Here is a 70983-nt window from a genome sequence, read left to right as displayed (position 1 = left end):
GCCTCAGAATGCGCCCACAAGTGTCCCCCTGTCCCCTGGGCGCCCCTGGAGGCCTGCCTAGGCTATAAAAAGGGCCCTTTCTCCGCCCAAAAGGAGATTCCCCAGCTTTACATTACCTATTAGAATTTTACCCGCCTTCAACAGCCTCATTAGCCTGTGATTTGCCAGGTAAAATACCTACTTTCGTGATTTTTAGCCCCAATTTCCGCCCTGAAGCTGCCCAGTAACCACCCTGCCCTCAAGATTACCTCCTCTGAGCGCCTCCAACTGCCCAACTTCACGCCTGAAGAACCTCAAGTGCCTCTAGGGTCTTATACTAGTAAGTTTAAGCCCCTTCTCTTGAGATTCTCCGCCATTTCTTTCTGGGATTTAAACCACACCTGTTTACAGGCCCCAGTTCTTCATTCTAGAGGGATTAAACACCCCTGATTTATCAGGCCCCTCTTAAAATTAATTATATTCATTTTATTACGTCAAATTGGCCCAAATTGGCCCAAATTGCCTTATTTCTTACGCCATAATTCCCAACAATTACGTTGGAATTATCCCTTATAACCTTGTCTTAGAGTTTTATAACTCTAATCTTTAGCTTTGCACCACGTGTAGCTAGAAGGATAATATCCTTGGCATCACGTAGGCTGACAACGTTATGGAACACCTTGGACTGTTGCAATTGATGGCGGTCCTGGATTTGGAAAAGAAGTGCAAGATATGCTCAAAGCAGCCGGTTCCACAGTAAAAATCACAACACCCTACTATCCTGAAGCTAACGGAATGATAGAACGCGGTCATCAGCCCCTGAAGGATGCTCTTGTAAAAATGTGCGGTACAGACGGCAAGAAATGGCGCAACTATTTACCTTTAGTGTTGTTTGCGGATCAAATTTCAACAAAGCGTACTACTGGTTACACACCATACAAATTGGTCTTTGGTCAACCAGCGGTCTTACCTATTGATTTGGAAATGGAAACTTTCTTTGGTACGGATTGGACAAAAGTAAAATCTACGGCGGACTTATTGGCGGCACGTGCAGTGCAACTCGAGCAACGGGAGTCAGTCATTCAGCAGGCATACAAGCAAATGAAAAATTCTTGTGCAAAATCTGTTGAATTCTGGAACCAGAAGCATTCAGACAGGGGGCCTATTTCTCCGGATACAAAGGTTTTGGTTTATAACAAATCTCTTGAAAGCCAATGGGGTAAACTGTTCAAAAACCGCTGGAATGGCCCCTATAAGGTGGTGTCGCAAGAAAAATCTGTTGATCTAGACTGGGGCTGAGAACAGCGTGCACGATGCCGGGGGTGAGTGATGGTGTTGTGGAAGGATAGTTCATTACACAGGATCAGCCACACTAGAGAAAACAGAGAGGAAGAACAAGGAAAGACAAAGAGAAGAAGAAAGAGAAAGGAAGACAAAGGACTCTACCTGAGAACAGCGTGCACAATGCCGGGGGCGAGTGATGGTGTTGTGGAAGGATGAGGAAAGGAATCTTCCACGTGCGCTGTCTCAGGTAGAGTGGTGGTGTGTGACAGGTGATGTGAAATGAGAGACATGTGACAAGCAGACAAAGAAAGAGACTAAGATAGGAAACACAGGTTGACTAGCTTAACAAAATCTGGCTCTTACGTGCTTAAAGAATTGGATGGCACAGAACTCAAAAGATGGTACGCTGCGCCACAGGTTAAGGTTTATTACGACCGGGCCTGAAAACAGCTAACAAAGTAAAGAAGATAAGATAGGCGGTTGGGAGGGAAGGGAGCTCTATGTACACTATAATATTGCCAAACTCGACTGTTCCCTTCAATTCTGGACCTGCTAAAAAAAAAAAAAACAAGAGATGGGGATTAGTTTGGCGGTCATATTTCTATTTTGGATATCATTCTTCACTCATTTTCCTTTTAAAAAACTCATAAAATCAAGGCTTACAACTTAGATACGGTTCACCTCTGCCCGGATTGATTCCTGTTCCACCATTTGGCGCAACATTCCCATAACTATGCGCTTGACGGCAGTCATTGGGATAGTACGGAAGGTCTGGTGTTGCTAATATGCCCCATAACAAATTCAACGCTGGACGCCCGGATGACAGAACAGACTTCAGGGCCGTACTCGGTAGGAGTATTAGGGAAATTGTCTGCGGTTTCAGAAAGTATGCGATATGGATTGCCTTGGGAACCGTTTGGCGGCATCCACTTGTCTTCGTCGGCTTCTTCATCAGCCTCCGCAGCATACAAATTATAGGGATCATCGATGGGACTTGGACGTGGATGATAGATGATACTTCCAGGGTTCGGGAAATTATTTGGGGAGTGGTTAGGAATAAATAAAGGGCTAGGTGGCGCGGGATCTTGCGCATTGGATTCGCTAGGTACATTAATCACTTCGCCATCTACGTCGGAAGAGGAGTTAAATTCGGCGGAAGGTTTGCACAGAGAATCATTAGAATGTACTATTTGGCCAGGTTGGAACGGTGCGACTTTGCCAGGCATCAACATAATGAAAGTAGTGTATGTTTTTTTAGTAGGACTATGGGTTGATATATACTTCTATAGACGCGAAAGACTGGCGGATGAAGAAGCCATTGGACCGGCTTGAAGTATTGGCTTTATAGACCTGGGATCAATGGATGGAACCACAACTCGGCCCAGCTTCTAGATTTTTGGTAGGGAGACGCCCAGCCAAGAGCTTCGCCTGCTTTTGGAATCAAATGAAACGCGAATAGGCAAGGAGCTTTATTGCCTGCTCAACGGATTGGTACACATGAAACAAGAGGTCGGCGACTTTCGCGCCCGGCTTGGACCCTCCTGAAACACTACAGGAACAGACCTAAGCCTCCCGACCAATGGAGGACCCATGAAATCAGCTCGGTGTCCTTGCCTGGCTTGGATACTATGAAACAAGGAGGCGCCGCCGTACCCAAATCCAATTCTCTGATACCTCGCCTGAAAGGGACATGCTCCCTACCTGTTCTTTATTCTGCAAGCATCAGCGCCCACCCCGAGCGCACTGGCGAATGAAAACTCAGTTCCCCTTGTAACCGTTTCCTTTTGATTCTAGCTCTTCCCAACAAAAAAAAAAATTCCTTTCTTTCCTGCTTTAGGACCGAAACCAAAGAAAGAAAACACGACCCCAGAATGGAAAAAATGACACCCGTCCTTCTCAAAAGATTCAGTCAGGCCCCAAAGCGCACTCCTATGACCATCCAAGTGCGGAATCTTGCGCCTGGAACCAGCCTGGATGATGTAATAGCCGCTTTCAGCGACTTTGGCAAAATACTAGACTGTGTCCTCAAGCAGCGCTACCATGGTCAGCTGCTACAAGTATCAGCTTTGATCCTTTTTGAATCTGAAGCGCAAGCTGCGCATGCAATACGCGAAATGGACGGCGTGGTGGCCGACGGACAGATACTGGTCGTGGAACTCAAAGCAAATAAGAACCAAGCCCAAATTACTACTACGGATGGCGCAGCGCAGGACGTCGGATCTAACGCTGCGGAGGTACCTGTCACGCAATCCCTCCTGTCACAAATCTCCTGAAAGCAACCCAGCGCGGAAATGGCAACTCTTCATTGAGATTAAGCCAAGGAAAGATCATAATCTATGTTGCCTTTAATACAAAGCTATAAAACAGTATAAAAATTATAAAAGACATAGAAAACATATTAAAATATTAAAAATACTTAACAAAATTCTCTGCATAATATAAAATCCTAAAAAAAAAAAAAAAAATAGTACCAGCCAGGCCCCATCTTCTTCTCTTTCTCTTTCTTTCTCATTTCCTTTGCTTTTTCTTCCCTCTTTTTTTTTCTATTCTTTTCTTCTTTTCTCATCATCCACTATATGAAGACCGCCTCATTCTTGCTTTGGATGATGGGGACATCATCAAATTTGGGGGTGGATGTGGTGAGCCTCATCAAAAGCACCTTCACTCTCCGCAGGCTCCAGGAATCAACTATCAGGGCAACCAACCACTCAGGACAACAACACGGAACACCAGACACAGGACCCAGGCGCCTCAACATCAAACACTCCATCATTGCCAAATCCAGACATGCATCAAACATCAATCCACATTGGTCATCAACTCAACAGCCCTTTCCTTGTCTCTTGGTTTCACACTAATGCACCTACTTTGGGATTAGTACTTGTCTCATCTTCATGCGCCTCATCCCTTTTGTTCATTTCTCTTACACTTCTCCTTGATTGAAGTTTTTCACTGTTTCATTTTTCCCACAACCACAAGTCAACCGCCCCCCAGATTGTCTATATAAACTGCCCCTTTGTCCACACTTTTGTCCCCCATCAGCTCATCAGACAGTAGTTGGTCAATAGTTATATAGTCTCATAGTTACCTTATAGTCAATTACAGTAGCCATTCTGCCTTGACAATTATATCATCTTGCCTGCTCAACATCCAGTAACCATTCTGTGGGAGAGCATTACTTACTTCGCCATTTCATCACCTTACCCTGATATCTTCTTGATCTTCTGCGCCACACCTTTTCTTGAGTTTCATTACTCTATTGGTGTCCTCTACTCTTTAGCATTTCACCCGGAGGGCAGCCTTTTCACGCACTCATCCCCTCCACAGCTATCTCTATCCCACGGAGTAGTCCCCACACCGACCGCAAACACTGACGGCCCCGGGAATACTGAGGGAAGGTACAATTTCCTAACACAAGAAGAGTACTCCTGGCTCATACACGCATACCTTGACTCCGTTGACCTCTGTCACTTCTGCAAGCGCCACTGCGGCACAGCACCCAGAAACTGCCCAGGGCCAATGGACCGCACCCGGGTCGTCGTCCCAATAGATTTCCAACCTCCAGCAAAGCCGGAAAATTATACAAGACCCAAGGCATGGAGCAGCTTTCAAGGACCTTTGGCAACACGCAGCGCCACTGGACCGGGCCGCCCAACAGGACAACCAGTGGGGGTAGCAGGAGCCGTAGAGGAGGAAGAATGGAACAAGGACGAGGAGGACCTATTCCCTCACCTTGATTTGACCTCAGCCGCAGCTTTAGGGACATTGGATGCGCACATCCCATACACGGCCAACGACGTGGCCGACCTGATCACGGAAGACACGGAGGAAACCGTGGTACCACAGTTGGCCGACTCCTCCCCCTATTTCGATGCCGCCCTTGAAGCCCGCGTAGCGGCTATCCTTGGCCCCCTGTCAGATGAGCAGTACGTACACCCCTCACTGTCCCACACGCGCAAGCTCCACTTAATGCACAAGGGCAGGTGCTTACAGGGACGCGCTCACACAGTCTGGTCCCCTCTACCCCCAGCGAAGCGCCCACAGACCCATGAAACATCACCTAATCGGGACCAGACTCCACGCCCCACCACTTCACACACATTTTTTCTGATTCCCCTCTCTTCCTTCTATGTGCCCCCGCCACGGTCGATCAGACACTACAACACCCCACGGCTCTGTTACCGTTGCAGTCAGATGAGACGACCCCGCCTTGTCATTTGCACACAACCCCTGTCGTCCAGACTGCCCCTCCGCCCGGCAGTTTCCCCCCGCCTCCCTTTCACTCTATGACCCTGACAACACACGGACCACATCACGGCTCCAGATCTTCCCACAGGGGAGGAGATTGTAACCCCTCCCTTCGGAGGTGTCACAAGCGGGATCACAGGATCCCAAACAATCCCGTATATAGTCTTGCCCTTCCCCCGCCCCTCCTGACTTGGCAGAGATTGTCTTGACATCTCTCCCAAGTCAGGTAAGCTCAGTTTCCATATATCACTTCTTCCTCCCTGTGTTGTGTATTTAGACTAATAGAGATTATCTTGACATCTCTCCTGAGTCAGTAATCCATCCCACTGCGGTTCTAGAAACCGCTCAAGGCCCTGACTCCGTGCCCCAGGGTCCCCCGTCCCAGTGAAGAGCCCTGCCCCCCTGTAGCAGGCTCTTACACCCCCCCCCTCCCCCCGCCTGCTCACCTGCACCTGCCTTGACCTGTTGAAATTTCACATCTCTGGCTCTTCTTTCCCCTTTTCTTCATCTGTCACGCTCTTTTCCTTTCCCTGCAGATGCATATGTAGTTCACCTTCTGTCCCACAACCTGGCCCTAGTTGTAGTAGCTTAAAAACATCCTCAGCTGTGATAGAATAAATATCATCAGCTTCTGCGTGCTTTTCCCTGAGACCAGTGAGTCTCTTGTAGTGAGGAGCCTTTTTCCTCCTCACAGCTAGCAGCTTGACCCCTCTCTGGGGTTCCTTCTCCTTTTTGGCTGCCTCAGAGCTTTTCTCCTCTAGGCCTCAAACCTCACTCAAGCTTTCTTCCTCGAGTCCTCATCTGCTCTCTGGTTGTCTTCTCAACATGACCCTACAATCTCCTGAGTCCTGATGTGCACTGGTTGTGCTGGCTGGGCTGACATTTTAGCAATCCAAGGATGGTTGCAGATGTCCAATGGACACTTAGAGCATCTCCACCTGGGAAGGTAAACTGGTTTGCTATCCCGCGTTTACCAACCCAAACCCAAAAAACACCACCCACCCAGGGTGGCAAATGAGTTTCTATTTGGCCTCCAGAAGTAAAAATCAACATTGGGTTGCTACATCTGGCAACCCACTAGCAACTCAATAGCAACTCGTTCCAGCTCATCCCCCCTCCAAACTCACCAACTCAAATAATCTAACAATCCTAGAACAGCTACAACCCGCCATCAAAACATTGAGGGCAATGCAAGCTATTGATGAATGGCTGTCCGGTCATTGAGAGCATCAAAAGCTATCAATGACCGGTTACATATACCAACCATTGAGAACATCAATGAACAGCTATACCGGTCATCAAGAGCTCTCTCAATGAATGGCTCACCGGTCATCAAGACGGCCATTGAGATCTCTCTCAATGACTGGCTGCACCGGTCATTGAGAGCTCTCTCAATGACTGGCTGTACCAGTCATCAAGAGCTCTCTCAATGACTGGCTGTACTGGTCATCAAGAGCTCTCTCAATGACTGGCTGTAGTCATTGGGAGCTCTCTTGATGACTGGCTATACTGGTCATTGAGAGCTCTCCCAATGACTGGCTGCAGTCATGTACCGGTCATCCAGAGCTCTCTCAACAACTGGCTACCCCAGTCATTGAGTGCGGTCATCAAGAGCTCTTGATGACCAGCTATGTTGGTCTAAGGGAGATTTTCAAGCTATTGAAAACCGGCTACACTGGTCATCAAGAGCTTTATTCATGCGCTGTGATGCTAAAACTGGTTCGGGGACCCAAATTGTCATCACGGGTTTGCACAGGTTGCGGGCTGCGGATTCTGCAAGGCTGGCGCGGAGCAGCACAGTGCGGAATATGTCCACAAGGTGGAGCGCGGGGCTATGTACACGGCGCGGCGGCGGCGGAGCTGGACTCAACTTACGCAGACCTGCGCGGACTGGCTAGTATAGGCTGTGACTGGGGGAAGCCGTAACAGCCAAAGTGGGCTACATCAGCGGGCGTAGCTGGGGCGGAGGCGGCGTGTGGGATCCCGGCATTGAAGGCTAGACAGGGGCAAGGAAGCTAAGGAGAGAGAAGTCCAATGGTGGGCAATGACGTGCAGCAACGTTGACAGAAGATCCGTGTGAGAGCGGAATGGGCAGATGACTTGCATGGTTGTGGGAGCGTGGTTTGGCAGATGGCGGGAGGAGGAGGATGGCTTTCTTTCTCACATTTTTTTTCCTTTTTGTACAGAGGGGAGGGGAGTTTCCCCCCCCCCCCCCCCCCCCCATCATGGATGATTGTTTTTCTTTAGGGACTTTACTGGATTTCTTGTTACTCTGGCACGGATTCCTTACGGTGGAAATGTTACTACTTGCAGCGGAGTTATTTTTTTTTGACTTGCAGAGTTTATCTTTGGTGTACTTTACAGCGGATTTCACGGTGTTTACTGCGGCTTTTCTATGTGTTTTGCGGTTATTTATACGTTATTTTACTTGCTTCTATGATTATTATACTCCTACACTTACTTGCAGAGCGGAGCGGAGTTTCCCCAGACCACCAAACTTTTCCTGGGAATCATCTTGCAGTGGCGGTGATCCTGACATTTCTACGCAGGAACCACTTTTGCTCACCACAATGCTAGTGTGATATGTGAGTCATTGATTACCGGCTGTATGGTCAAGGAGCACTGTAGCTCCCTTTGATGACTTGGTAATTGGGCGGTGCTTCTGGTGTGTAGTATTATAGCACCCACGGGTGGGTGCCAGAGTCTCGCGGGTTGCTATATGCAAAATTTAAGCTGCCATCCCGGGTTTTTAGCAACCCAGTTTTACCTCCCCGGGTGAAGATGCTCTTACACACCATCCAGCGGAGCCTCAAAGACAATCCAGTGGATACTTGGTTGGGATAGATCTGTATCTGTCATGAAGAGTAACATCCTCTGGATGTTTCCTGCACTGCAACAGCTGGATTTCCAGGGCCATGTCCAAAAGTATGTCCCATGGACATCCGTCACAACCCGTGGTGTAGGTGAGCACCTGTTTTCTCCTCTCTTGATTTCCTTCCTTTTGAGTTGTATTTCGCAGTAGAGATCTAATCTCTTGCAACTAGTCACCTTTGAAATCTAGCACCACCGTTTGGAACTAGAATCATCAAAAGCCTTTTAGCCTTGCTCTTGCATTGTTTGTCGTTGTTGCCAGTGAGGGTTCACAGAACCCTTACACGTGTCCCAAGGCCTGTCACTACAGGTTTTTACCCATGGACAACAAGACCTTGCTACACTCCGGTTCCCTTATACCATCCTCCAGGTGGCTGAGCCGCATCCAAGTACACGCCTGTGACCTAGTTCACAACAAGAGTCACTCCAGATTTGTTGGAGTGGAACATGCTGCACTCCCAGATTTGTGGAGTGCACAAAATGCAATCTTTTTTGGAGTGCACATGGTAATTTTTGGTAGTGCGTGAAGGCTGACCTTAATATCAGAGCTGCAAAATTGACCATGTATGAACAACAGAGTCCTCAGATTATCAGACCAGGAAGTGAAGAAATTGGTATGTTACATTTGAGTTTTCAGTTAATCAAGGGATCGTTCAACTGGGGAATGTTATACCAAACTAGACAAGAAGTAGAAAGCCTTAAACCCAACTAATGAACAAAACAGTTGAAACAGAGAAATGAGGTGAGAAAGTTAATTATAACATACTAATAAGACACAAAATCTGATATAAGGAAGCACCGGCAAGATCTACTCAATTAATCACCTTGCGGTAGGGTTGGAGATAACGAGTAGGAATGAAGAAGGGAAAAACAAGAAAGCAAAATTGAGGTGGAGGAGAACAACAGGAAAGCGAAAATGGGGTTTGCGGCTGGTTGTTAAAACAATGAATATGAGCTGAGTATAATTCGAAGTATCACTCAGAGCTTGTATAACATCCTCGAATTGGTACAAGTGCTGTCGATGTCGTCGGAAATCTTTGACTGATCGGTTCACTAGGTGGCTTTTCTCCCGCCAGCTACGATGCCCTCTTCGGACACTCATCATGTTAGATTGGCGCCATCGTTGCTTGGAAAAACTTGAATCTCGCATTTTTCCTCCTCTATCAATGGCCCCGAAGTTCCGACCAACCAGGTTTTGCATCTTCCTTCCCTCACCAACCATCGAATCTGCCTTGAAGTGAGTCCTCGAAGAATCCCGGAATGGTCTGCTTTTTGAAGTTCGATCATCGCTGCCCACTCAATTTGATGACTGGACAGTGCGTCCATAAGAGATCTCGAGAGTTTGGCTTCGGCGTTTTCAGTGGAAGCAGCACTAGGCTCTGGAAAGTAAGCTTTGTGGAAATTAGTTCTTAGAGCTTCTTCCTGCCCCTCCGTGATTTCTGAAGACCCATGCGAGTGTTGGGACTTCACGTTCTCAAAATAGTGACAGTCAGAAGATTCTGATTCCAAACTACTCGACTCCTGGGAGCCTGCTGGTGGAGAAGGAGACCGAGGTACATCTGACGCTTGCCGAATTTCAGGTTCTTTATCAATGACATTTGATAACAGAGGAAGAGTTTGATCGAGACGAGATCCTTCTTCAGGGGGATCGCACGGAGAGCAGAGCACAGAGGAATATCGAGTTTTCGGGGCGACGGAAAGCAGAATCTGAACGCGTCTACTGTTAATGCTAACTTTGCTACTATCCAAGTGTCCCCGGCTGCTTCTGCGTTCAATCTCTTTCGTCTTCTTTGGTGCTATGGATTGGGACGATGAAGTTCGATGGCCGCGGCAGAGTAAAGCATCGAGCTTTCTAGAGAATTTGGCCTCATTTGATTTCGACTTGATAAACAGGTTTTTCAACCGAGAAACCATCGTCACCAACGTTGAATGTATCTGACTCAAATGGCAATCGAACTGATCTGACGCAACAGAAGGTCAAAACAGGCGCTGAGAACGAGTGCCTACGCTGGGTCGCCGTTTTCTATTTAGTGTCTGCGAGACGTGTAGGACAGTCAATCAACTGGAATGACATTGTGTTAGCTCGTTGTGCAGTGATTTCTTTTTGCAAGAAGAAATTGATAATAATGTATTTCGATCACGTACTGAAGACTGAGGTGACGCTATGCCGACGAACGCTGTCACTGCTGTTACTCCCTTTGGATCCAGCAAAATCATGCAATCAGCTCATCATTCAGGGCTGTGTGTCAATAGAGAAGATATGTATGTAAAATAATGTTGATAAAAGGATGCCCCAGAAAGGCGTGAGAAGATTGTAATGTCAGGGCAAACTGTGAACGCGTATTAGTTTTATCGCTTTTGACCAATGGCTTGCTGAACATTGGGATTTGACTGTTCAAATTAATTTCGGGCAAAATGTATGACAGATGTGGGAGAGGGCACCAGAAATTGATGGCCAATGGAGCGGATGGAAAGGTGTTGTTGGTGGTATTAAATTTGCTCTTCAATCACCCAAAAATTAATAGAAGAAGCCTTTAGAAAGAGACAGATGAGATATTCCCAGTTACCAGACCATGAGGGAACTGTGCAAATGAGTGCTGTTTGCTCGTGGCCATTCAACAAAGAGACAAGCGAGGCATTCTTTCCGGAAATTACTGCTTTGCTCAATCCGGAGGGGAAGAGAACCCTTCCAGGCTGACAATTGACAAGGAAGTAAAATGACTTGAGAGATTGAAACACGGAGGGTGTAGTTCTTTCTCGGGATAGAGATCAATTGGACCACCAGATGGATTGAGAAAAAGTACGAAGACAGACTTACTGCTGGAAAAAGATGGCCGAACGGTCGCTTTGTGTGTTGAGCTGAATAGGACTGACGCAAGGCAGAATGTGTTTATGGTGCAGCGTTGCTAGCAAGTTATTCGATATGTATCTACACGGCGAAGCGGTGAGCCGAAAACCCGTTTGCAATCTGAAAAGTGCCTAAGTGGGATTTTCAGTGGTCGATATGGGCCTTAATGTTACTCTATTTGGGTGATGCTGAATATGTTTCGCTGTTCAAGGATTCACCGGGTGATATCTAATGCGAGCTCAGGGAGCATGCGAAAGCTTGGAGAGGATGGCGGGGCGGAATCGTCGTGACTGAGTTAAGAGACTTGTGGCTAGGTACCAGGTTACAGCACCAAAATGCACGTATACCACCTCTAGGAAGGAAAAGAGTCGGACAAAAGTAAACGCAATGAGAGGATACTGGGGACTGAAGCCCTGGAAACGATGCCAATTTCCTCTTTAGCTTTTTTAGTCGCTCGTTTAGTTGAGGTAGTAACCACTCTCCTCCCTTTGCAAAACACCCCTGTTTCTCAGTTGAGGAACGCAACTATTTTGGGAATGCCGCAGCTCCAGGGAGGAGCAAGCCGTTGTTTAGTTTGATCCATGCCATTACCATCAATGACATCAATCACCGAGATCGAGCAAGGATGAAATGCCTGGCTTGGTTGTGACTTAACTACCTCGAGTAAAAAAACCACGTCGATGCCGGTAGCTCGACTTGAAGGTCTAATATTATTGTGAGATTGTTCAACAGCTTGACATTCGTCTGATAATTCTAGATTCCTCCGGCATACGCATTGCATCCATGACTAGAGTCAAGCCTGTGGCCGGCCACAAACCCACCGCAGTTGGGAAATCAATGGCCCTGCCGGAACCTGGAAGCAAAGGTGAAAACGGCGCCAGCGGGTTGGTTTCAAACACTTTTGCACCAAATTCATCTGAATTCGATGGAACCCTGCTTGTCAACGCATATGTGTCTGCCCTTCTCGATTTCATCTTGGTATGGCTTCTCCTTGTATGGCCCGGTGATAGTTCAATTTTTCCTACTTATCATCGTGACCTCACTCGCTTTTCAAATCCAAGCGGAATTCAGTTGAGTTTTTTTTTGCAAGAGGACGAGTTGCTTCCCAAATTATGATGGGATGGATTACTTACATTGTCGCTTGAGTTGAGAAATACAGTTGACTGCAATCGCGTCTTTATGATTGATTTGACTGGTGATGATCAACAATCTTCATACATATCAATCTGCGCTCTGCTATGCCCTTTGCCGGTATTAAATTCCGTCCGATGTGGCCTCCCCGGGGGTAAAACGGGCGCAGAAAGGTTTCATTTTCTGTTCATTACAACCAGAATGGCGCGGAGACATGATTTCAAGAGCTCGTATTGTACTCCGTAGTTAGGGAGACTCGGAGAGGCTCTGAGTCGCAGCAAGGGGTCCCGTTCCAGGAAAGTGCAAATCTCACATCCTACATATGCACACACAAACCGATGGAGTATGTATGAAAACGACGAATTAGGCCTGTCTTGACGCCAGGTTGCCGTGAAAGAAATGAACCTGCGTCATGCTTGACTTCGTCTGATTCGGCTTGAGCTTACGCAGTCTCGGCCGTCATTTAACTTCATTTCTTGTTCTTGAGCCTTTTTGAGTGTATTCATGGAAGGATATGTATGTATTGTGTTTTGAATAAAGCTTGGATGATTTCTCAAATTTTCTGGTTTCGTTGACCGAGGTCAACTCCATATTTTTGATATCCTTTCCACATGGTGCATCTTGACAGATGTCAGATGAGGCCCAAGGCTAAATCCACCCCCGGAGCCAATTTCCTCCAGTAGGGGGTGAAGGAGTTGGGTTAGAGAAATACCAAGTTCATTTTCAGAACTAGAGCAGCTTCTTTACCCCACCCACCACAGGCCATGTCCATTGGCCGTTTCCCTCTGCCAGTATGGGCCGGGCAGGGAGAGGCCGACCGAGCGCTGGGTCGTGACACAAAGACATCCCGGGCGGAAGTCAATTTCAAGGTTTTGTTTAAAGTTGGGTCTGGCTTTTACAGTTTGGTTGGTGTGAAGTTTAAAATAAAGTTACTACACCAGAAAATTTGAGGAAAGATCCAAGCATTATTCAAAACACAATACGGCCTACCCGGCGATTTTTGCACTACCCCATTGGTCAAGCTTAACACAAGTGTACCCTCCTCGGGGGAGCGTAGCAACATCCCAAGGAGGGAGTACTTGCCTCTAAAGTTGCATGTCTGGCCCTACAGGATTGAGACAAATGGCAGGGAGGATGCCACACTCCCCCATTTTCCCCAATATCACCCTCTAGACTTGTTATTCTCTCCTTGCCTTTGGCACCATTACAATCACCAGCTTCTTCGCTTGTTTTGCCCCACTTCAAACTCCCCTGTATCCATCCCCCCTGGTAAGAAATGTCCTGTAAATGTTGTTACATGGTGGATTTCTGTGCCCAATCCCCCCTTTGAGCCCGCGCGGGCTCAGGGAATTTCAAATTTTGAGCCCAAAACCCGCTGGATCACCACTTCACAGTAGGTGGAGTGGGCTAGTAATTATGTGTGTCAGCTAGGTAATAAACTGTGAAATGGAAGCTGAGATTGCAGGCTACAAGTCTGTCTACTCAGATTTTTTTTAAACTAAAAACTACATTTTTAAAAACATTTTTAAAAGAAAATATGTGTTTTTTTTGCCAGAAATTCTCAATTCTGTAGGGCCACCTCCTTGGAGAGGCTTTTTTAAGCTCGCCCATTGGTTGCGGGTTGCAAGACATAGGCAAGAATTAAAAAGTAAATTAAATCTAGCAAACATCATGATAATATAATAGAGCCAATGCTGGTGCTGGACAGAAAACTTTGCAAAACAATTAAAGCCCATTAGGGGGTATCAAATATGAGAAATCCACAATTAGAAACCAGTCAATTAGCCAAAAATGAAATTTGTCACCAGTGGTTCCCAAATTGGGGTAGAAGAAGGACCAGCATATTTTAAAAATGGTGGGTTTTTTCAAACCTGTTAATTATGTAATGGTGGATTCAGTCATATTTGATACCCCCTATTGTATGGTTATAATAGGTCAAACAGAGTGATTTGAAGAATTTTGTAGAGATTGCAAAGAATGGCAAATGTTGGATGTCGGGGTTGTGTTCCGGATTGTTTGTCACAAGGTGGTGGAAATCATGGTTCTGTGTATATTTAGTCAGGGTCAATAGGTGTATGAAGGCAATAACAGCTACCAGTCTGTAAGAGATACAATTATGTTGCACCATCAGCCAATACTAATGCCACCCAGAAAATTTCCAATCAGGATTCCAATCAAACGGTCCTTCAACAAATCTCCGTTGATCCCCAAATGGCCAGCATTGTGGGCCACAAAAGTGATTTGATGCCACCAGAGGCCGAGAAACACGGCAGAGACAAAGCAGCGAAGGGTTGAAGGAGTGAAACATTGGTGGCGTCAAGTAGAAAGCCCGCCCAGCGCCAGGTATTTTTTCAAGAGGGTAAATGCAGGATGAGTCAAGAAAAATGCTAGAATTAGGACAAAATATTGGAGCAGGTCCGGTCCGTAACCATAAAACGGCTGAGGAGCACAATAGAGTCCAGCAGCGCGTATTTTCTCATGCAGTACCCAATACAAATTTGATAGATGTTTTTGCCTGGCTAATGATAAATTTTAGCCTTCTTGTAATGCTTTGTGGAGAGCATTGGATGGGGGTTCCAAGGCTCTCAGGTGTTTGTCTAGCCTTGTTGATGGAGTGGTGTGATTGGAATGAGGTAAGTTTTTCAAAGAGGCGGGGACTGAGCGCAAACTGGAACCAAGAGTGTGATCAAGGATTGCTAAACCATCCAATATTTTGTCATCATCCGGGGTTTTCCTCAGAAGTTTGAGTTGATCATTGATGCTAGGCATTGGCCACAAACCAATTTGGATGGGTGGATTTCAAGGCTTCCAACCCCTTCACTTTTTTTCATCTTCCCATTCTTCCGGTGCGACATGACCAACAATGAATGGTCTCATCTGATTGATGAGTTTCTCTGGATGGTAAGCCTTGATTTCATCCGTTGCATCTTGTCCAACAAAGTGTAAGATTGCAAGTTTGCCGCCGGGGTGTTTAGCAAGCCATGAATTGAGCTGATAAACATATGAACAATGAAGCACTCTATGAATCAACACTTGAACGAGTTCAAACCATCAGAGAAACCTGAGGCTTAAAAGAGAACTGGCGAGAAGACTCACAAGACCTGCCCCCAGGCAATGTTGGTATTGATTTGGGTTTGAGTTAGGAATAGGATTGAATCCGGCTTATTGGGGATTTGGTTGATTGGTGGCCCTGAGTGGCTGACCATTGGAAGAAAAGCGTTGATATCCAGGCTGTTTGTTTGGTAAGACCCAAGGAGGGACTGTTAAGGTTGGTCCCGCCAACCCTTGGCCGTGAAGCCGTGCGGCTACAGGACTTGGGGCTAAGGCTGCGGAGTGCTAAGAAACGGTATGCAATGCAATATGAAAAGCAGAAACAATGCTAAGATGCTAAAACAATGAAAGGAACTAGATGACTGAGGAAAGGAAGACAAAGAATGAAATATGAGGGTTTGTATACCCAAGTATTTGGCTGTAAAACCTCAAACAACATAAGCGCAAGGAGGCGCGTACAACTAGACCAACTGGTCTGGGTAGAAACAACAAGGGGCTGAAACCAGGACCATGGGGCCTGGTGTGAGGCCCAGCCTACTATTCAGTTAGCTATATATGGGCTATGAAGTTAGTCCAAGAGGACAACTCGCCAATGCTTGAATAGTAAGTCGTTCTTTAAGCTTATTGGGATGTTTGATTGTAGCTTAAGTATAAAGTGAGGTTATTTACAAAAGTCTTGAGAATGATTTTCTGAGATTTTTGTAGTATGAGGCCCTGTTTGGAGCCAATATAATTGTGCAATATAATCTTGAATTCTGTGACATCTGATCAAGTTTTGGGGGACCTGATCAGATGTCACATAGGATGTCACAAAAAAAACTCATATATCGTCCAGATTATATCAGCTCCAAACAGGGCCTGAATATTTTGAAGAACCTCAATTACAAAGAATATCTCAATGAGAAAAGAAAGGAAAGAGGGAACACAAACTTCGGAAAGGAGGAGAACATAGTCAAAAGAGAATGATGATCCAGATGACAACAATCATGCACAATATGTCATAGCCACACAGATCGCACGTCATGACTCAATTATTTAAACATCCAATTACTGATCAAAGCTCTTTAAATGATCAAGCAGATTAGTAAACATCATAAGACATAATCTTCATGGCATTCATTACAAAATTAGCCTTGCCTATTACTTTACCTTAATGCTCTCGTCCTTCTTACAATTTTTCTTGTTCTTCAATTCAGTAACCTTGCGGAATTGATCTAAATAAGCATTAGCCCTTGTTGGGATATGGTTTTGCAAAACCCATGTGTCTTCCCCTGGCGTCAAAGAATCAAGACCACACATATTACACTAAATTAGATTAGCCCTGCTACAAGTGTAGCTTAGCGGCCTCCTGCTAACAGTAGCAGTTGATTCACTGCAGTTTAAACCTAGCGCAGCACGCTACCATTTCAAATGCGCAGTTAAAATAATGATACCACAACCACTGCCACTCACAATGGTTGCATAAGATGTCTTGGCATGTGCAGGAAGCTCGGCCATGGTTGAGAGGACGCTCTCAGCAGCGGCCCTAACCCTTTCTGCTGAAATTTTGATCCGTTTTTCAATACTCGCAGCTTTTGGATAAAGGAATTTTTTTGACTGAAACGCAAAATCATAGTTTGGAGCCGATATAAATATAGGTGATATAATCATTGGTTAATTCAATGAAAACTACAAAATTCAACATAAAGCCTCCAAATATTTTTTCTAGGCAACCTACAATACTCATCTCTTCAATTATGAAGTCGGATTCAACTGATTCAGCCATATTCAGTACTGTAGTACCATTATATTGCTTTTGACCAAAACAAAGCAATATAATGGTATTATGGTGCTGAAGATGGCTGAATCAGTTAAATCTGACTTCATAGTTGATGAGACCAGTACTGTAGGTTTTGTACAAAAAAAAATGGATTCTTTATGTTGAGTTTTGTATTTTTTATTGAATTTACAAATGATTATATCACCTATATTTATATTGGCTCCAAACAGGGCCTTAATCATATCCGAAGCCCCTGCAAGATCTAACTGAACAAAGTCCCTCCCGCCTTACCGTGCCCCCCTTAATTGGAGGACTTCCCGTCGAGTCTGGGAGCCTCCCAGATCTCAATTTACAAACCCAAATTCTTAATTTTTGACAAAAAGAAAAATGTTTTCCTAACCCTACAGCTCATCAACTTCATGTGCACTGGTTGAGTTTTTGATAGCTTTCTTAATTTAGGATTTAGAGGGGCATCTAGAGCTCTCTAAACAGCGACGGGAAGTCATCCATTAAGTTGGCTGCAGGATACGCCCTCCAAAGAGACAGTCTTGATCACGTGTGTAAAACTAAATACCTAAATTTTAAGCATAACGCATCATGATTCACTGGCGCGGCCTTCGAATCAGAAAGCGTTCGCGACTCAAGACGGCCTCTCTGGAGGAAAGCCCCGCAGGGTCTGTCTCACAGAGAGCGAGAGGTGCCTGCCTGTCAGTACCAACTCCGAAGGGTTGCCCCCGCCAAAGCAGGGACGCAGAATTTGTTGAGTTCGCATAGGCAGCCCTCATACCGGAAGTGTTTCCTTGCAAATTGTCCTCTCCACATCACTTCATCATGGTTGGGGGATCGCTCCCGAGGAGGTTCTCCAAAAATCCTACAAGATGTCCAACGCCCTCCTACAATCAAAGTGAATATTGAAAGTTGTTGGAACCAGATCCAACGGTCAAGCAACATCATTTGTCCATCCGAATTTCATGGCTTTCACGTCACGCCCAGCTGGCAGCGTAAAGGGAGTCGAAAGAGACAACTGGAGAGCGCCTGAAACGCTCCAAGAAGGATGATAGATATACATACTGATGCCTAGCCCTGCAGCTACAGCAGCCACCGGTTGCCCACCCCATGATCAGATTCAGCGTCAACCTATTCAATGGTTAATTCATTCTCATTCAAATTCCTAAACCACTCTTTCAAGAGCAATGGAGGTTCAAAATGTTGTGGCTAATAAAAGTGTATGTTCTATTTCTTCTTGAAAAAGCACATGCTTCTTCAAAGGATGTTTGATAAAAAAAGCGGCCTGCCCTATTGGTTTATCCACTTTAATGTGCTTGGATACGTACTTCATAGGCCCGCAGAGCTTAGCAAGGTCTTGCATAACTATTTTAATCCGATAATTGAAAGAAATGATCAATATGCTTCCTATGGAGTAGTATATCCGATTGAAAAACCCACCTGACTAATTTGTTGGCTTCTTTTTGTTTGTGGTTTCCAAATGCGTGTTCGTGTGTTTGACGTTTTGGAATGGCATCTATGCAGTTCCCTGGGCCTCCATCTTTAATCTGTGTAGATTTGCTTCTTATTAGTCCAATATACTGCCTGTGGGCCTGGAGATACATATTCAAGATCAAGCTATCAATTGCTTACCAAGGATTCCGTTATCTCCATTATTGAAGTGAAAAGAAGATCTTGAGAGAACAGAGAAATCATCGTCAATATTTAAGTCGGTTCTATGAGTTCAGCGTGGTCGAACCCACCAACAAGCTCTTGTGACATAGACTCGCGAACAACGACTCGCAAAATTTGCAAGTCGTCGAGATCCGGAGGTAACTCGTAGTTGGGCACTAACCGTGAATATTAAAAACACAATACGCCAGAAAATTGAATCTTCTGTTTTAACTTTTTGCACAAATATTTAGATACAAATCTCACCGATCCATCCACGCGCTCGTAGTAAAGCTATATCAGAATGTTGATAAATGTCAAGTTTGATATCGGCAAATGGTTCCTTGCTGTTAGATAAGTATACAAGGTGAATAGGCGGAGCCTTACTTTGAACCCATGATTGCTTCAAGTGTGGGTGCTGAGGGATGTACACATTATTTCAGTCGATGACCAAATTTAAAGAGAATACCAGTTCATTTAATTTTTGCCAACCTTTTTCTTAAATTCCTCAGTCCAGCAAAATGCCACAACGGGCAAACCCATCACATATTCGTCGAACTGGAGTCAAGAGTAGGTGACGTTGGTTTACTGTTATCCGAGGCCCCTCGATCTTTTACTATCACACTAACCTTAACGCCTGACTCGCCAAGAACCTGGCCTCTTGGCTTCTGCATGTCGACTTTCTTTCTGTGGATGTCGGATAACACTTTGTAGTAATTACTTTTCTCTAGCGCTCGGGATAGCAATCTGGCATTAGCTAGATCAGCTAGAGCAAATTGGCGGTAGCCCTCGAAACCGAGTTGAACAAAATTATAATACTGGTGAATAATAGGATGCGCCGGTCGTGAAAAGTTGAGCGAGAAAGAATATTCGACGGAGCCAAGCTGTGAGCGACGCGCAGTCAGTTCTTCTGCTATTTTGATTCTAACATACAATGATGTTCAATTACTCGCATAATGAAGCTCAAAGATCAGCTCCTTCGGTAAGTGAGCCTGGTCTCGCCAAATGATCCAGCCACACCCGACATAAGTGAGCCCAAATTTATGTCCTGAGGTATTGATGGAAACCACTCGGGGGAGCTTGAAGTCCCATTCAAGATCCGGATAAACAAAGGGGGCTAGGAAAGCTCCCGAAGCCTTCATGTCCAATTGGCAGGGAACAAGTTAATTTGTATTTGAATAATCAAAGTAGATGGTGAACTGAAACCTACCCCATCAACATGAATCGGAATGGAGATTCCCGTTTTGGCTTCGTACGCATCAAGAAGGTCAGAGAGCGGCTTTACTGGCTCAAAGTGACCGGTGTAAGTGCTACCTAATATGACAAACCTGCAGTATCATCTGATTGAGCATTCTTCTACAGTCCAAGAGGTAACTTTTGTGGTACACTACTTACACGCCAATAGTGTTTTCATCTCTGAGTATCAATTCATATTAGCTGGCAGATATGGTAGGACTCCGATGCATAAAATCATTGACTGACACATATTCCATCGCTTTTTCTGGGTCAAGACAGTAGTTGGTTTTTTCGGAAACGGGCACCAATCTCGTCTCCACATCAAAATATCTGGCAAATTTTTCCAACGCCACCTGCGCACTTTAAAGCCCGAGCCTCAGGATCAGATCTGGCTTTTACGGAGTTTGATGGAAATGACAAGCTAACTTGGCACCCATCACGATGTTTGGACCCGGTTCGTGGATGGATTTACCGGCTGCCTTACGCTTGGCTTGCCAAATTTTCTTCATAGCCAAGCCACCAAGTTGAATAGCTTCCGATGAGCCAGTCGTCGCGGTACCTTAAAGGTAAATTTATTACAAGTTAGTTTCCCACAAGACTTTTGTATTACTATATATTAAGCTTGCTCGCCTATTGCGTTTGATGAATCTTGAGCGTGCCAGAGATGTGCAAGCATCGAAACACATCGTGTGTGAAGGATCTACGGAATTGCACGGAAAATGTCGGTGGGTAAACCAAGAATCGTTTCTCCTTGAAAGAATGATTACATACTTGGGTTTGGGGGTACTCGTCCTTGAGGAACACGCACACCGTCGCGTCCGTACAATCATTTTATGTATAATAAATAAATAAAAGTCAAACTATCGCCCCAAAAAGAAAGTTCTGAGTTGACAGTTGCAAAGATCTGCGTACCTGATCAATCAAGTTCTTCCCCAAGTTTTCAACGCAGAGTTGTATGGCTTGTTTCTGTCAGATTTTGGCAATATACGAGCTGCATCAATGCGCAAATCTTCTTGAGCGAATGAACAAAGATTTACTGGCGCCCAGGTGTTAACAAAACTGGCCAAGTTAGCATTTTCTTTGCCATCTAAATCGAGGATCTGTTTTTAGCGAGCAAATATGCTTGATTAGCTCAGATAAGAGCAGAATCCTAGCTACTAGAAGCCATCTGGAAGTCACATACATCATGGATCAGTTGATACGCTGTCTCCGCATCAATACCATTTGAAGGTAATTTGAACTTTGGTATCTCTCGAGAAGCTAAATGTTAAACCAATACGGAGATGTAAGCTAGGAAACCATCTTGTAAACATGAAGCATACCGTATCGAGAGGAGTAGGGAGTTAAGATCATCTCATGATGATTGCCCTGCACCAATTTACTATTTTCACGGTCACAAAAGAAAATTGTTAGCTTGATCAGAATCCAAGATGAAAGATACAGAAAGCGAGCTGGCTTTCACTCACTTTCCATGCTCCTTGACAGATTGGAGCAGCTGCTCCGGCTTGACCTAAAATTTCGACGGACGGTTCAAACTTCAATCAACGATGAACCTGTTGACCACCACCTTGACCAGGACAGGTTACAGCGGACTCACATGTTTAGACAGAGACATGTTATTTTGTCACGCTTATCGTAAGTTTTATTTTTGATAAGGAGATTGAAAAAAGACTCTTAGACGAAGAGGCGGATGGAGAGGGAAGAGGTTCTGAGCAGGAAACCACTTCATAAGATGTTTCAATCATACGGAGTGCATGTTGATTATTGATTTCAATCTGCTGACGTCATGTTCTACCCAGGTGATGCAGAGTGGTGCAGCTTTCGTGTTTTTTCAAAGGTCCTTTTTCCATACCCAAGGGGAAACGGATTGAGGGTTACTCATGTGGGGACCCCAATAAATTATACCAAGGATGCAGTCGGGCCATCATACACTCCGACCCAAACAAAAAACAAGGTCGGTAACGTTGCTAAAAAGGCTTTCTGCTTAGTACAACGAGCCGATGAAGTTCTACAAAAACTTGACGCACAGCTGGTAACTACATCGAGGGGAGAGATAATATGAAAGGGCTCCCGTTCCCAAATGCGGCGGCGTATGAGCCCAGCAAAAGGGGCTATGGAACATAAATAGTGGGATGGTTCACGAATATTTATCGTGTTCAGTGTTCAATATTGCCAAAGACAAAATTACACTTCAAAAAAAGCGGCAAACAGATAATCTAACAGTTTCTACGGCTGGCAGGACAAGAGTTCCAGAAGCAGTGCCGGAAAGATACTATTGGCCGATGCCAATCAATGAAGAAACAGTCTGAACTTGAGAAAGCAGCTATGTAGAATGTTTTTCTTGGCGGAAGAGGCAAGAACTCTTTGTTCTTGGTGAGAGCTACATATAAATGATTACTGAAACACCGATCTTAGCGCAGTCACTCCGAGGAGGTCGGACGGGTCCTCCGCAGGAGGAACTTTGATAAGAGCACACTTCGTTACTTCACATTTGCTGGTAATCGGGAGAGCGCCTCCAAAGCTTGCGTGGTAGCAATTTTTTTCTCAAGCGACAACCCTTGGATGCTTGAGGCGTGGTTCATCATCTGGAGGATTCCTTCAAGCTTTCGAGAGTCACCGACACTCATTATCCCACAGCCAAACAAAATCCTCAGTCGGACCATGTAAGAATCGTTCTGATCACAATCACTTTTTGCAGCAGTCAGGAGCTCCAAGGGCATGTTATTTAAAAAAGATTTCCACGATTCCGAATCAGTAACAATCTCCTCAATCAACCCTTTCATCGGATTTTTTGAAATATCGGCTCGCCACATGTCATCAATCTGTCGTTGTACTAGGATTAATTCTCAGATATTAGTTATTACTTTTATCACTTAATTGCAGGTCATCAATCTCATGCTTCTTTGCGAAGCTTAACTCACAGAAAATCTGGTAATAATTCATCATTTCTTCAGAAGAATTCGCTAGGGTTCTTGCGGCCTCTCTGGCAGCTATCTGGTTTTCTGTCATCCAAAGTCATGTCTTAGGGTACAAGTAGAATTTTGCTTCATAGAAGGTATTTTGAGATGAGAGCTCGCATACTAAAGTCCCTCAAGTTTTCCACTTGAGTCAAGTCGGGCAGGGCATCGAAAACCGATCCAGAAGCTTGAAGAAAAATCTCTAGAATATCCTTTTGTTTACTCTCGTCGGACTTTGCGATCAGAAACAACCTTTCAACCTCAAGATGGAACCTCGAAACCTCTTGGCTTGTCGATAGAGCTTGCAATCCGTTAACAAATTGCACTCCATGATACTCAAGGTCTGGCTTTGATCTTCGGACTTCAGGATCTTGACTTTTCTTCTCCGACACCCCACGACGGACTGCGGAGGCCATTCACACCAAACAAATCAGCCGCGCCTCAATTTCAATGTGAGAAACACGAACGGATATTCTTGATTGACTTACAGCTTAAGTGATCACGGATTTCTCCCTCATCTTCCGGGAAATAAAAAACAGCAGCATGGAAACCAAGGAAGTAGGCAGAATTTTCCCAAGATTCATGGTGAGCACTCTCAACATTTATGAATTCATGTATTTAGGGTGGATTTCAGGAAGCATCATTATCATACCTTCTTTTAGTTTGGTTCGACTGGTGGTGTCCGCAGCCCTCATGGGAAGGTGGTTGCTGATTTGGGTGGAAGCTGGTCGCGACAAGCTTCCCAAACGCGAAGGAGCTCTCAACACAGCCGTGACAAGAGGAAGCCACGCGCAAAAGCTTACAAAAAGCAAGAGAAGAAATTTAATGCTCATCATTTCTCTTATCAAATAAAAAAAATGCAATCAATCGAGTGAAGTATACGTGTGTTTGTGGACGGATCAACTCAAGGACGCCGATGCCCGGATGAAATATGCCTTTTTTGGGGAACAAAATTCAGCTAAACAATTGCACCATTAATATACGCGTTACAAAACTCTCAGATCAGCTAGTGAAGACCCAAGCATGCCTTGATCCTTGACCGGCAGGCCGACCGGCGCCAAGGTTCTAGCGAACGATTCGAAAAACGCAAGTACATCCCACAGTACAGGGGGTGCCACCGCTATCGCTCGGTAAGTGACCGTAAACCCCCTCTAAAAAAGAATTCTTTAGATAAATTCATATGATTGTACACAAAAATGTTCTATCTCCTGAACAGAGTGAGTGAGCCAACATCTGGTGTTTAGAGTGGGTGGATTCAGTCGTGCTATGAAACTGCTCAGCTAGATCCCCACTGGCACGACTCGTTGCGTCATTCCATGTTACGATTGGAACTGGGACAGACTGAGATGGTGTCCTACCTATTAAATCTATTGGGAATCTCTTCTTGCTCGTAAAGTATGCGACAACTGCAAAAGCATGGAACACGGATGTTACATACATCTTTAAACTTAAGTTCACGGTAAATGAGACATGGAAGACTGGTCCCACTGATCCTCAAACACGGTTCCTGAGTTTCTTATCAACTTCCACTGTCAAGGAAGTGATCGATCAGTAGCAGCGACAAGGAAATCTGACCCACTTCTTTCCAATTGACAATGTACGTCATAATCCTGAAATCTTTACTACAACCTTTCAAATTCTACGAAGATTCAATATTTATGTATCTCCATATTATCATGAGACGAATAGCCTTATCTTGATCCCAATGAATGTACAAGATTTTGGCTTGGAAGAGAATTTTGATACGGCTTTGAAATATGTAGGAAACCAGGAAACCACATAAATATGGCAGGCATAAATACATAGGAAAAAGTAAAAATGGGACTCAACAAAACAGAAGTTTAGATAAAGACATACTCATGCTGAGTCATGATGATAAGGATATCTTGTAGATGTTGAAGGGTTGGGATTTTTCCCGACTTTTCATCAGAAACCAGAACAGGACGAGAGCTGATACCAACCAGCTTTGGTCACGGTGTAAATAAACTGCAAGAAAATCTCGATATGTAGGTTGGCATCATCTTAACTCTAAAGTTGGCTTGATTTACATGCATTGCCAGATTTGCATACATCACTGTACTATCAGTCAATGGAGAGCTGGCTAGATTTCACACATACACACAGGCAAGAAACACATCTCTTCTATGGAAGATTTAGTTAATCTTGCTTTGGGATCGAACACCAATCCCATCAACAAACACAGGAGTTTTTTTCGCGATGTTATTTCTTTTTTTTGTAATGTGTTACTCATATAAGAACGTAAAAATAAATATGGCTTTGACATATTACGCGCGCCGGGGTTCAAAACTTTGGAGACCGCCAATTGGATCTAAAGAAGTTGATGATGATGGGGAGTCCTTCAGTCGTCCCAAGCCATCCCAACATCGACGAGTTCTTCCTCAATTATTCCAGGAAAGTTGCGATCACCAAGTCCGCTCGAGCCGGATTGCGTGAACTCATTCGAGGACTGATGCTGCTGTTTATCGACCGAAGAATTCCTGAGGTCCTGGATGAGCTTTTTAAGCAACTCCTTGTCTTGTTCGATCGCCGCCGATTTCTCCTTGATTGATTGCTCGGTTGATTGGACCTGCTCGACGATCCTCTTCAGCATCTCATGGGTACGTTCTGGATCTTCGAGAGCCGGTTCATCGTCGTAAAAAGTCACTACATTGGTCGTTGGATCCATTTGGGCATTCAGCTCTCCCGAGTCGATCATCGATTGGACTAAGACGCTGGCATTGCCTCCGGTTAGATGTCCCAAGATCAACTCAACATTTGCAATCGGAATCGATGTGTAAATTGGGATTAGTTTCTTGATCGCCTTTTGAGGTAGATTTTCGAGACACAGTTTAATCAATCCCAAGTTATTGTCCTGATTTTATGAGCAAAAGGGTTAGATTTCCTGAGCAACCAAAAAGCAACAAACAAGCTCGGGAAATCACAGTCGGGAGAGCAGGCAGTAATTATGAGCGATCAAACCTTTTGAAAATGAGCAATGTTCTTCTCGGCCACGGAGACCAGTTGGGTGTATGCATCACTGCTAGTCTCGGCATTCTCGTATAAGCTCATAAACTCCAGATAAGATTTGTTATTGGTGGAGCTTTTGAAAGCCGGTTTCAATTGAGGATGTATGTAGGGAGGTAGTGTGGGCGGTGAAGAGTTCGAGAGCAGTGAGACGAGTATCAGCTTCTTGTACGCGTCTATTTGAATTTGAGAAATGGCCGATCCTGGGGCAGAAACTGTCTATAAACAAAGCTCATGTCACAAAATGTCGTATAGTCTTTCAGCAGAGCAAAAGAAAAACAACCCACGATCGTGAGAAGATGTATTGCTCTTGGATAATTTTTGACCAAGGCTTGAACGGTTCCTGCGAGGTAATGGTAGATCAAATGGTCATGATATCGGATAGGATATCTCTGATGAACCATGTGAGTTATTGGGACACTTGTGAAGGGAAGGATAAAGGATATTTGAGAATAGCTGGGCACCTGCTGGTCTATGTCGATTTCCAAGTTGGTGAGCTCGACTGCCCGATCGATCGAGCGCGCCTTTAAAGATATCTAGGCGCAGTAAAGAAGTCAAAACGGCTGTATGACGTCGTTCTGGAAGCAAGTGGACTTCATATCGCGGTTTCAAAGTAAAGACGGGCTCACCCTGAGCAATTCATGGTGAAGAGGGGTGAGGATGTCGAGTGGACCGTAAGCTTCGATGAGCTTTCGAATAGGTTCGATAGAGCTTTGTAGTTGGCCGGCGTGGGATGACCAACGGACAAGATGCTGAACAAACAGACAAACTGATAGAGGAGGTCGGTCCGAATTAGGAGTATGTTCCAAACCCCGATGTTTGAGGATGAAAAGAAACGAGAGAATGACGTTTTGCTTGCAAGAGAAGTGACTGACGCTCTGAATTAGTAGGAGAAATTATATGAAGTTGTTTCCGATCGACGGCCGAACAAAATTGATGCGCATGCGACAAAGTTCTGTGGGCATCGATTTTATTGTGACAGGTTTCGAACCGACAGATGAGGATATGAAAGTAGGCGAGAGGGTACAAGTGCGGCTGGATGATTTCGTCCAATGGGTCTGTGCCAGCTTCCAGTGGTAGACAGGACAGGATGTCTTGAGGAGTATTGGTAAGGACTTCGATCAGGTGCTGAGAGGGAGTCGCGCGATTGGAGATGATCCAGTCGAGCAAGCTATTCCGGTCTACTGGCCACTTTTTCCTCCCCTTCTGCTTGATGGTCGAACCAGTCGGTTCGGTGGATGCGCTGGAATCCATCGTCGAGGCCAAGTTGAGATGAGTGGGTGGTGGCTGGGGCCGGTGCAGACTCCATGAATCCAGGATGATGGCGCGGATTACATAAGCAGAACACAGCACCTTGCATATGCATATCATCGTTAATTTATCGACTGGTTCTGCAGCAACGCAACGAACCTCACACATAACCAACCCAAGCAAAGATGCATCTCCAGTACACCTTCGACTCAGACGGAAACCGGTATGTGTGCCCACTAATGCTCAAAGTAAAAACAACAGCACGACTAGATACTCTCGGCTCATGAACCGTTTTCTTTTTAGGATCTACACCCTCAAGAAAACCACTGCCGAAGGGAAAGTCACCAAATCCGCCCATCCAGGTAAGAGAACTCAAAGGTAGGATTGCACCGTATGTTGAAAATAAAAATAGCTTAGAAAACTTCCACTCCCACATTCTGACCTCAACCAGCTCGATTTTCTCCTGACGACAAGTAAGTACTCCGCTCGTCGTCGTCGTCTTGCATCTATAGGAAATTCTGGACACTGAAACATTCTCCTCCCCTCAAAAAACCTCGGTCTAACAAACAAACGACAGATTCTCTCGCCATCGAGTAACAATCAAAAAACGATTCGGGGTTCTACCCACCCAGCTCCCCTCCAAGCCAATGTAACCAGTCTCTCATAGCGTCCATCCATCAAACAATCCGAATACTCGTCCTTCCCCTTTTAATTTCTGTTTGTCTCCCGAAAAAAAAATCAAGTGTCAATTAATGTCCAGGACCAACCTCTGCAAGCGGGGAGATGTACGAAGAAGTCTCACTGGGAGGCTCGGTTAAGCTCATTCCTTCGACTTCAACCGTTAGCCAATATCCCGCGTGGGATATCCGGTGGATAATCCGGGATATCCGGTGGATAATCCGGGATATCCGGTGGATAATCCGGGATATCCGGTAAGGGACCGCGGATCGCCCCAGATACATATCTGAGAGCCGAGGTTCCGAAAACTGCGGATATGGGCGGATATTTCTGGATCCCACATTCTTACACCACCAAGCCTGCATCTGTCTATTGGACGGGGGATGCCGTCTCGCAGGAACCAAACTTGACACAAGCCCCCCTCTGCTGGTCGGTTTGCAAAGCAACTTACCTCCCCGCAGGGGAGGGTGTGGATGTCTGAGATTGTGGTGAAAATGGAGCAGGTACCCAGGCACACCCACCCACATGTGTGGGTCTTTACAATTGGTCATCAAGGGAGTCAACAACCCTCTTGATGAATGGCACAGACCAGGACCCCAGCAAGCCCCTACTAGACACCCTTACATAAATTGTTTCAAAATGATTTTTTTGGCAAAAATGATACTTATGTAAACATGTGAAACTTGTTTCAAATGGACAGTTCTGGGATTTTTTTCTTCTGGGACATACTGACGTACCCTGTTTCAATCTGGTCTTCCCTTCCAAGGGAAAAAATGACATACTTACATGTTTTGTTTCAATTTGTTTTTGTGCTTAAAGGTGCAAACATAGTGTGCATACATATTAGTTCCTCCCTGATCTCTCCTGCTCCCATGTTACATTATAAGGGTTGAGGAAGGTCTGAAAGGCTTCTAAAAGTGATTTTTTGTTGATTTTAATCAATGCATCAGCAATGATAACCAGAACATCAATTTTGGACTTTTCTTATCCAAAACCCCCACAAATGGCTGCAGATGTTACTTATGCAACTTGTTTCAATCCACTACGCCAAAATTTGCAAAATTGAACATACTGACGTAGTTGGTTTCAAACAGTTGGTTCTCTCCAAAAAATCAAAACTACAGCCGTTTCAAAATGGCAAATTCCCAGGGTATCACGTAAGGGTGTCTAGTAGGGGCTTGCTGGGGTCCTCACAGACCAGCATTGAGGTTACATAACCTCCTGATGACTGGCACAGACTGGTAAAAAACCCTCTTGATTACCGGCACAGACCAATCATGAAGAGGGTACACAACCAATTAGCACAACAAAATGTGGAGAGTGTTTGCATACCTATTAAAGACTAGCAAAACTGGTAATGGAGGACTGGTTGGTGCCAGTCATAAGTACATTTTAAGTGGTGTGTACCTGTGTAATCCACAAAGACTAGCACAGCGGTATTCGACATGTTTTTTGGGACCTTTGAATACTGATTTGTTGAAAACTACAGTATTTGGAGATATTTGACTCAAATTATACCAAAAACACCAAAAATGATATTTTTGGTTTCTTTGGATTGTATATAAATTCAGACAGTAATGTATTGCTTTTTTCAATCATTTATAGCTATTTTATGCTTATCTATACTATAATATATATAAATTTTTGAAAGGAAATGGATAAAAAAAAGAACTACTACTCAGATTTAATGGAATTATAAGAAATATCAACTAAATTCTCTTGGAGCCAAGACCTCATACACATGTTAGATTTGACTTAGTCACCTGAGAGATTAAATCTTTTTACCACAACTAGATTACCTGAATGAGAGAAAACTTGTTCACTTGCTGCTGAACTGGCCGGAATCTCAAGGTAGTCCTTGGCAATCATCAAAAGTGTTGGAAGTACGTATCAATTCTCCTCTTACCATTGAATGATATCTTTCTCAAAAGCTGGATCAGGCATTTGCAGGTAGGTCTCAATTTTGCCGTTTGGTGATGGCTTGGATACCTTCTTGTAGTTTTGTAATGGGTGGAACTGGATTTTATCTTTTACCTTCTTGGAAACTGACTCGGATTCAGAGGTGGATTTCTTCTTGACTGAATATTTGGCTGAGTAATCTTTGAAGGCCAATTGTAAAATCTTCATTGCTTCATCTTTGAACTGAATCTGGTTCTCACTCTTGCCATTTACATCAGGTCTTTCATTGTCATTGGGGTTGCATGGTTGTTGGTCAAAAAGAGCAAGCTTGAAGCGGGGATCCAAAACAACTTCAAGGACAGAATGGTGGAAGTGGACCAAATAGTAGCCTTGGAGTTTTTCAAGGGTAGCATTAGCTGCCTCAATCATGACTGATCTCAATTGACGACAAGAATTGGTGAACTTCTTGATTGTTTTGTTGCAGTGGTCCATGAGTGCCTTGTACCACGGGATGACAATTGTAAGAGTTGCATAGGATTCACCTTGGGTGTTAATTGACGCTTGTTGGAACTTCTCCAAGGAAGCGTGGAACAATTCAAATTGATTCCATTCATCATTTGTTATTAATTCCTGTTATATAAAAAGTTTTATATTAGAAACCAAGCTGAATCATAACAAATAAAACTGAAATTTTCAAGAAATACTCACAATCTCACAAGTTTTCCTATCATTTTCCCCCTGCATCACATCAACAATATGAGATTTTGCCAAGCTATTCTTCCCATTCTTCTTTGATCAAGACTTGATCTTATTTTTTCCCTTTTGAGTCTTGACTACTAGCTTGGTTGTATTTCATGTATGAAGAGATAAGGTTTTCAATTGCTGGTCTTTGAACAAGGGCTGCATCAAGCATGTCAAAGGTGGAATTCCAGTGTGTGGCGACATTGATGACGGGTTTTGATTGTTTGACAACATTATCCTTACAGAGCTGCTGAAATGAACTGAAAACTTGATCAGACTGTTGGACATGTAAAACAACTGATTGAAGCTTTGTCAAGGAAGTGTTGATGACTTTGAGAACTTCGTTCACCGCAAGATTGAGGATATTTCCAAAACTTCTGACATGAGCTTCCGGAGAGATCAGCATCTGAGTGGTGAGGGCCGTCTCAATAAATTTGTTGTTGTTTGAAGCGTTGTCCAGAGTGATCAATATGATTCGCTTTCCCAGATAAAAGAGATCAATTTTGCCAGCCAATTGAGATTCATTCGGACTAGACGGTGCGGAATTGGATTGACTATTTTCATTTTCATAAGCGGTATTGGGTGAGCTAGATTGGTCATCAGATGAATCTTCAATGTGGATTGCTATTTTATTTTTGGGGCATGCTAAATTCACCCCAAGTTTTTACTTCATGTACACCAACAAAAAGGGGTACACTACTGGGCACACCAACAAAATTGGGGTATTCTTGATTACACCCCAATCTTCAAGGGGTACCCACCTGGCCACCCCAAAAACATTGGGGTACTTGCATCAAAACTCCTAAAGAGCTTAGATATTGGGGTGCAATGCAATTTACCCCAACAGAGATGGTGTACATGAGGGGTGCACCCCAAACACACTTCTGGAGGTGGTCATTGAGGGCAGGTGGACTCCAATCAATGCCCGGCGCAGACCAATCGTTGGGGAGTTGATACTCCCACCTCCCCTTGGCAACCGACACATACCGGGCATCCACAGGAGGTGGACTCTCCTGGGTCGCCGGTACCTACCCGTCATTGAGGGGAGTAGCAACCCCTCTTGATGACTGACCCAGAACGGTCATTGAGGGGAGTAGCAACTCCTCTCAATGACCAACCCAGACCAGTCATTGAGGGGAGTAGCAACTCCTCTCAATGACCGACCCAGACCAGTCATTGAGGGGAGTAGCAAATCCTCTCAATGGCCAACCCAGACCAGTCAGCGAGGGGAGTTTCTACTCCCTTCAAACCGGTCATCAGGGGTAGTAGAAACTCCCCTCAATGACCAATGCCAACCAATCATTGAGGGGAGTTGATACTCCCCTCAATGACTGGTCTCATCAAGGGGAGTAGCAACTCCTCTTGATAACCAAACCAGACAGATCATGAAGGGGAGTTGCTACTCCCTTTGATGACTGACAGAGACCAGAAATCAAGGGGAGTTTCAACTCCCCTTGATGATTGATTGGTGTTGGTCATTGAGGGAAGTAGCAGTCATCAAGGCGAGTTGCTACTCCCCTCAATAATTGGTTGGTGCTGGTCATTGAGGGGAGTTGCTACTCCCCTCAATGTGCAGTCTGTCCTGGGAATCAAGGGAGTCTACCTCCTCTCGATACCCAGTTTTTGCCAGTCACCGAGAGGAGGTGGTACTCCTTTTGATGACTGGTCTGTGCCGGGGATCAATGGGCGTAGCAGCTCCCCTTGCTGACTGGTCTGTGCGCCCGGGCATCAAGGGGGGTTATTCTCCTTGATGACCGGCACACCGGTGGTTGAGGGGAGGGCACAGACCGGCCGACTGGTTTGTGCAGGTCTTAGGAAAGACTGGTCTTTCCTCTTGGTGGCAAGCCGTGACCGGTGTGACAAGTTGGGCTGGGTGCCAGATATGTACATTTGGGGTGTGAAGGGGCTCACCCCTATCACAGGGTATCAGATTGGAGTGCAGGGGGTTTGCACCCCATTATGATGGGGTGTCATGGCCATGTACACCATAGATTTCACTTGTTTTGGGGTACCCTGTGGCTCACTCTAACTTCCATGGGGTATGAGGTGCTGCACCCCATCTTCACAGGGGTGTGTAAGTGTACACCCCAAGTGGTTTGGGGTACACATCAGCTGTACCCCTTTTTGGTGTCCATGAAGTAAAAACTTGGGGTGCATTTAGCATGTCCCTTATTTTTTGAAGTTGAGCCAAGTTTGTGATGACGGAAAAAATCTTCAAAGATCTCAAGCATTTTGTCGTGGATGTTGATTCCAGTGTGCTTTTCTCAGAAGGGTTTGAAGCCAATTGTTGCTGAAGTTGGCTTCCAAGCTTTCAAGATGAAATGGCAATTAAGTGAGAGATAAGGGGTTCCACCAGCTGAGGACCAGATATTGGTTGTGAAAGAGAAGCGCTTGGATTCATTTTTTAAGAAGCTAAAAACAACAGGTTTACTATCCGCATGCAGGGCCTTTATTTGGCAAGATAATTTATGTTTGCTGAAGATTGAGATCCCTGGTGTGGTAAGCCAATCCTGAATATGGCACCAAAATCAAAAGTCTTTTCCCCTCAATGTTACCCTCTCTGGAATACTCAAGCATCCACCTCCCTCAAGCATCAAGGCCAGGACAACTCTTACTCAACAACAGGCCCCCCCATTCTCTCTTCACCATTTTCCCCCACCTTCTGGATACCCACCTACACCAACTCAATACTCCTCAGGCTCCCAGCTAGGCACAAGTGGGAGAAAGTCACCCATCAGACAGAGCCATACTATTAGGAAAGACCCTGGATATTCATCATCTTTTCCTCCCTTCCCAATCCAGCATAACAACCCCATTTTGGAATTAGCCACACATGTAATAACCATAGAGATCCCATCTTGGTTACCCCTTGTCCACTTTGGTTTCAGCCCTTCCCTTTTCAGCCTCTCATATGATATGTAATCCCTTCTGATTTTTCATTGTCTCTCCACATTCCAGCCTCATTCCAAAACTTTCCATCCCCATAGCATTTTCAGCCTCAGCCCCTTGATTGGGAATTTTCACTGTTTCATCTTTTCTTCCAACCACAATTCAGCCCCATAATATTTTGTATATAGTCTGCCCTCTTTGGCCTCACCTTTTTTTCCCCATCAGATCCTGTCCCAGCAATCCAGATCACTGGTCAGCATTCACTAGCCTAGCTTATGCAATTAAATCAGAGTGGTCAAGCTTGATAAGTCTATGCCAAATATATCAGGTTGGACAGACTTTACATTACCTTTACCTTGCTACTAGATTGGTAGAAAGTATACCCTTAGACATACCTCAAGAATCCTCTATAGCCACACCTTTCCTTAAGAGTCCATACTCTTATATTCTTTTTCTTGTTCCCCTGAGAGGCAGCCCTTCAAGCACCAAATCCCTCTCAAGCTCTATTCTTCCCTCAGAGTAGTTCCACACTGGGTCCAGTCCTTCAATCATCTTGAAAAAATTTGGACTTTTGACCTTTACATAAGAGACTTGGTCTGCAATGATCCATTCAATAAGATTGGTATTGAAGTTAGACTGTTGCAACTTGAGCATAAGCTGTTGGAGAGGTCCTTTAGCTTTAGATGTTGATATTGGCTGGGAAGCGGCCGGGGTACCAGAGCTTTGCAGAGTTTTGATACCCTCTTTGGCATTTTTGGAAGCTTTGAGTGCAAGTTCCCATTTGCCGGGATTCCAAGAGCTACATGGTTGAAAAAGTTTGCCTTAGTCATCTTGTTCGCTACTAGCGCATCTCCGCAGTCCCCAGTCAAGCACAGCCGTTTCCATTCAGAATTGGGAGGACCAAAAAAGAATATTGTGGTCTCCGATTGGTTGAAAGCAACAGATCTACGTCTCTTCAGAGGGATTTTGGATGATGGTGGTAGATTGGATTGGGGAGCTGGTTTGGCTTGTGGGGAGGGATTGTTGGCTGTCACCATGATTCTGTGATTTTCATTTGTAAACAAACCAGAACCGGACATGATCATTGGGATGAGCCATTTGATCATTCTTCCTCATAGATTAGATAAAAACCAGTACCTACCTTTCAAAGCCACTTCTGGGCAGGAAACAATGTTGCCTTGTTCAACGGTTGCTGGTCGTAGTCACTGGTATAGTCTAGGGTGGTGGTCCAAGACCAGGTCCACTGGTCACACAATCATATCTGCAGCCCCGGTTGTCTATGGGGGCCCCCGGGGCCAGCCAATGACTTATGTAAGCTCCTCCGGGGTCCAAAAGGCTCCGGGTGGCAATATGAGCAAATATTTGAGCTAAAATAGGACCCAGCATTATTCGACTCAAATCAAATACAAATACTTGAATCAATTTGATTCAATGTGCAAGTCTTTGGCAATACACACAGGTACCCGCCCAGGACAGCAGGTGAAAGCCAAAGAATTCAGATGCAGGCACAGATTTCAGGATTTGGTGCAGTCAAGTGGGTACATGGGTTCAAAATTTCCATCTCTATTGTCAGCAATGTTGCATTTTTCACAGTTGAAAATGCACAACACTACAAGAAAAAATCTAGAAACTGCTAGCAGTTGAGATTCAGAAGCTTAAAGGTAGCTTGAGGTGATACTGAAGCCTTTATCAAAGGTTATTTCAACCACTACAAGAAAAAATAGTGCAGCTTCTGACAGTTGAATTAATGCAAGATAGTCCAGCATAATGGTCATTGTTACTCCACCCAAACATGTGAAATTTGTATTTTTGTGCATTAAATCTTGTGTGAGTTAACCTTATACAAAGGTCAAACTAAGTCCACCAGCTGCCTCAGAGTTCCTGCATTTCAACTGGTGACAGTTGCTTGAAGTTTTCTTGTAGTGTACCAACCTTGAATGCACAGTCAATGTACACATTACGCAGTGACTGTGCATGAAAGGGCATGATTTAATTATGTGGAGTTACAATGAAAGTTACAGTGGAGTATGCTGCATGTCAACTGCTGGCAGTTTCTAGAGTTTTTCTTGTAGTGCAAGAAAACACTGCAGCCAACGGTGGGTAGTTACGTTACATTACGTTATTCACGTAATTTGGGTAACGTAACTACCCTTGTTACCTGCAGCTGCCCGTTACATTATTTTTAACAAGGTCTTTGCAGGCCTTGCGCGTAACTTAACGGGCTCTTTTTTAAGGTTGTTACTGCGCGTTATCCACCAGATAATGCATAACGGGCCCAAATTGGCCGTTATCAGGCGTTATCTGGCGCTCCGCAGGCGCCAGTAATGTAACAAACATCATCATTTTTCTGTCATGTTGCAGCAGTACCGTAACACACTGTTGTTACAAATAACGGTAACAATAACGGCTGAAAAATTGTTACGTTACCATTGTGTTAATGTTACTGGCAAAGTAACTACCCACCGTTGCTGCAGCCATGGTTTGACTTCATTTTCTTTTTGATCACAGTTTTAGTTTACCCCTGGCACTGCAACTTTTTCCTAATTCCACATGCGCTGTCTAGCTCACATCATCAATGATGGGCTCAATATTGCCAGTGACAATTGTGAATCAACTACATATGTGATGATTTCCATTGGATTCATGGATTGTTTTATTGCATGGACACCTTTGAAAATTCCCCAAACACAGTTGGCATTGATATCAAGGATAAACATTTTTTTAAGTTTGTCCCAAATTGATGGATCTCAACTTACCTAATGATCAAGGCATCCTTGCCATGCAATTTAGCCTTCCAGTAACTTACAATTCTAGACAAAAAGTTTGAATCACGTCTGAATAAGCTTCAATGGGAGGACGTGGTTCTTATGGGCCAGTTTCTTGAGTCATTTTACCAAGGTTGTATGTTTCTTTGCCTATCACTTGCTCATTTGCCTTTGTCTGATGTTTTTCCCATTTGTTTTATGGAATACTCCTATTATAGATTGGGGCATTGGCACACTCCTATTACAGAGTGGGGCATTGGCACACTGTTATGGTCATGTTTGGGGAGGGGGACTGGGGTCTGGGTTTCTAGCTCTTGTAGGTTGATTGCTAGATGGGGAACAGGTAAGGATCTTCCCCAGGTCTCCTTTGAGGAACAGAGCTGTGACATGTATGTACAAGTGTGACATGTCTCTGGCGTAGGCCATGGCGTGCACAGGAGCGGCTCATAACACACACTCCTATTAAGGAGTGGTGCATTGGCACTGTCAGCGCCGGTCTCTTGTGTGACACGGGGCTGATAGGGTTTTTGACTATCTGTAGCAGCTAAATAGCGGCCAGAGGTCTTAAGGGTCACACTATAGCCTGATGGCCAGTGGAAAAAAGTCCAACTCGACGCCGAAGGCGGAGGGACTAGCACCCTTACTTAAGTAAGGGGACGCGGCAATAAATCAAGCCAAGCGCCGTTGCTCAAAACAAGGAATGAGCTTCTTGTTCTTCTAGGATACAGGTGTTATGACACCCACCTGTACCTAGAAAAATACACGAAGGAGATTGAAGCTGTAAAGGAAAAGTTTAGTAGACTATTGGAAAACCCCACTCACTATAATTCTAGTAAGGTGCACGGGTTTGTATGGTAATAATCTTGGGGGGAAGATCTCTCCAGAGGAAAGATCCCCCCCCTTTTATATTACAGGGACCTGATCCTCCTTCGAGTCAAGGCCCCAGAGGGATCCTTAACTCCAAGGAGGGGGAAGAGGTCCACGGAATTCAGAGGAGGAATTACATGAATAATTATGTAATCTCTCTATGTATGGTAAATCCATAGAGAGATATACTTCATTAGTACATTATTATTCTCAATCAAGGTAAATACATAATAAGTGTGAAATCATACAGTTTAGTGCATATAAAGTGATGATTGCAACAAAAGTAATATTATAAGACAACAGGAGGACTTGAACACAGGATCTTACACAAGATCAAGGTCAATCTTAAGGTAGCCTTTAGCCATTGGGTTACATGACTTGTAATTATCATTGTAGACACATGGACAATTGTCTCAGTGGCTGACAGGCACACTCCTATTAAGGAGTGGTGCATTGGCACACTCCTATTAAGGAGTGGTGCATTGGCACACTCCTATTAAGGAGTGGTGCATTGGCACACTCCTATTACAGAATGGTGCATTGGCACACTCCTATTAAGGGTTGGTGGACGGTTTACTCCCAGGATTAGTGGGGAGCAAATTTACCTCTTGCTACTCCTTGGAGTAGTTACTCCAAAGCTAATCTACCTCAATGGGAAGTTACTTATGTTACATTATCCTGAGGGATTTTTGTAACATAACTTCCCACTTTTACCAAATAATGTGTTATCATTATCTGGTAAAAGGTGCCTGCACACATTTGGATAACATAACTTAGGGGGATTTCCCCTCAATACTGCAAAAAATAACACCAGTAATGCGCTAACCTGGTGCAAAAGCACTGTAAGATGGGCAAAAAATCCCGCGTTATCCACACATTATCCCCCTAAAATTGCGGGGGATAACGTAACGGGTCTAATAAACCAGAATTTTTTTTACAGAAAAAATGTAACTGAAACATTGTTGCTGTTAGCGTGATGATAATGGCACCAATTAAGTTATGTTATCCATTACTTTTTGTCATGGATAACATAACTTACCAACCGTTGTTGGTTGAGGGGTTGGATTAGTTACACTAATCCAAGCTAAAAACAAAACTGATGCAGTTGCTCTTAGAGGATGAAAAGGATAAAATATGATGGTGAATGGAGGAAAAGGTAGGAAGGAAAGAGAGAGAGAGAGAAATATAAAGCCCCAATCACAACACAGTGTTGTAATCACTTGAACTTGGTAGGCAAAGAGATAAGTCAACCTAAAATCTTGGTTCTGTATAATCCGGGGATCCTCATAGTAGCAAGTTCCCCTAGCTTTAAGCGCTTTCCTCCCATGTGTTCACGCTTGGACAGCTATTCCTATAAGGGAATATCAATCTCCATTAGGGAATACTAATTCCCTAATGGTACTACTAGTCTCCTTAGGGCTAGTAGGTATTGGGAGCTGGATGTCTGCTTTGGGGCATGGAGTCAGCTCCTGCTGGCAGAAGTTGTTTGCCCTCTTTTTGCCGCTGGGAGGCAGTACTCCTCTGCACTAAGGGGTCAAGATTAGCCTTTTGGCACATGGAATTAGTTACTCCATGCGCTTGAGTCTGACAGAGTTAGAGTGCTGAGTTGCAGGAGTCCAAGTGGGATATCCATGTTAGGGGATTGACTCCCGTTCTGGAGCGGGGAATTAGCACTCTGACTTTCCCAGGAGGACAAAAAAAAATGAAAAACAGTCAGGAAAATTAATATCCTGACTCCCATTCTTGATAGCACAATTTGTATTCCGACTCCCAAAAAAATCTCGGACCCATTTTAGGTCCTGGTGACCCGGGGGGACGTCACTTGGCGGTCCCCAGGGCGTCAACAACTCAACTCCCTTCTTTTTTTGGCCTTGGGTGGATCTCCTCGGGCCTAGAATACGCCCGGAAGCCCACGCTGAGCACTCACATTGCTGACTCAAATCTGGGAGGATGTCCAGCAGCCGCCGGGCGCAAGTCACAGATGTTACAGAGCTCTCAGTCCTCCAGAAAGGAGGGTGACTCGACGAACTCTGAGAACGTGAGAAAGCAAGACGCGTTAAATGGGTCTTGGCGCTACCGCAGTACACGTCAGGGAGTGTGCTATGTAGCCCTTCCGGACCAACCAAGGAAAAACCTTTTTCTTATCATTTATGACTCAAGAGGGTATTTTAACTTATATAACATATATCATAGAGGTATTTGGTGCCAACTAGCTGTACATATAAAGATTGTTTGCCTGTCAATTGTAGCTGGCCATCCTAGAAGCCCCGATTGCTTGCCGCATGCCTAGCTACCATTGCGATGACCGTTAGACCCCTGTTTACCATTACTACTGGTTTGCGACAGACTGGATTCGATCGGCTTGAATTGGACCGGCTTGCCGCCCCGCATCCATTGATCTGCGTCCTTGTTCTTGGTGTAATCCATGTCCAAGTAGGTCGACCTCTGTCAAACCGAGTCCGGCGAAAAAAAAGTCAATTAGTCACATGGGCCAAGCACTGCAAGCGGTTAGAAGGACGGAAAAGTTGACATGCGAAGTGACAATGAATAAAGTCACAAACAATTTTACTGCGCTCTTGAGTGTTCACGTTCTGCTCCCGGTCTCTTCGCTTGACTTGATCCCAATCCACCATGTCTCTGTAATACGAAATTAATCGGAATGCATCAAACTATGCATGTGTACGCAAGACGACTGATTCTAGCTCACGGCTTGGTGTAAGACATCATCAAACTTGGGGGGCCGAGGGGCAACTCAGGATTTTGGTCGATGTTCCTGTGTCCGAAACGGACCTTGATCAGCATGTACCCGAAAGAAAGAATTGAGAGCTTGCGTGGATGAAAACGCACCAGGTATGTATCACTTTCCCGAAGGTCTTATGAATCGTAGACATCATATCACGCTCCTTGTTCTCAGGCACTTGACCTTCGATACCACTCGCATGCTTCACATCAAACGCAATACAAGACATCAAGAAACAAGCTGAGGCGGTTCCGTGACTTTCGATGAGCAAGAGGAGCTCTGCGACATACCATCTGAATCAACACTCCACTCTCGACCTCATACTTGTGACTATGCCAGTACTGTTTTTCTTCAGCCGGTAATTTGTTGAATTTGTTTTCTGAAATCAAGTATTCGATACCTGGATCAACAGTAAGGACATCGGATTAGTTATACTTTCGCATTTTGCAGAGGCAGAAGAGGGCAGATCGACGTGGCTACTTGCCTATTAAACGTGCGTTAGGCTTATCGGAGTCATAGATAATACATTGATGGAATTCGGGCGAAACGCAGCTGCAGTAATGGTGTGATTCGATTTGTCGTCCGTGCTCATCGGCCACCACATGAAATGCACAAAGATGCTGGTGAATCCTGTGAGTTTTTAATTGATGAGATGAACGGATCGTCAGACAGATAAATCCGGGCAAGATGCCAAACTTTTATCATCGACATTCAAAAGCCGAGAGAGACAAGAAATTGGGTTCATCTAGCAGCGTTCCCTAGTTAAGCGGTTTACTCAACTTTGCCATAGGCGTTTCGCTAATTGCGTCCAGTTTATCGATCACATTCATCCACCCAGATTCAAGAATCCGCGAGCAGAAAACAAGCAAGCGATCGTCAGAATCCTCATGAAGATGGACGCAACCTTCCTCTAATATCTTACTCACAGAACCGACCAGGGTGCCATATCGAAGGTGAAGGTAGTGGAGCTTGGCGGGGAAGTTGTTCAAGTGGAGTGATGCTTGATGCAGGTGCGTTTGGCAGGTCTTTTTATATCCACTGCGTCATATCACACTGCAATGATTGACATAACCATCTTGTGACTGATGGCCGGATCTGACGTCAGCCGCTCTTATCAGCAGCTGCCCTGTTGGATCGGCTTGGACTTGAGTGACTCCAACGAGTGAGCTCACTGGATGTGAAACCTGAATGCCGCCACAGCCTCAGCCAGGGAGAGATTCACATCACAATCGATCAGCTTGAGATGCTGCCTGCTGCTGTCTGTCGTCGTGTTAGAGGGATCCATCTTTGAGCGGTATTTGCCATTCCTGATACATTCAGAGCTGCTTGATCACCGGCGGCCAGCCAGCCAGCCAGCCTGTCGAGCTTATTTGAGACCTGGTTGATAATGGCAATACCCTTTCCCGCATGAAATCGAAGATGGATGATATCAGCTTATCTGAAACAAGCTCGTCTATCTTTGCACGGCCGCTTTTCGATCTTCTGCCGTGATAAATGCATCTTCCACTCGAGCTGCAGGCGTCCGTCCAGAATCAGGATAAAATTTTTTGACGCTCCCGAATCGCCAAGCGCAGAGCCTTGTCGAGAACTTTTTACAGCGCCTCGGCCTCTGCGGATGAATGCCGAAGAAGGGGATCAAGGCCGATGAGATGACATGTCTAAGATAAGCTATCTCTGTCCTGTATCACGTTTTTTTATAACAGAAATGGACCAGCAGGATGGGTGCCGATAAGACGAGCAAGCCAACAAGATTTGAAGTCTTAAGCCACACGTGTGCTCAGATCAAGACGACTCCAGAGTCCAGTCTCGGGCTCTTGTTTATGAGTCACAGGATCAGTGATTCACTGATATCGAGCGTAAGGTTTGTAAAAACCCCGGGGAAGGAAGAAAAGGTACCACCCGACTACACGATCGTAGCGGGCATCAACTCTCCCCCGGAGAGGTATACACCAGGCCATAACACTCCCCCGCAAGCCAATATCACTGATAACAGAGGTGATATTGGATTGGACACCAAATGGGCTGGTGTGAAACTACATACAAATCTAAGTGTTACTCCCCGACAGACTTGTTAACTGTCAACTTTCACGCATACTGGCTACTACACTAATGCTATTTTTAAAGACTATACTATGATTTATCCTAAAATGGGACTTTTGGCACCCATGAACCGTGGAACTATTTTAAGGCAACCACACTCCTAAATCAATAATCAATAATATGCTTATATATAAGACTAGGAGTAGCTAACACAGTTATGTCATGTTATGTGAGGGTTACAAGCTGGGGAGATGTGACATGTGCGAGATGCAGGCAATGGGAATTGAACACGCGACAGAGGTAAAGCTGGGCTCATAACCTGTAAAAACCCCGGGGAAGGAAGAAAAGGTACCACCCGACTACACGATCGTAGCGGGCATCAACTCTCCCCCGGAGAGGTATACACCAGGCCATAACAAGGTTTGCCAAAGAAGGCAAGAGAGAATTGTAACCCCAAAATTTGATGCGACCATTTGTCTCGACAACTTCCAGCAATGTGATTAAGTTGCACACACCAAAACACGAACAGTAGAAAACACACACACATTTGAAGAGAAAGAAATGAACAATGCAAAGCTTTTTTTTTTGTCCCTCGGGAATGTCGATGGACAGTGTCTGAGAAAAGGCACAGTGATTGATTCAGAGAGAAAAGAGAAGACTAAGCACACAAAAGCCAGAGATTGAGATACATAAAACAGACAATGTATTGGTATAGACAACGGTTAAGATTGGGTGAGCTTCTCAGCCCAAGTTTTTGGACCGACGGTGCGGCTTGGCCCCGAAGAAGAAGAACAATTGCAGCCATGCCGGAAAAGCTTGCCCTCTTGGCCAGGATTTTCCACCGGAAAATCCTGCTGGATTTGCCAAAACTGCGGGAACTGTGCAGATAGTTCTCATACGTACATATTTACATATTGTGTTTTTAAAAACACTTGGACGGATTTGCACTTTTTTGCAAATTTCGACTACATCAAATTATGAGACAAGCCAGTTTCGCACTCAGTTTTGTTTCACTACGTAAGATGATCGATCCACTTGCATGGGATCTTCCCTGCATCAATCAAGCTCGAATCACCCATGCGGTCAATCAAGCTCGAATCACCCATGCGGCAGCGTCACATCAGGCCCCACAAGCGTACATTGCATCCACCAATTCCACATCAGTAACCACGCCGGTTGATGCCATACAGACGGATAGTCCCTGAACAATTCCCCCTCATCGTTTGAAATGGATGCCTCAATTGACCCGCTCCTAGCCGATCCTACAGTCAGTTATACGCAAGTCATCAATGATCCTCCCTCAGCTACAAAGAAAAAATCTCCCATCGCGAAAGCCCCCGCAGCCCAAAAGAAAAGAAAAGTTGGATCAAAATCCAAAGGAAATGCGGACGATCCTACCACGTCTAATGAAATAGATTCCAGTAACAAAGTGAGTATTTTTGGTCAATTGCTTCATTTGGCATTGATCTGGCCATTGCTGATTCATCACATAACTCAGATTCTCCATGTCAACTGCCACACGTCGTTCAAGCTCTTTGCGTTGGACCAAATCAAGAAAGGCAAGAGCACCTGGATCCCTATCAACTCCGAGGAATCCTTTGATATTGTCCTCATTGCCAGGCCAAAGGACCAGGCAACTACTTACAACGATTTCAACAAACTAGTCGCGGCGCAATGTGAAGAGGTTGAACGAAATACTGCTCACATCATCACTGACTTGGTGAAATTGGGTAAACCTGTCATAAAATGGTCAGTTTCAATCCCTCGTGTTCATGGGTTCCAGAAGGGGAAGCCGTTTAGGGTGGTCGACAAGAAGGCTTTCAATACCTGGATTGAGACGCTTGCTGAGAACAAGAGTGACGAGACTACTTTAATGATCCAAATGACGAACCCTAACAAGACTGCCAAGTGAGCTCACTATGCCAAGGTCCTAGCGAAAGACGCAATACGCAAGGATGCCAAGAGGACCATTGAGCAGGCCAAGGAAGCCAAAGGAGCGGAGCTCATCAAATATGGCAAGCGCAAACCGGATGATGGGTCTGGGTCTGACAACAATGATGAGGACGGCAAGCCCGAGCTTGACAAGCTGGATTCCAATGCGGTGAAACTGGTAGTGCGGAAAATCTACGCAACTCACCATACCAATACCTTGTATGACCGAGACCTTCCCGTGTACATCAACCCCGCCAATCCCAACAGATTTATTCTCTTAACCTGGGGAAACATACAGATGTGGGCAAAGGCCATTGTAAGCTATATTTTGCCCTTTGTTTGTTTTTGCAATGGTATTCAGCTGATCAGATACTAAATTTCAGACACAATCAAAAAAAGGAGTCTCTATTGAATCTCCGCCTAACAACCTCCGGTATGAAACCCTCTTGGCCAAGCGGGCAAAGGTCGCTGCTGTGAACAGCACTTTAACTCAACAATATACCTGCCATTCCGGTGCATGCCACGATTTGCACCAACACCTAGCTCAACTCCCTCTCAGCTCCGATGGTCCTCAACTGGCTCCCAGTGCGGGAATCCAAGATTACGTCAACTTCATCGGCGGCTTGCGGGAAGCAGACAAGGTTATTGACATCCTCATTGAAAACAACATGACAAACTACAAGTCCTTTCGCTCGCCTAATCTTGATTGCAACTACCTTATAAAAGAACTTCACTTGACTGTGGAGGTGGTGACTCAGCTGTGTGATTACGTGGGCAAGTTTGAAAAACACTTGGCCAAGCAGCAAGCTTCATTTTAATTTTTTCATCTTCAATATTTGCTTTGTTATGCTTCCCATGTCTGATTGGGTGTTGGATTGTCTCTTTTCTTGTCATTGGGTCTTGGATTGTATGCGCTCTCTCCCATCTCTCCCTCCATCTGGCCCCATCTCTCTATCTTGCCTTCCTCGACTCGTTTCCACCTCCTCTCCTCCTAAATACGGTGTGATTTTCTTTTGGTACGCTGCAACATTGTTAACTCAAGTGATGAGTATAATTATTAATAATGATTATACTCAAATGAGATCTTTCACAAGTGCCTTGTGATTATCTGAAGTCCCAGAACTCCATAAATTTGGGTTTCTTTGAACTCTCCCCGCAAATGAGCCATGTAGGAAGTTAGACAAATAACAGACCGGGGAACTTGATTGATTGAGCAAGTGACTTTGACTTAGACACATATCACAACGGGGACTTGTTTGAGAAAGCAACTTAGACAAATAAAAGACCAAGGACTTGATTGAGCAAGCGACATAGACAAATAACAAACCAAGGACTTGATTGAGCAAGCAACTTAGACAGGGATTTGGTTAAGCAAGCAACTGAGACAAATAACAGATCAAGGAATTCATTGAGCAAGCGACCTAGACAAATAACAGACCAGAGGTAACTGAATAGGTTTTATGCGTGCAGAAAGAGCAGGCAGCAGGTATGGAAAGAAAACACTTGGTCCAATTGGAAAAAGTTCTCTGACAGACAGCAGACATGCAGATTGGAGAACATCACACATTAACTAGAGTGGCGGAGGGGATCAGGATTCCATCTGATTGATTTGTGATGGGGTAGCAACGTCATGGGTACGCTTGATTTCATCCGCGTACTCCTCCAATCTTGGCACTCCCTCCCAGAGTGATCGTGCTGGACCAACCGCAAAACCAAGGGAAACCAGATCGTCCTCGTCTGAGCTCCGGAAGAAAGACCAATGCGTGATTTGGTGCTTCTTGAGTAGCTTGCAAGTCTCCAAGTCGTCATCGGAGATGTTGGCTACCCAAAGAAAGGTCTTCATCGACATTTGGTCCATGTCGCGTCGTGGTGGCCCCATGGGAGTCCTGGGGACTCTTGCCAACAGTCTGGAGTTGGTGGTTTTATCTTCAAGACCGTCTGGAAGTTCCGGACTAAATAACTTCTTGGGAAGATCCGCAAATTCAATGTCGCTGCCGCTGTACAAGGGGGTGATTGGGTTGTTTCTTTGATGCTTGACCCGTTCATCAATCAGATCTTCCGAGGTACCAAAACGATTCCCTGGGAAGGCCACAACCGCCAGGTCCATTTCGCAGGAATCCAACGATGATTCCAACTCATCTACATTGCCGGAATTCGCCATGGAGGCCAGGGTCCTCTTGTACGATTGGGCAAGCAACATCAAGGCTAACACCTTGATGTGATCCTCAGCCAAAGTCCACGAGTACTGCCATTGAGATAAACAGTTGTCAGTACAAATCGCATCCATCACATAGTGTAAAAATTTAGCCCACCTTGATATTGCCTGAGGGATCATTACACAGGTTGTTCATAATCAAACTGATCTTGACTTCTGCCGGGTAAGCTGCATATGCTGCCGCACCAAATCCCAAGAAGTTGAGGTGACCTTGGAGCAGAATTCCATGAGGAGGTTGGTATCTTGGAATGTTGGAGATTGAGCCAAACCAGCGTATTTCCTTTGCGTTGTTGGCCTTTTGCATCGCGGGGAAGAGGTTTGCACAATTTTGAGACAAGAAGACTAAGGCAGCCTGGCGGAATTCCTTCCAGTGCATTGATTGGATGTGAGTCAACCAGGGTAAGGTGCCCGCCTTGGACGGAAATTTGGTCCATTCAATGACGGTGGGCACTGGATCCCCAACGTGAGTTGCCTCCTTCAAAAATAACAGGCAGCAAAGATCTATAGCCACCATTTGAGTAGGGAAGCTAGTGTCAATGACATCATTTTGGTCATGTTGGGTCTCTTTGCAGAGGATATAATCTGGATGGCCAGGGAACATGTTGGTTTTTGTTTTAGGTAGAGGCAGGTAGAGATCAGGTGTAGAAGAGCTTGTAGGAAAGACGGCCAAGTAGCAGCTGATTGATGGATGAATGACCCAATCTATCACATTATAAGGCAATCTTCCAGTCAGTACCAAATGTCGCAACCCAATGCTCAGCTCAAATTGTCACTAGCCGTGGGTCAGGGCATTTGAACATGTATCTGACATGACCATACGGTCCGCTGAGGTGGAAAATCCCTTAGAGATAGAGATTAGCCTCATTGGTCATGGAGTATGACCCACATAACATATTCGTCAGTGGGACTGGAGCCATCATGCGAGCAAGCATGGGAGCAGGTAGTAGGAAGCCAAATCACTAGTGAACATGATAAAACATGTTTGAAGACCCACACAACTTAATGGTCAGTGGGCCTGAAGCTAGTATGCAAGCATTTGGGAGCAGGTAGTGGGAGATATAATTCATCACTGAAAACTTTCAGAGGAAATCATCTTAATACCATACAACACGCAGCATTGTTCACTTGCGTTTCAAAAGACTAAGTTAGGAATACGTAGGAATAGGCAGATATTGCTAACATGAGTCAACTGGACAGGGATATGCTGAGTAAGACGCAGAATAAGAGTAAGCTCCCAGGGATTCGGAAAAATAACAAGTTACACAATTACATCTTGTCCTCATGCAAGCAAAACTAAGCGACCAAGTATCCACAATGCCGGTAGTGGTTGTAGCAACATTTCGCCGTTATGACAGCATTGATGGCCTCGCGAATATCCCATTCGGGATCAGTTGTGTCTGTCAGAATCTTGGAGCGGCGAAGACGGTACTTTAGGGCCAAGAAGCAGAGCTCAATTGGATTGAGCTCTGGAGTATATGTTGAGAGATACCTGATCAAAATCCCAGCATCCAGGCAGAGTTGTTTGACCCAACTTCCCTTGTGGATCTTAGCGTTGTCACAAACAAGAACTGAGTTACGGCCAGGATAACGATTCATCCGAGGAATCTAGAGACCGCGCAAAAAAACAAGTTGTAGTCATCCCATGGGAATCACTATGGGACAGCTATAAAAACGAGGTACCTACCAGGTCCCACTCAAGAAAATCTTCCCATTTTTTTGCAGTAAAGGTGTTATCAGTGAAAGCCAACGCAATAACGCCGTCAACACTGATTGCTGGTAAAACACTAATGCGCTCGGGATTCTGCCGAACAATGTATCGGGCTGAGGGGGTGCCTTTGGCAGAGCGGGCGAAGTTCCACAGCAAGTCACAATCACAAATAGCAGTTTCATCTGTACAGAGCTTCAAGTATCAGCATTGTTGCTGCGTGCCAATGTTTGATTTAGAAAAAACCCAACTCACCCGTGAAAACTAAGAATTCAGCTGGAACATTGCACATCTGCTTGAGATATCAATATTTTGCAATCAGACATTTCCGTATGTTGACTGTACCAGGCTTCTTGAGGGTGATGGAAAGCTTCACAACGAGGTTATGGTGGATTGCCTCAATAGAGAGAAGGGGCCCTTTGCTGTTAGAGTCGTACAAACGCTCCCTTATCTTGTCCAAGAAGAGGCCCGGGTCTGAATCGACTAGCTTAACCATGAAGTCGATGTCATCGGGTGTTAGGATGGATGGACGACCTTGTTGTTTGTACGTGGTCGGATCTCTTATGACGCAACAAGTCTGATGGTACAATTCCAACCCCTGAAATACATCCAGTTGTGAATCCCGTGGAGCTCCAAGCGGAGGCAGGTTGCGCGGTTGTCATGTGGGATGTTTGCCTTGGATAGGAATTTCTCCAGGCTGATGTTCTCCATTGCGGGACTTTCAGGGACAAGCGGGGCTGGAACGGATGGGAAAGCAGAGGAGTGGGACCAGATGGGCGAAGGCTGGATACTTAAACCAGATGGAAAGGATTTGGCGCCACCAATAGTCGAGGGTAGAGGGGTATCCGGATGGGCGTTTGGGTAGCTTGTACAAGGACGGGGGCTTGCCATGTTTGGGAGGACCTTGATCTCATCATCTGCATCGCCATTCGACCAAGCAGACGGGGATCGACTGATGCCAACCAAGATGGAGTTGCTGGAGATTGAAGACCCAAAGGATGCGACTCGCTTTGGCGGTTTCACGGCAAGGGAGTCATTTGGACCTCGCTTGGCAAGGGGGGGCTTGATATTGCTCTTGTCAAGCCGGCCTGAGGGGCCCACTGGGACGGATTTCTTGATCGATTGCCACACAAAGAGTTCCGATGTTGGGGGGTGGTTGTAATCAACACCCGGTTCGTTATTGACAATGGCTTGGGCCCATGCCCACAGCTGTTTGAATGGAAGGAGCATTGTGCGGGTCGGGTCCTCTGGGCAGGTAAAAACCAGGGCTTGGGCCTCTTTGCCCCCGGCCGCATGTGTGACGCACTTCGATTGGATCTTGGCCACCACGGGGTTGATCGGGTCTATATCTGCTTTTGGCTGGTAGGGTGGTAAAGTGATAAACCGAATCAGCTCATGCCAAAAGCAAATGTAAGTGCATGTACTTACATTCGCAGCTAGGCGGCGCTGTTCCTGCTCCAGAATCGCACGTTGCTCAGGAGGTCCATACTTCATCATCAGTGCCGTGTCAATTTGGGCTTCCTGTAGACCGCACAATATTTCAGTATGTTAGGCAAAGGAATAAATCAGCTCACTAACCTTTGCACTATACTTCTGATCTTCACAGGGGTTGACCATCGTTAGTTTGAAACCAACCTTCTTGTTGGGGGCAGCAGCGGATGCCTTAGTGATCTCACTGAAGTCGCTGGCGTTCTTGACCTGAAAAAGGTGGGAGACGCCATACGTTGCGTGTCCGTTGTGGTGGCCCCTCTCGTGGCCAGCTAGTCAGGATCATCGCCGCCGCCAGGATTGTCATCAAGAGTCCATTTTCAGTTTCATTCCTCAAGTCTCAAGAAACATCAAGATTCTCAAGACCCTCAACTCCCCCATTTTTCCTCATCTTTCACCCTTCTCTTCCATACTCCTTCCCCCCTCTCTTTTTTCATCTGCTGTGGGTTTATTCCCTGGTTTCTTCTGGTTCTCTTCCTTCTATTCTTTTTGTTCTGTCTGTTTTGGCCTGAGTCTTTCTGCTTCCTCCTTCCTCTTTTCCTTCTCCTTTCCTCTGGTTCTTTTTCTTCTGTCTCCTCTCACTTTCATTTCTTTGTTCTTTGACTTGTGTTCTCTGTTTCCTGTTTCTCCTGTTTGTCGTGTGTGTGCGCGCGCGTAGCGCGCGGAGGAGATGATGAAATACACGTGACATGTGGCTCTCCCGGAGTCCAAGTTCGCCGAACTTGGATGATGGGAGAGGCATGGCATTCTGATCCCCAGAATACGGACCATCAAGATTCAGAGATCATATCTTCAGAGTTCAAACTTTCGGGCTCCGTCCGCCGATCACCTTTCATCCAGAATCCCAGATCCTTTCTTTCTTCCTCTTTAAGATCACCCACATCCCTTTTTCCTCAAACAAAACAACCGCCGCCGAGGATCCAAAACCCCGGCGAACCTCTCAAAACCACTCCAACCACAAAAGCTATCCCAGATCCCCACCCATTTCAGCGCCCATCTCGACGGACCACTCACCACGAGGGCAGCCTAAACAGCATCCATCCCCTCACCCGACTGCCGCCGCTTAGCACGGACAGGAGTCCCTCATTTGGTCCCCCGAGCCGGGATCGAACCAGCGACCTCAAGATTTACAGTCTCGCACTGTGGTTTTGAGGCCGTTTGGCGGTTATAAAGCCCCTCCCTTTTCTTTTTTTTTTTTCTGGGATTTCCATCCGTCTGAATTTCAGAATCCTAGCTGAAACTGCTTCGATTCTCTTCTAATCCAATCTTCATCCCGTTTGCGACGCGAGGGACGGTTTCTTTTGAGGTGCCGCCGGTGTCTCGGAGCCGCTCTAGTCCTCGTTTCATTGGATCAAGCCGTTTCAGGATCCGAATTCCCTTATTTCTTTTCTCTGTTATCTTAGGTGTTCAGCGGCGGGGCATAGGATTTGTAGAAGTAAGTCCCCTCCAACTAAGTTGCACCTCCGAGGTTTCTACATTGTCAAAACAATCTAGCCACTTCGTGAGCCTCCCTCGATATCCGATCTTCTTTTCCCCAGGCTCCGTTTACGATGGCCGATCTCAACCCCAACTCCCCTCGCGGGAAGATGATCAAGATAAAGCCGCAAGACAAGAGCTTGAAGTTTTCGGGCTCCGACGTGGAGCAATTTTTGGACGACTACGAGCTCGCAGCTGAACTGGATGGAGCGTCGGATTATGACAAGGCGCGGCAGATCGGTGCCTTTGTGGAGACGGGAGAGACGAGGACAATCCTTGCTACCCTCGATGGTTACAAGCCCCCCGACTGGACCAAACTCAAAGCGTCGATGCTGAGTTACTGGGTCGACGTCGACAAGGCTCTTTTCACCGAGAGAGACATCACGAGCTTGGTCGACGCGTGGGTAAAGAAGGGGGGGGTAGCCTCGGTATCCGATTATCACGGGTTCCGCAAATCTTGGGATCCCATTCAGGCTTACCTGGTCTCGAAAGGTCACGTCGAGTCCGCCGAGGAGCTTAAGAAGGCTTTCTACCAGGCGTTTTCGGAAGGATTTCAGGGTCGCATCCGAGATCAGATGATCAAAGACAATACTTTAGTGGTTACGGTCGACAATCGGGCCCGGCTGCCGTCCTTTAAGGTGCTTCGAACGGCTATTGATACCGTCATGAAGGGTCAGATAGCTCTCACCTTTGAAGACACTCGCTCGGCCGCTCCTGTCGCCTCCTCCTTCCAAGAGGCAAATGAAATCATGAAGAAAATGGGGTCCGATAAACGCCCCACGGCACCCACTCCCGCCTCAAAGCCCGAAGCCTCTGTGGACGAACTCACGAAGATGTTCAAGGCGTTTGAGCAGTACATGAAGCAAGGGGGCGGGAAATCTGGGCCGTCGAACGAGCGTGGGCCGATGATATGCTACTACTGCCATCGCGAGAATCACGGGACTCTCCGCTGCGCCGAACTGCAGAAAGATCAGGAGGCGGGCCTAGTCGAAAAGAAGGGTAATAATTTTTTCCTGCCCAACGGGGCCCTCATCCCGTTCGATCGCACTCGCCCAATCCGCCACGTAGTGGCCTCGTTCCAACCAAATCAGTCTTCGAGCTCTCGTCCCCAGTCTCCGGGACCGCGTCCGTCGACCCACTCCGCTTCCGTGGAGTTCAAGGCCAGTTGCGGGTCCTTAGAGCAATGGTACCCTCCCGCGATCTCATCTCGATCGTTCTCAGGTGGTTACGAGTCAGAGGCAGCTGGGAAGAAGCGGCACGAGGAGTCTAGGCCGTACAAGGCTCCCCTGGCGCCGCCTTCCCAAGCGAAACGCCCGCTACGGAAGCCGGCGACTGTCCCTAGCGGCCCCACGGAGTCGGAGCCAGTGGAAGAGCAGGAGCTTTTCGATCGGATCATGAACGATCCCGAACCCCGGTCGTCTACGCCCAAAGACACTCCTGGCAGGCCAGCAACGCCGCCTAAAGCCACGAGCTCTCAGCCCAAGGTCCGTTTCGAGCGAGACGTCTCTCGAGACCATCCGGACGCGGTCGAGGGCTTCGTCAAGAAGATTTTTGACCTCCCGGTTTCGACAACGGTTGCTGAGATTTGCTCCGTCTCCCCGGCTGTATCGGATGGTGTTAAGAAATGGGTCTCACGGCGCCGCGTGGAGGTAGGCCCTGAGGAACTGAAAGTGCACTCGGGCACTCTGGCGGAAGGTCGGGAGTTCAGAGGATCTGAGGCAGAACCTTGTCTTTACTCCTGCCCGCTGGGCTATCTCACTTGTCTCATTGGAGCAGGGGAGAGCGCGGGTTCTCCGCTGATCGACTCGGGTTCGCAGCTGAATATCATATCGGATAGCATGGCGAATCAATTCAACTTGACTCCGCGCGTCAACTTTAGCTCAGCGGTCTATGGGATCAACAACCAGGCCTGCGAGTTGATTGGGGTTGCTGAGGATGTTCCGGTCCGAGTGGGCAAGAGCATCGTGGGCTATTGCCACTTCTGGATCACCCGTCAAGACAGTCCTTTCATCCTAGGCCGGCCGTTTCTAATGGACTTCGAGGCGACGCTTTTGTTCTCCCCCACGGCGGGAGAGCGGATCATCCTCCCCGACTCTGAAGGACGAAACATCGAGTTCTCACTATGTCCCGTCGAAAAGGGTCGATGGGAGAGGGAATTTCCGGCGCACGGGCGAAAGGCCGTGCTCACTCACTGCGGGCGCGTCACGGAATTGCCCGAGGGAGCGGAGCACCCGTCTTTTTTATGAGTAGAGTTGGTTTGTCGTCCGGCAGCAATAATTTAGGGCCTCGCACGCTGTCCGGGAAACCAACTCAACCTCCAGAGGCCCACGGCGGTGGTTTCTTTTCTTCTTTGGTCCGGTCTGCTTCTTCTGTCTTGTCTGTCGAAAACATTAAAAACCAAAAACATCCGCAAAATCGAAGATCACTAAAAAACAGCGACACTCCGTCATTTCGGTCCCCGTTTCCACTTCTTTCCGAAACTTTTTCTCTCGATCCGGCAAAAAGGACTCGCCGGGCGCTCGCGTCGAGCGCAAAAGGTGGGTGGCATCATGGGGTTCCCGCGGGGGCAAAAAGCGTAGAAGTAAGTCCCCTCCATGGTATGCATCTCCGGGTAGATTCTACCGTTTTGTCGAAAACATTACCTCTGGCCACACATGTGAGCGATTCGTCGGACCCTTCTTTGTCGTCCAGTCCAGGAAATTCTTTGCTGTATCGCCGTGGTCTCCGCGAAGAGAATAAACTACTCCCCCTCCGCAAAGAGGCTAAACTATTTACGTCCGTTGACGGCCTCCGCGATGAGGGGAAACTAATGATCCTCCGAGACGAGGCAAAACTATCCACATTTGATCGGACCCGGCTCCGTAACGAGCATAAACTATGTTCCTGGAAATTGGTGTGCAAGGAGGGCGAAGTGGAGTACCGGTTGCCGTGGGGTCAAGTTGGGGTAGAAGTAAGTTCCTCCCAATGTGCACCTCCGAGGCGTGATGCTCCGCAATGTTTCGAAACCCTACCACGCGCCACACTCGTGAGCCCCGAACGTACTCTCTGTTCCTCTTTCGCAGAAAAGGCAGCGTTTGCAGATGGCGCGGAGCATCGGACCTTTCGACTTCTGGCTTGTGGTCTCAGTCACACTGCGCAGGCTGCCCTCGTGGATTCTTGGCGGGAGGGCGGAGCGCTCTCATTTGCGGCAAAATACAAGCCGGTGGCCCGCAAGATCAAGCCGGTCAACCAGCCCATGCCGCAGGAGATCAACCCCCCGCTCCGACGGCCGCCCCTTTCACGAGATCCCTACTGCGGTTTGCCCAAGTCTCTCGCGGGCCCTTTTGTGCCGTTAGGGAGGGTTACTGAAGAAAGGCTAGCGGTGGTAAATTTTGGGCCGGCGGGCTGGTTGTATCCCAGCGAACTGGACCTCATCAAGAACGTCCTCTCTTTCCGTAATCAAGCGATCGCCTTTCAGGAATCCGAGCGCGGGCTGCTGAAGGAGTCTTACGGGATGCCATATATCATCCCGGTAGTGGAGCACGAGCCGTGGCAAAAGCGGAAGATTCCGATACCGGCAGCTAAGATGGACGAGTATATACGACTCATCAGAGAACGCATCAGCACCGGGCTGTACGAGCAATCTACGTCGAGCTACAGTAGCCCAGTCTTTTGTGTAGTCAAAAGTAATGGGAAGCTGCGCATTGTGCACGACCTCCAGCCGCTCAATAAGGTCACGGTTAGGGATGCCGGCGTCCCGCCGGCTACGGAAGATTTCGTGGAATCGTTTTCTGGACGGGCCTGCTACGGGCTCGGAGATATTATGGGCGGCTACAACGAGCGCGCGCTGCATCCAATTTCGCGGCCTCTGACAACTTTCGATACTCCTCTCGGGAGGTTTCAGCTGACGCGTCTCCCCCAGGGAGCCACTAACTCGGTGGCGGTGTACCAAGCTCAAATGGTCTGGATCCTCCAGGATGAGATTCCGGACCACGCTGGCATCTTCATCGATGACGGGGGTATAAAGGGGCCCATTTCCGATTACGACAACGAGCTCCTTTCGTGGCATCCCGGCATTCGGCGATTCATTTGGGAATACGCCGAGACACTGGAGCGGATTCTTTTTCGAATCGAGGAGTCCGGCTTGACGGTGTCCGCGTCAAAGTTAGCGGCCTGCGTTCCGGCGCTTGAGATAGTGGGGCACGTGGTTTGTAGGGAGGGTCGGAAAATGGCGCGGAGCAAGGTGAACAAGATACTCTCGTGGCCTCAACCAAAAGATGCGACGGAGGTGCGCGGGTTCTTGGGTGTGGTAGTGTATGTCCGAATCTTTATCCCCTCCTTGTCCCAGATTTGTGTACCTTTGCGGCGTCTGACAAGGAAGGACGCGGAATTTGTTTGGACGACGGAGTGCGAGGAGGCTTTCGCGGCTTTGAAAACGATCGTGGGCGAGGACATTGTGCTGGCAAAAATCAACTATGGGCCTGAAGGAGGGCTAATTAAGCTCGCCGTAGACTCTAGTTTCCACGCGGCGGGAGCGGTGCTCACTCAGGCGGATTCGGAGGGTCGGGACCGACCGGCGTTGTACGAGTCCCTTTTGTTCACGGACGTAGAATCTCGCTATTCTCAGGCTAAGCTCGAGCTCTGCGGGGTGGCGAGGATACTGAAGAAGCTCCAGACGGTGTTGTGGGGCCAGTATTTCGAGCTCCAAGTCAACGCGCAATCCCTCATTCAAATGATTAACGCGCCCAGCTTACCGAACGCTCCGATGACCCGTTGGGTCGCCTTTATTCAACTCTTTTCCTTTTACATCGTCCATCGGCCAGGCAAAGCATTCACGTTGCCTGACAGTCTCTCCAGGCGCCCTCAAGGGGACGACGACTCAGATCCACCGGCTTCTGACTTCGATGAAGACGCGCCTCACGTTAAACCTTTGCAGGCGTATTCATCGAGCTCCGGTCACTCTTACAGCGGGTATCAAGAAGGTTTTTGGCGGAAGTTAGAGCAGTACCTCACGACTCTGGTTCGCCCACCCGGGTTGAGCACTAAGGAGTTTCAGGCCCTTAAGCGCAAGTCATCTGAATTTTTCGTGCAGGCCAATCGGCTTATGAAGCGCGGCAGCCCGCTGCCTCGAATTGTCGTCACGATACCCAGCAAGCAAGAAGAAATCCTAGGAAATCTCCACGAAGGCTTGGGGCACCGCGGAGTTGCGGAAACTTATCGCCGGATTGCGGACCGATTCTGGTGGCCCTCTTTGAAGCAGGCCGTCGCGCGCTGGTGTCAGAGCTGTGAGCCCTGCCAGAAGAGGGACCTCCGCCGGCCCCTAGAGACGCGGTACCCGACCGGAGAGGCGACCGTTTTTGGGCAGGTATCAATGGACGTGGTTCACAAAAAGGCGGGCGGCGCCAAATATCTTATAGTCGCGCGTGATGATTTTTCTGGGTGGGTGGAGGCAAAGTTTCTCAATAACATTACCTCGGAGGCGGTGGCCGCCTTCCTCCAGGAACACTGGACCATGAGGTATGGTTTGGCTAGGTCCTATTCCACCGACGGCGGATCGGAGTTTGGTGGCGCTCTTGCGGAGATGCTGAGGGCCCTTCCAGGTCAGCACAGGGTCTCAACGCCTTACTACCCCGAAGCTCAAGGCATGGTCGAGCGCGGGCACGGGCCTTTGAAGGCGGCGCTAGTCAAGTTAGCAGGCGAGTCGGGCAAGAACTGTCGCAAATTCTTGCCCCTGGTGTTGTTCGCTGATCGGATTTCGACGAAGCGAACTACGGGATACTCGCCTTACGAGTTGATTTTCGGGCAGCGGGCAGCGCTCCCAATTGACCTAGACATCGAATCCTTTCTGGGCGTCGACTGGGAAGACGTACGTGACACTTCGGATCTGTTGGTGGCTCGATCTCGACAGCTTGAGCGGAGCGAAGATTCTCGGCGTCTTGCGTACGATCGAATGATGAACTCGCGGCAAGAGTCTATCCGTTACTGGCACAAAAAGAACCTCGGTAAATTTCGGGATCCACTCAAGCCTGGCGACCTCGTCCTCGCCTACAATCGATCGCTAGAAGTGCAGTGGGGGCAGCTTTTCGCCCACAAGTGGAACGGGCCCTACCGGATCGTCCAGCAGGTTCAAGGGGGCTCCTACGTCCTCGCCGAGCTTGACGGGACGGAGCTCAAACGCCGTTTCGCGGCGGATCAGGTCAAGCGGTACTTTCCGCGTGGGGGCATTACTGACCAGAAGTAAGTCCCCCTCCTTAGTATGCACCTTAGGGTTCCTCTACGCTGTTTGTAAGCATTACGTCGCCACTTCGTGAGCCGCCTTCGGGACCTTTGTTTGGGTTTTCTTTCCAGGTTTCTGCCTCTGTCTTTGGCCGTAGGGAACGTCGAAGGAGTCTGGGGACAGACTCCAAGTGGTGGGTGGATGTGGTGGCCCCTCTCGTGGCCAGCTAGTCAGGATCATCGCCGCCGCCAGGATTGTCATCAAGAGTCCATTTTCAGTTTCATTCCTCAAGTCTCAAGAAACATCAAGATTCTCAAGACCCTCAACTCCCCCATTTTTCCTCATCTTTCACCCTTCTCTTCCATACTCCTTCCCCCCTCTCTTTTTTCATCTGCTGTGGGTTTATTCCCTGGTTTCTTCTGGTTCTCTTCCTTCTATTCTTTTTGTTCTGTCTGTTTTGGCCTGAGTCTTTCTGCTTCCTCCTTCCTCTTTTCCTTCTCCTTTCCTCTGGTTCTTTTTCTTCTGTCTCCTCTCACTTTCATTTCTTTGTTCTTTGACTTGTGTTCTCTGTTTCCTGTTTCTCCTGTTTGTCGTGTGTGTGTGCGCGCGTAGCGCGCGGAGGAGATGATGAAATACACGTGACATGTGGCTCTCCCGGAGTCCAAGTTCGCCGAACTTGGATGATGGGAGAGGCATGGCATTCTGATCCCCAGAATACGGACCATCAAGATTCAGAGATCATATCTTCAGAGTTCAAACTTTCGGGCTCCGTCCGCCGATCACCTTTCATCCAGAATCCCAGATCCTTTCTTTCTTCCTCTTTAAGATCACCCACATCCCTTTTTCCTCAAACAAAACAACCGCCGCCGAGGATCCAAAACCCCGGCGAACCTCTCAAAACCACTCCAACCACAAAAGCTATCCCAGATCCCCACCCATTTCAGCGCCCATCTCGACGGACCACTCACCACGAGGGCAGCCTAAACAGCATCCATCCCCTCACCCGACTGCCGCCGCTTAGCACGGACAGGAGTCCCTCACCGTAAACCGAACCGTACCAAGTAATCTCGCCAAGGGCATTTGCTTTGTCTAGGAACTTTGCCATGTGTTCCTTGTTTCCACAGATGTGGAAGATAACCTGGTTTTGGAAGAAGCGCCACGTACACGCCTCCAAATTGATAGCCAAGGGGCCTAGATTGGGTTTTCAGACCATTTTGTTCCATTGCTTGGCCGGTTGGGAGGTGGGTTGACCGCGGCTGTTCAATGGTGGTTGATAGGCGGGATTCTCAATGTAAAGCACATAGTCGATGAGCACGGGTGTAAGTCGGCTAGGTGGCGCTGGTGGCAGCGCCTCTTGTGTCTTGGGGACCAACTCGAGGCCAGGGTCTGTCAACAGGGCTTCAGCGTTGGGGAGGTCTTCTGGGGGATGATGAAGCAGATCAGATCAGCAACTGATGGAGGCGAAGGGGAAAAATGGAGAACTTACCCATGGTGCTTTGCTTGCTGAATTGACCAGGATGATGGTGGGAGAGGGATGGAACAAACCGGAGGGAAAAGAACACCAATTCAACCGGCGGATGGTGGGAGGGGGATGGAACAAACCTGAAGGGGAGGAGAAAAAACCAGCCGCGATATCGTCGATATTGAAGGCCGTGGGGCATTTCCGGTTCGGAATTGGCTGGCTGGGGTATCCTGGTGGCGGCATCAATTGGACCCACGGCTTGGACATTGGACGGTTTGTGGGGCCTTGCCTAGGCTTGCTGGTGATTGCGTGCTAGCCTACATATTGTGTTTTTAATAAACCTTGGACCAATGTTTTTTTTTTTTGTTCAGCAAACAATATGGACTTACCAGGCATTGAAGACTCCGGTTTTAATCCAATTTCGGAAGGGTTTTTTTTCATTGCTATTGCCTACATTCTCACCTGTTGGAAATCTTGTTGTCCTAACTCCGAAGATCCCACATGCAAAGGATTTTCAGGATCTCCACAGCTCAATCAACATCAAGCATATCTACAACTCCTGTGCTAGCCCACCGGTAACCAAGGATCAGACGTCATTGCATCCGTGCCCCCTCCCTCAACCTCAACCACACCTCCCTTCCACACGGTTACTCAATCCCTTTTGCTTCAAAGGTAAATAATATGCCTTTCCTTACAAATCTCATGGTGCTCCCTGCTTGCCGCTGACGTTGCCCCATATCTGCAGGATGGGTTTTGTTTGGTATGCCGCAGCGACTAAGGTTGCAGCAATTTGTATGATTATCCAGGGTCACTCGGCGGCCTTCATCTGTACGGCTGTTGGAGAATCGATCTCAAGACAATCCTTCAGCCGCTGCATCAAGCAAGCTTCAACTTATCCAGTTGGGATTTACTTTGGGGGTCGCCTGCTCCCTTTGCAAAGGCGTGCCATGCTTGTTTCAGCGCTACGGAGAGATCTCTCCTTCCCCCGAGTCCCAGGAAGACCACTTGCAATCTGATTAGTATCTACTTTTATCTCAACCTTCCTTCCGCTGACTGATTTATTGATTGTCGCCTGATCTATCTATCTATCCACCAAAAAACCAACAAAATTTGTTATCTTCCCCTGACTGATTTATTAATTGTTGCCTGATCTATCTATCCCCTAAAAAACCAACCAAATCTGTCCGTCCAAAAACTGTTTTTTTTCCCATGATATCTCAAAGTGCGCCAATCAAATCTGTCCGTCCAAAAACTGTTTCCCATGAGATATCTCAAAGTGCGCAATACATACATACATACGTCTCACAGCTCGGTTTTTCGGCGGCAGTGCCCTTTTGACCAAGTCCTTGCATTTAGGCGAGGACATGTGCCCTTTTTGAGCGGATCTGTAGGTCTCACGGCTCGGCTGCTTGGCGGCAGTCATTTTTTTGACCAAGTCCTTGCTTTTCAGTATGGCCTGAGTTGGAAAGTGAGGACTTGTGCCCTTGTCCGAGCCCAAAAGCGAGCACTTGTGCCCTTTTGGGGTGGATCTGTAGACCTCACGGCTTGGCTGCTTGGCGGCAGTCATTTTTTTGACCAAGCCCTTGCTTTTCGATATGGTCTGAGTCAAAAATTGAGGACTTGTGCCCTTTTTGGGCGGATCTGCAGGTCTCACAGTTTGCCTGCTTGGCTGCAGGGCTTCTTTGTACATTTGGGCAGGTCTTGTATTTTACTGGTCTTGCACACAAGAAAGAAATAAGGAGAAATAAATAAAAAGAACATGTAATAAAAATAGGTAGTCATCTCACATTGCATTTTATTGGACTCGCACACAAGAAAGAAAAAATGAGAAAAAAATAAAAAGAACAAGTAATAAAAAAACGTAGTCAATCACTTAATCATCAAACTCTGAAATGTAGCCACAAGAACAGAACTCCGCAGCCATCAAGCTGGGGGTGACCAGTTCGTTGATGTATACCTTGAGCATATTGACATCTTCCTCCTCGTCCCCAGTAAGTATTAAGTCCCGGAGGAGATGGCTTTTGATGACCGAAAACACCTTTTCAATGGGGTTGAAATCGGGCGAGTAAGGCGGGAGGTAGATGAGTAGGATTTGGTGATTATCGCATATCTCCATGATTCTCCTGTTGTGATGGATGCGTGCGTTATCCATGATCAGCACACTGTTTCTTCCTGGGAATGGTTTCATTGTAGGCAACTAAGAGATGATTGAAGTCATTTTCTTGCCCCGGTACATGATAAATGATCAAGCAAGAACCAAATTTACTCACGAGGACTTCCTCAAGAAAGTACTCAAAATCAATTCTCTGGATTGATCCCGGTTGAGCTATGACCCCATGACTCCATCCAAGGAGACTGCTGGCAAAAGACTGAGTCAAGGCAAATCGTGGGTGCGTTTGATTTGCTTGGTTCGCTGCCCTTTGACGGCCCACCCACGTCGTCGTTGTGATTCATCTACACAGATAGCAGATTCATCTGCATGCATGCACGAGTTTCAGTTTACTGCTGGTGAACCAAAAAATGAACACAAAAGGAAACAAGTGAGCAGCTCACCTGTAAAAACCAAGTATTCAGGAGGTGGATCGGCCACCTTCCCAATGAAGTCAACCCATTTGATCTCACACTGGGAGGGGTGAACCGTCCTTATATTCTTCTTGGTCATTCCAAGTCGTAGGCAAAGATTGTCGTAAATGGTTGACAGGGAAATGCGAATACCAGTTGCGTCTTTGACAGCCTTCTGGATTTTGTCTAAATAGAGGGTTGGGTCAGCCGAAAGGATGTCCAATATGAACTCCCTTTGATCCGGATCGACTTTGAGATGCCTTGCCCGTTGAAGGTATAATGCCGGTTCTTGGACCACATTGGTAGTGGTCAGGAAGAGGTGCTTCCAGCTTTGGAACAATTTGGGCAAGATCCGGGTGTTGAGCAGGTCGTTGACTTCGTCCCAACCTTTTCCCCGCAAAGTCAGCTTGACTGCTACTGCCTTCAGTTCCGGTGCATACTTAACAAAAACCGTTGGAGCTGAAGTGAGGAAAAATCATCCAAAAAAAATTAATCAGGACATTAGAAGACTTGAGGAGGGGCACGAGGAAGAAAGAAGACTTTTTACTAACCTGGCTGAACGGGAGGACTGTGGATACTGGCTTGGATTGATTCTGGAGGGTCTGCTGGGGATAGAATCTGGCTGACAAGACTAAAGACTGAGAGAGAGAGAATCAGGTGATTGAATTGTTTGTTTGAGGAGAGCTGTGGGAGGGAAAGAGAAATAATGGACTAACCTGGCTGAATCAAATGTTCCCTGATTGCTGAATCAACCGGCGGATGATGGGAGGGGGATGGAATGAGCCGACTGGGTTGATCCTGGTGGCAGGCGGGAGCAAGGAGCCAAGGCGATCGTCCTAATCCTGTCGGATCGAGAGAGAAAGGAAAGGGGCCGTCCAATCGGTCCCTGAGACTAGATTGGGGAAGAGAAGCCGTTTGGTTCTAGATCAACAGTTGAACAGCAAGATTCCTCCACCAGGGAAATATACAAGCTGGAAGGCTTTGATCCTGTTGAGTCAAGACAAAGAAGAGAAGGGCCGAAGCAATTGATTGTTGATTGAAATGTGGATCGAGTGATTGAATGTTGATTGTTCCTGATCCGTCCAAATGAGGACTGGCGGGCGGCATTGAACGGACTCATGGCTTGGCCATTGGACGGTTTGTGGGGCCTTGCCTATGCTTGCTGGTGATTGCGTGCTAGCCATGCACGTATGAGAACTGTGCAGATAGTATCTGCACAGTTCCCGCAGTTTTGGCAAATCCAGCAGGATTTTCCGGTGGAAAATCCTGGCCAAGAGGGCAAGCTTTTCCGGCATGGCTGTAACATTCATGGAGGTAGTCGTAGTCGTCGTTGGTTTAGGTTTTGTAAGAATATACATGGGTGTGATGCGACTGGCAGCAGGGAGAGCGTGGGTAGAATCGGATTGGCCTTGTAAGTATTGCCCCCTTTTCCCAGGTGAAACCTGAGCAGAGGGACAAGCCCCAATAGACATGCTCTGCTTGAATCTGGATTGGTTGTGATGATTGATAATGTCCTTGGGCTTTTGTTGGGCCACAATGGTTGAGCTTCCTACCGAAATCTTTGTGCCATTTGCCTTGGAATTCCTACGCGACTCGTCTGCAAAAAAGAAAAAAAAAAAAAAACGTATATCAGTCATACGGCTTGAAATGATTGTTTTCTGATGCCTGAATGTACGCATGAATAACACTTACTGAGGGCTACGGGTGTGGTAGGATTATGAGTTTGATTTTGTCAACCAGAGGAATTATTCATGAGTTTGGAGTCGTCCATCGATCTCCATTTCGATTGCCTATAATATTTAGAGTCCTGATTATGAGCTGGTTCATCAGACAAACCACGAACATTTGAGGCTGAGGCTTTCAAGTTTGGTTTCTTGGTCAAACTTCTTGACCTGACCACCTGGAATTGATTGGAATTCTCGGCGGCTTGTTTGTGAGCTTTGCGGTCGATGGATTTGATCTCTCTTTTGCATTCACAGAGCTGAAGTGTTAGCTCCTCAATCTCTTCTTCGATTGCTTTCAGATCTGCTACTTTTTGGACATTCTCTTCCCAGCAAGTCTTTAACACTTGGTTGGTTTGCTTCAGGTTATCCATTTTCTCTTGATTTTTCTGCTCTAACGTGTCACACTCATCCGTTTTCCGTTTTAGGTCTTCTTTCTGATTCTCAATCTTTTCCTCAAGTTGAGACATCTGGGATTCATTGTAAATCAACAAGGCCGCTGACTTGGTCATATTCTCCACGTCCAAACGTTTAATTAACTGCTCCAGGTCTTGCAGGTTCTGCTTTAACAGAGTGTTCTCTTCAATTGCTTCACACAATGCCAGAGCTAGTTTCTCTACTTCTGCTTGCAAGGCTTGTTCTTCATTATCTGGGGCTGGCTTACTACTTGCACCCACTGAGGTTTCCGGGCTATTCATGTCGGCAAAGGTAGAATCAAGGGACAAACACGAGTGTGATAAACCTCGGGTACAGGCTTCAGTTGGAGAAACTGGGTCGTGGGAAGTATACAGTGGAGGTCCATTGGGATCAATGTGAGAAAGTACCGCTATTCGCGATTGACCACTGACAGCTGATAGTTTAGGATCTGAAATTCCTAAAACCCATGGGTTATGTGAGCGTTGCCATAGACGTGGATGGTCCGGCAAGAATATAGAGAGGGCAATCAGCAAGATATAAGACTTAGATGGATATCAATTATTCAAAAACCACACACGCTAAGATTTTTGCCTGGCTGAAGGACGTTAGTCATTCAGTTCAGGGCTAATGTTAGATGGAGAATTGATTTGATGTGATTTGTTATGTTGGTCATCATGGGTAAGTTGGTAATTGCCATGCACACTTGAGTTGGAGGCAAGTGTAGCCTTGAGTGTTGGTCAACCACAGTCAGCTCAACATTGACGTTGTATACCGTACCTGGTTCTAGTCCATAGATCAAGATCATAACTGAAGTAAGGGGGGGATTGTGAACTGAGGTATGATCTTGGTCTGGGGGATTGATGATTGGTTGATGTGAATCGCTAGGTTGGCATTGATTGAGAAGGAGAAGTTTATGCCACGGTTGGGAGTTAAGGTGGACAATCGGATGAATGAGTTGGTTGGATAGATAGATTGATGCCAATGAAACAGATATGAAAATTGATGTGGACGTGATCTGGAGTAGACAAAATTGATTTGCGAGCAAACTGGAATCAAAGGAACCAAGCTGAAATTGTTGGTTTGGCTCAGTTGGTATAGGATTGGGTTGGATGCTTGGGCCAATGGCTCCCAACAATTGGGAAGGAGATAAAGGTACCAGTGACGGAGGAGACCATTTGGGCAAGGATGATAATGGGATAGTTTGAAAAGGGGACCATTGATTATTATAAATTGACCTCAACAATTGCTGCATTCTGGAAGTACTTGGATTGTTGGTCTGGTTGTGTTTGCTTAGGCAGTTGGGGATTGTCTCGCTGGCTTTGTTTGTGAGGTTTGTTTTGTTTGGCTGCTTTCCTCTGCTTTCACTTAGTTTTGTTGACGTGGTGTGCAGAATTCCGGTTGTATTGTATGTATTCTGTCTATTCTTTTGCCAAGGTATCCGCTACTTGTTGATTGAGTGTCATAAATTGTTTTGTGTGACAGGTGAAAAGTGTCCCTCAATGAACAGGATTTCACCAAGGTATCAACTGATTTTAACAACGTATAACCCAAATGGGGCCAACTTGTTGATAAGGTTAATTAGTTCAATATGGAAACAGAGTCAGCCTTGAATCTCTATTGGACGCATGCTTTGGCCTTGTAAAAACGTTGGTTAAAATACGTCTTTCAGAAAGAAAAAGTTTATTGAGCTGGTCTCACCCGTTGCTGGATGAAGATCAAGTATTGTACTCGTTGGAAGATTTGTGGGTGCATTCATTGTCGGTCAGAGGAAGTTTGTCGATCAGAGGAAGTTCTTCGGTCAGAGGAAGTTTGTTGGTCAGAGGAAGTTACATATTTATGTAGGGGAGAAGGGTTGATCCGTTTTGTGGCTTTCTTACCAGCGCACTGGGTGTGGGCTCCCAGAGTCCCAAAGCCCAAGCTAATGGATGGCCAAATCCACGGCCCACTACACCCGGAAACACGTGGGGGAGTAGGGAAATACATATGTAGATAAAACATGTGCTGGCTATAAGTATTTATGTACATCAAACTGGACTCAAGCTTCAAACATTTGATTTGTCAGAACCCCTTGCTTCAATGTAACAACTTTATTTCTTATTGTTATGACATCCGGTCAATTGTTACGCAAGGACGGGCTAATTGTTTTACTTGCCTTACTAAGCCTTTTCTAGGTCAATCGGCAGGGCGGTGTTCCTGACAGAAGTGATGATAAATTCCGATCCGCATGATTGAATGAGATGACGTATTCTTGTTCTCGATGATGTCATCGGAGTTGTTACGATTCGACTTATGTTGTGCTCTTCGAATTTATCCGGTTCTTCTCCTTTTCCTCTCTTCCCTATTGGGATATTATTTGTCATAGTTTTCCTCATCATTTATATTGTTATCTATCCGAGTAATTCACTCTTGGAAACCAAAAACTATCAAAATCTTATTCATAAGAAACTTTATAACACTCGGAATCTACTATTCAAGCATTCGGCGAACTTCCCTCTTGGGTAAGCTTCATAGCCTCATAGCGAACTGGGTAGTAGGTGGATCCTCACATTCAAGTCTAGAAAGAACTCTGAAGTTCTCAACATTTACATACCTGTACATATGTACATACCCAAGACGCTGCTTACAGCGCCTCCATAGATTTCTGCATTCTAACTAACTTTCATTTGACAAGGTGTTTTGGGGGGGGGGGGGATACATACCATCCCTTTGAGCCAATGACACATGAATCAGGAGTTTTCGCACATGCTCTTGCTAATCTGCGCAAATTTAGAGATTTGGATCCAGCCTTCATAGCGTTTTACTTTACACATATAAAGCTCTACTAGGCTACGTACCCTTGCAAAGGGTGATCCAGCAGTAAAGGGGAAACAGGTACAAAGACGATAAGATGAAGCTGGTAAGGTAGTAAAAGCAAATCAGGATGGCATCCAGTCCTATCCGGTAGCTGGTGCAAGAGGACAAGAGACTAGTAGGAGTACATTGTGATCTATCAAAGCGGCAAGAATAGAAATTTTAAGGAGTGATTGAGATGTCTGAAGCCCAACGTTTGATTTCGTCTTCCTTGTCCTGCTGCTGATAAATTGAGCCACTAATCCAGATTGTGCTCAAACCGAGATGATTTTTGGATGAATGCGAGGGACCACGCAAAAGGGTGGACAAAGATTGAGTTCGTCGGAGAAGAGGGCCGATTTCGTGGTGATCGATGGTAGGGCTCTCGTGGCGACTGAGACATGCCACAAAAGAGCTGGACTGTGTTTCCAATGCATCTGTGCGGCTATCGAGACCCGAGCTAGCTGACAAAGACTGGGTGGACGCCGTAGGAGTAGCCGGGAGCGCCGGGCGCCAGGCAAGACGTGCAACATCGTGTTGTCTTCTCTCTTCGTCGATGAATCGATCGACCAATGGCTTGACATGCTCCGCTGCGCTGGACCAAGGAGGTAGGCGACTTTGGGTAAAAACGAGATCATCCGCTGAGTTTTCGGAGAGCCTATCCGAATAATCGTCCTCAGAATCGCAGGAAGTCATCAACTACAAACGTTTTGTGTGTCAGAGTTTGTAAGTGAGTAGATCATGTTGAGGGCGACATCAGAGACCTCGCAAAAGTTGAAGACCTTGACTCACGAATCTTGGAGTGAACATTATTTGGTAGGTAGGAGAAGGTATTTTGAGTGAATAAAAACTATCGTCGTGATCTTCGAAGGGCTCGGTAGTTTCTCGGTCTTCTAGTGGCGAAAGCTTCAAATCAGATGGGCGATGGGATTCTCTCTGTGGTGAAGGTACGAGTGGAATAGCATCCAAGTGAGCCCCGTCTGGGGAAGACAGCGTCAGTCGTGGTACAACAGACGCCATATGTACCGAGGAAAGACTATGCGGTATTTTGGGATATGGACGATTGCCACAAGGATACCGGAACAAGTTGACAAAGACAACTGTTTCTGTGAGGCAATGGCTGGCGATGGAGGTTGTAAAACGATCGAAAGCTCCCTTAATTTAAGGCAATAGTGAGAACCTCAGACAAGAGCTGGACGGAGACTGAGACTCAGTTGATGTCATCCAAAACAGTTCATAAACCTTATAAAATTATATTTGCGTAGCGGAATCGGAGACAAGTTAAAAGCTGTTAAGAGCCAATCTAAAATCTACTTCGTGCACGCTTGCGGCTTGGCGTTATTATTCAAGCTTGAATGACCATCGGAGTAGGCGCGAGATTATATCTGTCTGGAGTGGTCTTAAAGAAAGCAATGAACAAGGTGATCCTCGCTTAGCCTCAATCCTCCGGAGATCAAGCTCGGGACACTTGGTAAGCTCGGCCGAAGTGCATACATAGGATCATCGCGCTAGACATTTGTATTTCGACAGTGAACATTCGAGAGCGACCTCTTGTTCATAAGTTGATTAGGCCCTGATCATCAGACCGATCTTGATCCACTTCCACCCTTAGCCAGTATCCCGCGTGAGATGTCCGGTAGATAATCCGGGATATCCGGAACACACCAGATATCTGAGACCCGAGCTTCCGAAAACTGCGGATATGGGCGAATATTTCTGGATCCCATATTCTTCACACACCACGGAGTGCGCGAGTGCGCCCAACCGCGGTCTGGCGTGGGAGCCGACGCGGGGCCACCCTTCCCTCCCCTGTTGGTATGCTCCGCAGCGGGGGGACTTAGCACCTGCGGTCGGCGCGACCTCCCACGTGGTTGCCACGTGCGTGGCCCGCGGTCGCCGGTCGGACAGTCAACCGACGGTGGCCGGCCGCGAGCTTAACTAAGCCTCTCCGAGAAGGCGCGAAGCGTCTCCGAAGGAGAGGCTTAGGACTGAAGTCACATTCTTCGCCTGAGGCTGACAGGCTTTTGCGCAGAAAATCAAACATTTTGTATTTACATCTCTATTGCCTCTCTCTCAACTTTCAATTCAAAGCCCCATATACCCGGTTATGGCCCTCAATCTGAGCTGTCTTGTACATATTTTTTCAAGTGGTGTGTCAGCATAAGGGGGTTCCATCAGTGGGTGGAGCTGGGGTGGAGGCACTGGTGAGAGACTGACTGACGGGGGCCAGAAAGAGGACATGGAAGGTCAAGTGTTGGAGAGGAGCAGAGCCTGGGAGTGAAGCATGTAGTTGGGTGGAGATGGCGGACTAGTGCGGGAAAGTTTCATATTGCAGAATTGGGTGGGAACGGAAGTGGATGAGTGTGGAGGGCTCACGGTTTCTCTTCTTTTTCCTTATCATCATCTTACTTACTACTCATAATTGTACTACACTCACGGACATGCTGGAGTATTAGGAGAGTTTTATATGACCCTTATATTTGCTTACTTGATACTGTGGACTTTATGCTCATCCTTGAAGAAAGTGGAATCAAACATTTCTAAAACATGACCAGCCTCTGTTTTTGCCCCAGTGTGAGCCCAGAGAGAAAACAAAATCAGCTCTTTATTGAATAAGTGAAAAATAAGGAAAGATAACCTTGGGGATTGAATAATTGAATCCTTTGCTGATGTATGTAAGCAGCCAATGTATTTTGATACAGATTTTTGGGTTGGTAAATGTTGCACAACAGTTGGATGCAAGATGCCTCAATGTGCCTGTTCCCCAAGAGCTGAGAAAGGTTGGGCGGCTTCAGCAAACAAAGAAGCATGCAGCTGAGGTACACGTGACATCCTAGAGGTTAGTCCTGCATTGGTCCTGGGAATTGAAGATAAGGAAGTGGGGCAGTTGGACAACTCACATCCCAAGCATGAACATTACTACTCCTGGATGTTCCAATAGACATTAATTTATGAGCTTTGGTGTCATGGGTTTTCTTGACACAACTAGCCATCTGCTTTGAGGGATTGCCAGGGGAAGTGTTGTATGTTGGTTGTTTGATACTGCTGCCACATCTGAAGTGGACAGTTAGGCAATACGGCCAGGAGGAAAATATAAAAGAAAATTACTTACATTTGGCACAAGTAAGCAATCAAGTAAGAAATTGGATACAAGCACTTAGCAAGGAATAAAAAAACATGCTCTCAGTTGGAATATATTTACAGACACACTCCCCCACTGAAAAAAAACTCTTCACCCACTGTGCAGTGCGTGAAGTTCCAAACAGTTCACAGCATGCCAAAAACTCCAAATGATTTATTGAATCATGATACATAAAAGATCCTTCAGAATTGTTTGGCCACTTGGTTCATGAGCAAGGATTTGAAAAATCACAAAATTTCACATTAAATCTTCCAAAGTGCACCAGTAAATGGTGAAATTCCCTAATTTTTCAAAACCTTATTCTTGCACAAAGTGGCCAAAAGGTTCTGGGAGAGACTCATATACTTATAATGTGTGTCAATCAAATTTTTGGATTTTCTGGGATGGGGGAAAATGAATTCCAGGTCTCCAACTGAACAATACAAGAAAAAGTTGTGCAACTGCTGTCAGTAGACATGCAAGATGCACCAGTATAATGGCCATTCAAACTCCACCTAAGTACATAATAGTGTTTCTTTGCACAGTCACTGTGCATGATGCACAGTGATTGTGCATTGCAACTGTGTTGAACTAAAATATGACAAAGGGTAAGCTAAACACTATCCTTCCCCTTGAATTTGTGCATGTCAACTGATAGCAGTTGTATGACATTTTCTTGTTGTGGAATGTACTTGTTTTTTTCTGAATGGGTTTTTTCAGCATAAAAGGAAGCTTCAAAAAATTCCCAAAAAAATCACAGAGGACAATAAAAAGCCTTTCTATTGATTCCTCAAAAAAATATCTGGAAAAATGTGCCTCCTTCACCTGCAGTGCACAAAGTGTTTGGAACTGCAAACACTACACAATGAGCAAAGAGTTTTTTGCAAGTATTTATGTCGGTAAATTATGATTGCCAAGAAATCCATCCTTGGAGGTCCAACCTGGTGATACCAGGCCTATTGTGACTCAGGAACAATAATTGGTAGATTTCCATGCAGAAACTCTCCTTGGCCCAGGATTGTCCTGGGACAAGGAGTGTGGTTTGTGCTGCGGCAAGTCTAAGAGATATGTGTGACATGTATGGCACAACAAGGTCATCCAATTGAGAGTATTATTAATTCACTTCAAGGTAGATTGCTATTTAAGCCTCTTGAAATACAGAGAAATCTCTGGACATACCATAGGAGAGGCTTAGTACAACTCGCAAGGTATCTCATAATATTTGCAAATGTATTTTGGGTGTTTGTGGCTTTCAAGAGTCATTTTTTTCACCTCTCACCCAACTTAAACCCACCAAACTTGTGGAAGATTAGAGCTGTGAAGCATCTTGGCCAATGGCTCTAGATTCCCAACTGGACTGACCATGTGATCTTCAGAGCTTGCTCCTGTTGAACTAAGGACTCTGGCAGGCGAAACAAGAGAATGAGCACAAGTGTCTCGCTTGAGATGGGTGGCAGTGAGGAGGATAGCTCACCAGATACGGCTCAGGTGGGACGTGAGAATGAATGAGATAGAACTGATGGTACTTGATTGCTTGTATCTAGGCTGGCTTATGTAGTCTATGTACAAGTGATCAAGCTGTGGTTGAGGTGACATGAATAAGAAATGATAATGAATAGAAAAGTCTGGAACACTCAAACACAGTAGATATCTCAACTAAGTCAGAACTTTCACATGCAGAGCGCGCGCACATCAGAGAACAAGGATATTGGGGAAAGATCAATAGTCTAATCTCGGCAGGGAAACGATGTCACAAGGCAAGTACGGAACAACAATCATGACCTACAATATACAGGTCATAGGAAGTGAGGTAGCATAAGATGTGAGAGAACAGGATCAGAGTGAGGCATTTGAGAGAGGACTGGAAAGGGAAATTAGGGGGAAGGCAGTGGAGGACAAGAGGCCGAAAATCCAACAGCTCCCTTTGAGGTATTCCTTTTAGAGT

At 46.3% G+C, this 70983-nt stretch overlaps 8 protein-coding genes across 8 annotated transcripts; 1 reads left to right on the top strand and 7 right to left on the bottom strand.

Annotated features, from left to right (window-relative positions):
- Positions 1 to 8123: 8123 nt before the first annotated feature.
- PtA15_13A518 (uncharacterized protein) lies at positions 8124 to 10296 on the bottom strand (the record flags this gene model as incomplete). The annotated part of the gene is made up of 2 exons (XM_053162724.1): positions 8124 to 8133; positions 9602 to 10296. The coding sequence occupies 2 exons, from the start codon at positions 10294 to 10296 to the stop codon at positions 8124 to 8126; spliced, it is 705 nt and encodes a 234-aa protein (XP_053026672.1).
- Positions 10297 to 18617: 8321 nt separating this feature from the next.
- Positions 18618 to 21678, bottom strand: PtA15_13A517 (uncharacterized protein; the record flags this gene model as incomplete). Its single annotated transcript, XM_053162723.1, has 20 exons — positions 18618 to 18724; positions 18810 to 18850; positions 18920 to 19006; positions 19095 to 19121; positions 19215 to 19245; positions 19320 to 19385; positions 19457 to 19711; positions 19781 to 19963; positions 20038 to 20155; positions 20223 to 20243; positions 20310 to 20423; positions 20490 to 20622; positions 20694 to 20763; positions 20835 to 20855; positions 20976 to 21029; positions 21101 to 21163; positions 21247 to 21323; positions 21386 to 21444; positions 21530 to 21573; positions 21661 to 21678. Coding segments are annotated over 20 exons (1589 nt in total), but the record flags the coding sequence as incomplete, so codon positions are not given.
- Positions 21679 to 23383: 1705 nt separating this feature from the next.
- PtA15_13A516 (uncharacterized protein) lies at positions 23384 to 27298 on the bottom strand (the record flags this gene model as incomplete). Its single annotated transcript, XM_053162722.1, has 7 exons — positions 23384 to 23423; positions 25549 to 25892; positions 26000 to 26263; positions 26332 to 26436; positions 26509 to 26580; positions 26674 to 26813; positions 26920 to 27298. The coding sequence occupies 7 exons, from the start codon at positions 27296 to 27298 to the stop codon at positions 23384 to 23386; spliced, it is 1344 nt and encodes a 447-aa protein (XP_053026670.1).
- A 12122-nt stretch (positions 27299 to 39420) lies between these two features.
- On the bottom strand, positions 39421 to 41159 carry PtA15_13A515 (uncharacterized protein; the record flags this gene model as incomplete). The annotated part of the gene is made up of 7 exons (XM_053162721.1): positions 39421 to 39579; positions 39696 to 39771; positions 39842 to 39907; positions 39982 to 40076; positions 40165 to 40274; positions 40359 to 40504; positions 41047 to 41159. 7 exons carry the CDS (start codon positions 41157 to 41159, stop codon positions 39421 to 39423), a joined length of 765 nt encoding a protein of 254 aa, XP_053026669.1.
- Positions 41160 to 42936: 1777 nt separating this feature from the next.
- PtA15_13A514 (uncharacterized protein) lies at positions 42937 to 44664 on the top strand (the record flags this gene model as incomplete). The annotated part of the gene is made up of 5 exons (XM_053162720.1): positions 42937 to 43111; positions 43171 to 43343; positions 43413 to 43770; positions 43849 to 44162; positions 44230 to 44664. The coding sequence occupies 5 exons, from the start codon at positions 42937 to 42939 to the stop codon at positions 44662 to 44664; spliced, it is 1455 nt and encodes a 484-aa protein (XP_053026668.1).
- Positions 44665 to 45434: 770 nt separating this feature from the next.
- PtA15_13A513 (uncharacterized protein) lies at positions 45435 to 46662 on the bottom strand (the record flags this gene model as incomplete). The annotated part of the gene is made up of 2 exons (XM_053162719.1): positions 45435 to 46091; positions 46159 to 46662. 2 exons carry the CDS (start codon positions 46660 to 46662, stop codon positions 45435 to 45437), a joined length of 1161 nt encoding a protein of 386 aa, XP_053026667.1.
- A 16033-nt stretch (positions 46663 to 62695) lies between these two features.
- On the bottom strand, positions 62696 to 63369 carry PtA15_13A512 (uncharacterized protein; the record flags this gene model as incomplete). Its single annotated transcript, XM_053162718.1, has 2 exons — positions 62696 to 62740; positions 62794 to 63369. 2 exons carry the CDS (start codon positions 63367 to 63369, stop codon positions 62696 to 62698), a joined length of 621 nt encoding a protein of 206 aa, XP_053026666.1.
- A 2731-nt stretch (positions 63370 to 66100) lies between these two features.
- On the bottom strand, positions 66101 to 66937 carry PtA15_13A511 (uncharacterized protein; the record flags this gene model as incomplete). The annotated part of the gene is made up of 2 exons (XM_053162717.1): positions 66101 to 66616; positions 66710 to 66937. 2 exons carry the CDS (start codon positions 66935 to 66937, stop codon positions 66101 to 66103), a joined length of 744 nt encoding a protein of 247 aa, XP_053026665.1.
- Between the last annotated feature and the right edge of the window lie 4046 nt (positions 66938 to 70983).

This window comes from Puccinia triticina, chromosome 13A, assembly GCF_026914185.1.
Source record: "Puccinia triticina chromosome 13A, complete sequence".
In the NCBI taxonomy this organism is placed as follows: domain Eukaryota; kingdom Fungi; phylum Basidiomycota; class Pucciniomycetes; order Pucciniales; family Pucciniaceae; genus Puccinia; species Puccinia triticina.
This window is presented reverse-complemented; position numbering and strand designations above follow the sequence as displayed.